General features: G+C 32.1%; 6 protein-coding genes across 15 annotated transcripts; 2 read left to right on the forward strand and 4 right to left on the reverse strand.

Moving 5' to 3' along the window:
• Window positions 1-1,960: 1,960 nt before the first annotated feature.
• LOC8285119 (cysteine protease ATG4) lies at window positions 1,961-12,475 on the reverse strand. The gene is made up of 10 exons (XM_002529179.4): window positions 12,177-12,475; window positions 11,883-12,042; window positions 10,480-11,008; window positions 10,290-10,375; window positions 10,096-10,146; window positions 9,535-9,914; window positions 3,874-4,012; window positions 2,728-2,783; window positions 2,563-2,633; window positions 1,961-2,464 (listed from the first exon to the last, which is right to left on the reverse strand). Exons 3-10 carry the CDS (start codon window positions 10,931-10,933, stop codon window positions 2,232-2,234), a joined length of 1,470 nt encoding a protein of 489 aa, XP_002529225.2. The 5' UTR covers window positions 10,934-11,008; window positions 11,883-12,042; window positions 12,177-12,475; the 3' UTR covers window positions 1,961-2,231.
• A 4,102-nt stretch (window positions 12,476-16,577) lies between these two features.
• Window positions 16,578-24,168, forward strand: LOC8285118 (histone-lysine N-methyltransferase ASHH3). 4 transcript variants are annotated; one of them, XM_048377488.1, is made up of 13 exons: window positions 16,598-16,990; window positions 17,578-17,713; window positions 17,953-18,064; window positions 19,735-19,834; window positions 20,287-20,365; window positions 20,480-20,651; window positions 20,747-20,827; window positions 21,004-21,178; window positions 21,300-21,327; window positions 21,429-21,519; window positions 22,237-22,285; window positions 22,371-22,453; window positions 23,691-23,828. In XM_048377488.1, the coding sequence occupies exons 1-12, from the start codon at window positions 16,958-16,960 to the stop codon at window positions 22,440-22,442; spliced, it is 1,128 nt and encodes a 375-aa protein (XP_048233445.1). In that variant the 5' UTR covers window positions 16,598-16,957; the 3' UTR covers window positions 22,443-22,453; window positions 23,691-23,828. The 4 variants fall into 4 exon arrangements, with proteins under 4 accessions (XP_048233437.1, XP_048233445.1, XP_048233436.1 ...); XM_048377487.1 differs by having other exon boundaries at window positions 16,599-16,990; window positions 23,694-23,831; XM_048377480.1 differs by lacking the exons at window positions 22,237-22,285; window positions 22,371-22,453 and having other exon boundaries at window positions 16,578-16,682; window positions 16,917-16,990; window positions 23,694-24,168.
• A 1,215-nt stretch (window positions 24,169-25,383) lies between these two features.
• LOC8285117 (methylenetetrahydrofolate reductase 2) lies at window positions 25,384-31,655 on the forward strand. Its single transcript, XM_002529177.4, has 11 exons — window positions 25,384-25,978; window positions 26,072-26,132; window positions 26,223-26,305; window positions 26,426-26,599; window positions 27,315-27,488; window positions 27,576-27,676; window positions 27,785-27,896; window positions 29,944-30,024; window positions 30,116-30,293; window positions 30,858-31,192; window positions 31,324-31,655. The coding sequence occupies exons 1-11, from the start codon at window positions 25,532-25,534 to the stop codon at window positions 31,405-31,407; spliced, it is 1,830 nt and encodes a 609-aa protein (XP_002529223.1). The 5' UTR covers window positions 25,384-25,531; the 3' UTR covers window positions 31,408-31,655.
• Window positions 31,656-32,793: 1,138 nt separating this feature from the next.
• LOC8281642 (putative disease resistance protein RGA3) lies at window positions 32,794-37,841 on the reverse strand. Of its 4 annotated transcripts, none has more exons than XM_048373280.1 (4): window positions 35,474-37,841; window positions 34,542-35,395; window positions 33,061-34,433; window positions 32,794-32,960 (listed from the first exon to the last, which is right to left on the reverse strand). In XM_048373280.1, exons 1-2 carry the CDS (start codon window positions 36,070-36,072, stop codon window positions 34,831-34,833), a joined length of 1,164 nt encoding a protein of 387 aa, XP_048229237.1. In that variant the 5' UTR covers window positions 36,073-37,841; the 3' UTR covers window positions 32,794-32,960; window positions 33,061-34,433; window positions 34,542-34,830. The 4 variants fall into 4 exon arrangements, with proteins under 4 accessions (XP_048229237.1, XP_025014903.2, XP_015580897.2 ...); XM_025159135.2 differs by having other exon boundaries at window positions 33,061-34,217; window positions 34,359-34,433; window positions 34,542-37,841; XM_015725411.3 differs by having other exon boundaries at window positions 33,061-34,229; window positions 34,359-34,433; window positions 34,542-37,841.
• Window positions 37,842-37,996: 155 nt separating this feature from the next.
• LOC8260469 (aminoacyl tRNA synthase complex-interacting multifunctional protein 1) lies at window positions 37,997-40,373 on the reverse strand. The gene is made up of 3 exons (XM_002529173.4): window positions 39,850-40,373; window positions 39,449-39,655; window positions 37,997-38,311 (listed from the first exon to the last, which is right to left on the reverse strand). The coding sequence occupies exons 1-3, from the start codon at window positions 40,273-40,275 to the stop codon at window positions 38,168-38,170; spliced, it is 777 nt and encodes a 258-aa protein (XP_002529219.1). The 5' UTR covers window positions 40,276-40,373; the 3' UTR covers window positions 37,997-38,167.
• Window positions 40,374-41,361: 988 nt separating this feature from the next.
• On the reverse strand, window positions 41,362-48,214 carry LOC8260468 (methionine aminopeptidase 2B). Of its 4 annotated transcripts, none has more exons than XM_048373169.1 (12): window positions 48,006-48,214; window positions 47,364-47,530; window positions 46,866-46,899; window positions 46,673-46,780; window positions 46,142-46,241; window positions 45,918-46,063; window positions 45,749-45,840; window positions 44,587-44,681; window positions 43,307-43,403; window positions 42,533-42,676; window positions 42,213-42,430; window positions 41,362-41,703 (listed from the first exon to the last, which is right to left on the reverse strand). In XM_048373169.1, exons 2-12 carry the CDS (start codon window positions 47,512-47,514, stop codon window positions 41,593-41,595), a joined length of 1,296 nt encoding a protein of 431 aa, XP_048229126.1. In that variant the 5' UTR covers window positions 47,515-47,530; window positions 48,006-48,214; the 3' UTR covers window positions 41,362-41,592. The 4 variants fall into 4 exon arrangements, with proteins under 4 accessions (XP_048229126.1, XP_002529218.2, XP_048229107.1 ...); XM_002529172.4 differs by having other exon boundaries at window positions 46,866-46,902; window positions 47,364-47,524; window positions 48,006-48,212; XM_048373150.1 differs by having other exon boundaries at window positions 46,866-46,902; window positions 47,364-47,527; window positions 48,006-48,212.
• Between the last annotated feature and the right edge of the window lie 12,734 nt (window positions 48,215-60,948).

Raw genomic sequence — 60,948 nt, forward strand, 5'->3', positions numbered from 1 at the left:
TCTATAACAGGAAAGCACTGTACGAACCAAACTTGTAAATCAAAAGGAACTTTCCATGAAACTTCCTCTCCATTTTGCTATTGACAATCAGCAGACAAGATAAAGTTAAAAAGATTAGATTGGAGGGGACATAGACACCCGGCCAAACTTAAATTCTAGCATTTTGCCCTTACAAAATTAAAATATTTTGAACAGAATTATAATATTGAGTGTACTTGTGTACTTTCTTTTACAAATCTTGAACGAAAGGAATACAGAACAGAAACACAAAACTGGTCTGCTACTAAGAAGCATTTGGCTTAGATATGATGCCAATAAGCATCAGCATCATCAAGTGTTCGTGATGATGGAAATGGCAGGAAAACATATTGTGAAGGGGCATTCATATTGGAATTGAATAGAGATTGCAGTAGTAGTAGTACCAAATGGATCATATTCATACAGCTGCAGGATTTTCTGGGTTTCCATTCTCAGCTAGGTACCTAACGATCTAAAATATTAGACTTTCACATTGATGGAACTGGCACCTGAGCAAGACAGCCTCATGTTAGTTGTGTATTTTACAAAGGTTGGCTAGCATATTTCTGGATCACATTCGTTGGGCTCATTGTAAGTTGACGAATGGCATAATTACATGCAAGAAGGTCTATGGGGATTCTTTTATAAGTACCCAATATTGGTTTTTCGTTTCGGCAGATCCCACTAGCTTTGGTTGCCAATTAAGTTGGAGAATTTACAACTTTGTTCCAAGATTCATTAAAGGGTAAAATCAATCACTATTTTGTTTTCCCTATAATAGTAACACATCAATGCACACAATCTTGTATATTCTGTTCGGATGTTCATTCAGTTTGTCTGCAGCTATAGTACTTTGCCACTCTATGCAACTGTCACTCGGGTAAAGTCGACTCTTACCAAAGCTTGTAATGATTTTCTGTGGGTTCTGTAAAAATGTTTGACAAGAAGCACAATTTTTCTTTATAGGAAAAGTTGATTCAAGAAATCAAATATTTGAGAACATATGCAAACGGGTCCTGCTGATTTGGTTAAGCAAGCCAATATGAAGACAGTTCTGAGAAAAGCTGCAAGATAGCTCTGAAATTTCTTGAAGAAATGCATGTTCAGTGCTATTGGGGATCAGGATTCAAGACTCTGACCGGTTGCCAATTGGTCCAACATCATCCATAGTATGACTCAACAATTTTGGAAGCTATAATCTTAGTATCCATACATGTTGTCAACAGAGAATCTGAACCAGAAACAGAATCCAACCACTTGATATCTTCCATCAAAATTTCACAGTATCTGATATATCTCTTCATAATGAAGATGGGATCTATCCACTGCATTGGAAGCATGAAGACAATGTTTATCTTTAGCTTAGCAAACATATGGAGATAATAAAGAGTTTTTTCAATTATTTATGAAGTATTAAACAAGTACTTCGCAGCTTGTGATGTTAGAAGCTGATAAAATGCAAGAGTCAGAAGCGAAACAGAAAAACCCAAAATCTTATCTAAAACAAAAACAATATGCCTACGGAAGGATATTTGTAACCCAAACTGTTAAATCAAGAGGAATCTTCGGATAAATTTTTTCCAGTATTCGTGTTCTGGACCATTAAAAAGAAAAGTTAAGGAATAAAGTCCAATATTTTTTTGGTAGTTTTTTTATTTAAGATATTAATATTTAATATTTAATTTATAATTTATAATTTAAATAATTTAATCTAATTTTATAAAATTAAAATTTTTTATTTTTTATTATCCACACTCCTTTTAGATAACACATAACTCATTTTTATCTAAAAAACATCTAAATATACAAAAATCTAAAATAAAATGTCCATAAATATTTTTATTAAGAATGAAATCAAATTGAGCCCAACAGGGCAAATTCAGTGGCTAAATTGACTTTATTCCGAAAGTTAACATATCATGAAGCAGGGAACACAAACGGCTAAACTGAAATTCCAGCATTTTTATCTTACAATATTAACAACTTTGTTAAATTTGCTAACACCTTTAAAAACAATTTGAAAAGAATTATAGTATTCGAGTGGACTCCTGTACTTTTTGCTAGTTCTTCTTTTTTCTGTTTTCTACAAATGTTAAATCCAAAACAAGAATAACGAACAGAAACACAAGTCAGAGCTGATGTATGAATTGGGTATGTTACCCTATTACAAGCAGAACCATGTAAAAAGTTTGAATCTCCAAAGTGGTAACTAATTAAAGGAGTTGCCATTCATCCTCTTGGGCACCCCCGCCTTCTGCGTCATCATTCACAGGCATCATCACATTAACAGAATCATCCTCTTGAACCTCATCATCTTCATTGTTTAACATGTCACCATGGCTTACTGGCTTTGGCAATTTATGACAGTGAGCCACAGTAAATAACGGCGCACCCTGTGAGTCATCTGCCAGCTTGGATGCCAGCAGACAGAATTCATCAAAATCATCTGCCCAGCAGCAAATGGGAAAAACAATGGAGGTAAGATACCCTGGTCGACGAGTTCGTATAGCTAAAATATTTAGAGGGCCAAGTTAAAGCAGCTACCTTTGTCTCGGCAATAAAATCCAATTGCCAATGATGGATCAATTGAGTGCAGAGGTATATGCCGTACGATGCTGGAAAAATTATTAGAATTTAATAAGCAGAGACAATAGAATTTAACTCTCACGATCAATACATGAATAAAATCAGTGCTAAAAAGAAGCTTACTCGCTGTGGTAAGATGAAGTATCAGCCTCTATGTCATCTCTGCCAATGTTGACCACCTGAATATCCAACCATTAACAGTTCACAATCAATTCAAACCCGTCTAACAGTGTTGTTTTCCAGCCAAAAAAATATACAGCATCAAACTTTTGTGTAATATGTATTGCATGCACACACACACAAAGTAAGAGGAATAAAGATGAAAAGTATCTTGGTTCATCTTGAAATGGCAAAAAGGCCTAGTATATGATATGATACTCTATGAGGACAAAATTATCAATTGGAATTGAAGTCAATGGAATCGTTTTGTTCACTTTTAACAATATAGGATGCACTACTTAGTTCTATCAAACCTCATGAGAAATAGTCATAGTAATGCACCCTCTGTAAATTTGCTACAAATCCAGCAGCACACATAATACATCCAGCAATAAATTATAGCAGTCTGCATCTCAAGCAGAAGGTCAAATATCAAAATGTTTATCAACATGAATATGTCAGCAACATCCTAGAAACTATCAATTTCTGCCGAGCTTGTAGCTCCTAATATAACTTTCCTGTACCAAATACTTCTATGTCTATTCAAGGTGAAGAACACTGCTGTATGAAAGGCTAATTTAGGTCTTAGCCATGTCACTATCTTTTATACTATTTGGAATAACATAGCTCTCCTGATCCGTTTAGGTTAGCTCTCCTTATATCTGTTTAGGTTCCAAGAACTACCTTCTAAATTAAATAGGTGAAGTTGTTTAATCTATAAAATGAAGTACATTATCAGTTCTACCCTGTAGTTCAGGGAAACTGTGGGTTATCTTCCTTTTATTATAAACATGAGAGACAGCTAAATTGAAGGGTACAATCAGGTTAAACATGAACTGTTTTGGCACAACGCATGCCCTCAACTGTCCATACACTACAGAAGGCTCAGTTAGCTGGTAGGTTTTTTACTTTGAAAAATAAAAGGTCCTTGATTCGATTAAATAGCAACCTCAACAACCCCCTCCCCATACACATATGAAGCAAAATAGATACTGTTAATATTTGGTAATTTGACAATATTAGTTAGTCAATTACAGGCGTTTCAAAAAAGGTGATGCTAGATACAATGAACTAAAAAGGAAAAGCAATTTAAATATAATCAAGCTTTACCGATTGAACTTCATGCGGATCAAGGTAAAAAGCATTGTCATCTTGCACACCCACAATATAGGTTGAGGCACCAGGTTTCCCACCCATAATGCCAAGGCTTTGGGAGAAGGTGAATGTCGCCTGCAGTGATGGTATGTACCTGGTAATAATTTGATAAAAGAAACGGTTAACATATGTGAAATATGCTCAAATACAATCCCAAATAATATTTACTTTATCCAGAAGAACAACAAGAGTTTCAGTGCCATACTCCTGTCTGTGACTTAATGTTTTATAAGGAGAATTGAAGTCATAAAAATAAAATGATTTTATTTGTTGGTAGCAGAAAAAGAAAAGAATGTAAAGTAATTTGATTGATAATAATATCGAATTGCTACATATGATGTGTGAACAATGACATATTCATATCATAAGCCTAATATAGCTAAAACAGTGATTGAAGAACCTACCATGATTGGGAGATAAATTAGCAGGCTATGACATAATATCATAAAGGCCTTTATGGCCCTGGCCCCACGAGTGGACCTTTATGAGCCTCTAAAACATTGTAATAACTCAGCACATTCTTCCATTTCTTTTAGGTGGCTAATAAAACTTCTTAAATTCTGTACATGGCTAGCCTACAGATACATACAAGAAGTCTTAACAAAAAGAACTAGACCCTCTCCAATAGTTTCCCATGCCCCCAAGCAATAGGATGCCAACTGGAAACATTTTCTTGAAAAAGTTTGAGCATTTAAAAGAAATTGCATTACTTCTTTTACTGGAAAAAATATGTAGTGGAGGAGCAAAAAATGTGGTATTGCAATTGGTATTATTGTGGTTCAACTTTGAAGGTCCAATTGGTAGAATAGCATATAACTTAATTAGGAAAAATGATTCAGTTCAATCAGGTAACCATCAGTCAAAATCTACATAAAAGTTTGGGAGTCACGCCTAAAGAGAATTGAAACACAATTCTAGAGCAGCAATTTGCAGGAAATCTTGTTTTTTGAATCTGAAAAAAACTGAGTAATAATTGTCACAAGCATAGATATCTATAGACTAAAACCAATCCTAATACTACTTAGATTAGAAATCCTGAACTAGAAAAATTATAAACTAATACCAACTAGGAAATACTAAACCAACTAAAACTCCTAAATCAGACTTAAATAAAACAAAGACTCCTAAAATAAATTTTAACTGCTGTTCCAGCAAATCAGGTCTTATGTTTGGTTTGGCTACGGTTTGTAGGCTTTGATCAACTTGCAGACATTGTTCTCCAACGATCTTTAGATGCAACTTGTAGACTTAGGCCTGGTTTTTATAGAGAGACTAATGATTTTAGAAGTTTGATTACTAGGGTTTGGAGGGACCTTCTAAACAATTCATCCATCATAACATTCAAACGATCTTCAATTCACGCTCTTGATGAAAAGAATTCAGCGCTTCAGATTGGTTCAAGTAATTAGCCATTGGCATGCAGCTATATGTTGATTTATGTACCTTTTCAGGCATTCTTTGGCAATAATACAGTGCCAAATCTTTTTTTCTAAGCTTTGTCTTCATCTATTGCCATGTATTAATTTGAAGTTGCCTCCCCATTCATATATCATACTCAACGTTAAACCACCATAATTTTGCAGATCCTATCAAATTACACTTTGCATATCCGATCGTATGCAGTTCCTCGTAGTTGTAGGAATAAAGTAAATTTGAGAGAATCCATCCAATTACAAAATTTTGTAGGATCACATCCTTCATAACATAAATCATATATTCCCATTGTTGATGAAGATCAAAACATCAAACTATAAGGATCTTCAGATCTGATACCAAAATTGATGTAAGACAAATTTAGATAACCTGTTCTATGTTGATTTTTGCGGGAAATAAAGGTTTTAAATTTCAATTTTAGGTCTGATTTGATAGAATTCAGATCTAAAATAGAAGAGAAGGAAAGGAAATATAAGAAAACTTCTAAGAGTCAATACTTAGAAGGTTTAGGAGTCACACCTAAAGAGAATTGAAACACAATTCTACAGCAGCAATTTGCAGGAAATCTTGTTTATTGAATCTAAAAACTGAATAATAATTGTTACAAGCCTAGATATTTATAGACTAAACTAACCCTAACTAGGATTATGAATCCTAAACTAGGAAAATAGAAACTAATATTAACTAGGAAATACTAAACCGACTAAAACTCCTAAATCAGACTTAAAACATAACAAAAACTCTTAAAATTAAATTTAACTACTGTTCCAGCAAAGTTAGAAATTACAGAAATACCCCAAGCAAAGCAAGAGATTACAGAAATACCCTTTGGATATTGAAATTATAAAATATTAGATCAAAATTCTAAATCTCTTGATTCCTCAAATTAATTTTTCTTGATATTGTCCTTGTCCGCATCAAAATCAGCTCAAGATTTCCATGTTAACTGATATACAAAAAAAACTTACTTCAAGACAGTTGGTCAGATTCTATAGTTAATTTTAGCAACCAAAAACTTTCATCTGATTCATGTTTGGGCATAGGTAATGATTCCACCAAAAACATCAACCTTCTCATAAAAATTTCTACTGAAAAGTAAAAGAGTCGGATCAATCGAGGTAATGCAACCATAATACTAAATTTGAAGGATTAAATTAATTGCCACATAACTCTCCATCACAAATTTCTACAGCGAATACTAGAATCAGGATTTTTTCATAGAACATCCAAATCTGAGGAACAAGCCTCTCTAATACATGAAATGGGCGCCCCTCAAGTCATGATGTATCTATATTGATCAAACTAGAGAAACTGAGGATTATAGCAAGGTGAAATATTTAACTTGAATATTATCACTCCCTACACTCCGGAGCTGTTTAGAAATTTCTACAATACTATGAAACTAATACTGGGTATATTCTTATAGAAACGTATTACATGTTTAAACTATTGGGACAACTTGCTAATCCTTACTATGAACATACACAAGGAGACCTAACATTAATAACCATTCCAGAAATCTAGCAAGTTTTATATATGCAAAGAATATTAATTCACAAACATAATGATCATATATAATTGGCCTAATTACCTAAAAATTTCCCAACTTTTAATATTTTAACAATTTTAACCAATTCTAACAACTTTTTCACAGAAACCACTAAATTTCTAATATTTTTTCTAAAATGCAATCCGACCACCAGTTGCAGTGATTTTCGCTGACTGGATATCTTATTAAAAAAAGGAATGAGTCAGCAATTGTTGCTGACTCATCCAATAAGCTAAAAGGCAAAATTAATAACTAAATTAAAAAAGCTTAAAGCTACAACAAGAGCAGCATTATTTTTAAAATCTCTTCTTCCCTTTCCTATTTAGATACGATCAGCTACTGGCTTTTTCATTTTTGTTCTTTTCATTCTCTAAATCACAATGGAATCTTTTGTTTTCTCATTGTAGCCCCAAAAAAGTCTTTCTACAAGAAGGTAGCCTTTTTATAGCTGGAGCTCTTTTGATTCAAATTAATGGGTTTGAGCAGACCTCAAAAACCCACTAATGGAGTCTCTACCAGATGGGCTTCTATCTTATGCATTGGCAGCTTCTTCTTGGGGTGTTCTTGATGTCAATAGGTTTGTCTCTAAGAACAATTAAAAGATCTGATAAAAATCAAATGAGAAACACCCATTTCTAAACCTGAATCTTACTTCTTGAATTTATCGACCTCAATAAACCCATTAACAGATTCTTTGTGTTGTTCTCAAAGTGTAGCAAGAAATTAAGTGGTGTATTTTCACATTACAAATCAGTGATTGTTGAGATGGGTTAAAATGCCAAGAGAGGCAGAGCAATGGTCATTACTCGAGTAGAGAGGGAGGTGGATTCCACAGTAACATAGTCTCAACTAACGACATCTTCTCCACTAACATCATCATCGCAACCTCCTCCTTTGATGATGTACATCGTTATCGGACATTGTGAAGTGAGTTTTTTTCTGCTAGATTATAGATTTTTTTGGGTGAGTTTTGGAGCCAGCAATGTGGTGTGGCGGCGGTAGGGTAGAGAAATGAAATAAAAGAGACTAGTAGAATATATACACACAATTGTTCATGAGTTTGATGAGTCAGCCATATTTTGCTGACTCGTTTTATTTTTTTGTTTTGCAAAAAATAACACGTCAGCACAAAAAACCACCATGAGGCCAAATTTTTGGTGGCCGGATTGTATTTTAGAAACAAAAATAAAAATACGGGACTTTCTACAAAAAAAACTGAAAGAATTAGTTAAAATTGTTAAAATGTTAAAAGTTGAGGAATTTTTAGGTAATTAGACCTATAATAATTTATGGTTTACTCAAGAGAAACAATGATAATAAAACATAATAACTAAGAAAAAAGATTATGACATCCACTTATTTGGTTTGAGCTCGAGGCCAATAAAACATTGACCAAACTTCCTACATTTCTTGTTAACTTCAAAAACAACATAGTTTCTGCTAAAAAAATTGTTTAATTTGCTTAATTAGATTTATCACTTATTCTGATTTCATGACTATAACTAACTACTTCAAATTTTCTATATTTTGGCAATCTCCCCTCCTAAAAACAGCACATTTACCCCTTTCTAGAAGACATATGATACAAATCCTAGTAATTCTATTAAGCTACACTGATTAATTGAATTAATAAACAATATCTAGTCCGAGCCTTTGAAACTCATTTTCTCTCCAGCTTTCAATTAGTAAACATACTATCATTTAGAGTGCAAAATCCAATTGAATAACTCCAAGCCTGATAATGCATCTAGAAAAAGACATGTAGCACTAGAATTTATCTTTTCCTACAAGATCACAATGCAACCCAATGCATTAACTCTTTGGATGGCATTAAACAAATGACAATAGCCTCAGTCTACCCACATACATGATAAATTTCTCTTTTTAATGAATTTGTTCCCTTTACATAACAAGTACCGCACACGCTGTGTCCCAAATTATCTACAAGGATACTTACTTCAAGTCGCAAGAATAAATAACAAAGCTATAGTTTATCACATAAATGCAAGGGACCAAAAGCAAAAACCTAAACATGATGCTAATCAATCAAAAGTCATTGAAATGAAATGGGCAAAGAAATTTCAGAAACTGATCCATGCATCAGTCCAGTGCTCAATATGAAACTCAACAAACATAACAGAAAAACCAAATGATCAAGCTAATCTAAGAACAAAGGCAAATATAGTCAACTAGCTCCTAATTACAGAGTTATACTAAAACCAAACTTCTAAATAACCTTTCAAAATAGAAAAGCAAGAGAGAGAGAGAGAGAGAGAGAGACCACAGAAGAACTGATTCATATTCTTATATCATCCAGTTTTATATGTCCCGTATCAGAACTCTAGAACTTCTCACAAGAATTACCTCTATGTTATTATTTGAATTTTATTACATGGGTGTTACATTTTTTTTAACACATACACACAAACATAGACGGTCAAAGGACCTCCTCATTTCTCTTATGATATTTGTATAAAGTTCTCTATTAATTCTTATATTTTCATTACCTATGTTTACAGATGGATGTTACAAATATAATATGGATAAAGAGAAATAAAGTGAATAAATTAAAAGGGAACCAGAAAAGAATGATTTCAGTATACAAGATAAAATCAGAGAAAATGATGACAAACCTTGGATTAACTTTGTCAAGTCCAAGAACCAAAGGCACCAACAGAAGAATTGGTGTCCAATCAGCTTGCCCTCTTGAAAACTCTAAACAATGTCTAGAGGCATCTTCAATGTAGACAACTGGAGCACCACCTCTCTCCCCATCTTCATCACCAGAAACCACGTAAACAGCCATTGGAAGTGACTGGTATTCAAGGCTGTTTTCCTCTCTCTTAGAACGGGCAAGAGATTCCCAGGAGCGGCACATGGCATATGGGCCTACCCATGACCCAGCTGCAAGGCTATAAGCTTTTCCTGCCTGAATTAGATTGTGGATAGAGAAAGGTGCTGCCTCAGAATCACCAAAAAGGTGTAAGATCTCAACATATGCTTGATCCATAGGCTGCATAATTAAATAAAAATAAACATAAAAATTGAGCGCTCTCACTAGGCACTAAATGCAATTCATGGTTCGGCTAAAGGATAGAATGTATTTAGTTTCCATAACAGACTGGAAGAAAGGAATAGCAGAACAAAGAAAGAAACTAATGAACTATCAGAAAAACTAATACCATTCACCTCACCTTCTGGAAAGGTTTTGTCCAAGCTCTCCCCAATTTATGAAAAAGCAATGCCTACAACATCACCAGATAAACTCATTAGTTAAGACGAATGCATAGAAGAAATAACACAAATGAGCAAGGGTTCAGCAAATTATATGAAAAAAATGCGATCATCTCAGAATAATGTTGACGAGAAAAATGATAAAGCAATATACCTGAGCAACAAGCATCTGACTGCTTCTTAACATGCAACCCCAACCCACATCACTGATATATTTTGAATCTCCAATTGCATCAAAGCCTGTATTTTTAAAATAAATAAATAAAATCTCTCCCCAATTATTTAGTTTAACAAAGCTATATTTACATATCTGCTGAAGTGAACAGCAGCTAGAAAACACAAACCTCTTCTATACGTCATCAAAATTCGTGATGAATAATCATGTGTAAATTCAGCTAATCCATTGCCAGTATCTGCATTCCCAGACTCATCTTCTGATATCTTATAGCACACACCTAGAAGCCATATGTCACTAGTTGTGCTAGATATCCCAGTCCTGCTTGGTCCTAATACACGCTCGTGAATCCTCCTCATTGAGCCACCTGACACAATTTTCTTCACAGCTGACGTCCAACCATTGTGTCTAGAGTGGCTTCCTTTCTTCTCTGAAGCTGGTGGTGACTCGCGATATGTTTCAAACACTGAGAAAGCAGATGCAAAGAAGCTTGACCATAAAGAGCCCTTGGTGGAGAAATTAGACCCTGATTCCAAACAATCAGATGTCAAAGATCTATTCGGGGTATCAACTGGACATTTAGAAGAACATCTTGAGGCAACCCTCTCACGAAAACCCTTCATAACCTAGGCATGAAGGTTTAGCATAGACTGATGGAATCTGCTCATAGACACGATCCTGGTTTGAAGGTTTAGCAGCTGAAGACCAAAAGACATAAACTCAGTTTCCAGCAGAAACCATGATACATGAGACTGACAAACATACAAGTAATGCACCCTGTTGTAAACAGAAAGAGGCATATTCATAAAGTCTAACTCCATGAAAAACATTACAGTTTCAAGCCCTTGTAAATATCTCTATATCTCAAACTGAATGCAACAACATGATACATCCTGACTTCAACTTCATGAACTTGTTACATTTACTGAGCAGATACAATAGCAATAGGTTTTGCATTGTGTCTAGTTAGATCCAAATCCTACCAAGAATCACCATATAGGATGCGCCCAAGTTATGAAGAATAAAAATACTAATATATTTCCTTCAAATTCTCTCATCCGGTGGTACAAATACAAATATTCACTTCAATAAGCAAGTGAAGGAAATAGAGGATTTGTCATGAATACACATCCAACAAACCCATCTCACTCAATCTCCCAATTAAATCAATTGCCACTTTTTTTCTTTTTGAAAAGATGACATTTCCATATAAAAGTCCAGCAAGACAGGAAAATGTTTTCAATGCATCATTGCCCAATCCCCTCTTTTAACTTATATACACACACGCACACTAACAAAATAGTTGGTCTATGCAAGGATTATTTAACAATTTAAAATTCTGTTCAACAAACAAAAAAAAAGGAAAATTTAGCATCAAGATTGACTTTCTAGACATGATTTCATTTTAGTTAGAATTTTTTTTTTTTTTTAAAAAAAAAGGAACCCAAGGAAAATAGAAAAAGAAAAGCAGAAATCTAATTTATCTTGGAATAAGCTAATTTAAATTGCATTTAGAGAAGGAAAGAAAAAAAATAAGAAGAACGAAAAACAAGAACTTTGACGATGACATACCAATTAGCTCGTTATAATCCAGTAGCACAAATTCTTGTAGGTTTTGGGTTATGTAATGCAACCCAAACCCAAACCCAATTGCGAAATCGCCAAGATATGATTCTTGATTGAATCTTTTGTAAGTCTCTCTGTTCTTGGAAATTATATGGACTCGGGTTTACTGCATATATTAAAAACAAAAAAGAAAAAGGAAAAAGTAGCAGAAGAGAGATAGTTAGATTTTCTTTTCTTTTCTTTATTTTGAAGAAACTAAAAAGAAAGAGAGAAGAAGAACCGAAGAAAACAAAATCAAACCTTGGTTAATCTTCTTCAATCAATTATAGGTAGCTGCTTCAATCAAATTCTTCTTCTTCTTTTTTCTTGTTTTTTTCGAATCGAATTCTCTCCTTTCTCTCTATCTCTCAATTGAATCGAATTTCTTGTAATTGTTCTAACTTTAAATTCTCCTGGGACAGTGTGACACTGAAATGAGGATTTTTTGGGCTAACGACATGTGGGTTTTGAGTTGTGTAGTCTGTTACAAGAAGATCATTGCTGTAACTCCAGGAAAGAAGAATTTCAATTCTAAAATTTTATTGTATTTTATTTTATTTATTCATTTTTGCAAAAGAAAAAAATCAGAATACTGTCTCTTATTTATAGTTAAAGATATTTTTAGGATTAAAGTGTTTTGAAAAAATAATATTTAAAAATTAGGTAAATTTTTATTAGATATGTAAATTATAATAATAAAGATCCCATACCACAATTTCGGATTAATTTAAATTTATATATTTTATTATTCTTAATTAATTTATTAATTAATAAATTATTTTTGTTAAATAATAATTTCAATTCTAGAAATAATATTTTATATAACATTTTAGTATGACATTTATCAAAAACTAATTTTTTAATTATTTAATAATATTACAAAATAGTAATTAATTATATTGATAATATTAATTTATAAAATATTATTAATTAATAAATAATTTTTAATTATTATACAAATAAAATTTTGAAAATATTTTTAGGATTCTAAAGTGTTCTGAAAAAAAAGGTTAATTTTTATTAGATGTATAAATTATAATAACAAAGATCTAATATAAATCTAGTATCTCTGCATTTATATATCTATATATTAAATTTTAAATTTTGAAATATGAAGTATAATTATATTTTTAATAATAAATTATATATATATAATATAATATTATATAAAATTTAAATTTATATAAAATTTTATTGTTTTTAATTTATTTATTTTTATTAGATAATAATTTCAATTTTAGAAATAATATTCTAAATCATATTTTAATATGATATTTATTAAAAACTAATTTATTTATTTATTTAATAATTTGTAATCTTGCAAAATGCTAATATCAATTATATTGATAATATCAATTATGTTGATAATATCAATTATCTAAAATTAATATTAATTAATGAATAATTTTTAATTATTATACAAATAAGATTTTTAAAATAAAAATATTTAAACAATATTTAAAAATATCTAATTTGATGTTATTTTTTAATATTTTATAATAAATATTACAAATTAAAAAAATTTAAAATTTATTTATAAACTTGATTTTATAATTAAAATAATAACAACAATTGTGCAATGTACCGGTAACAACTAGTATATATTAAATTCTTAAGTATAAATTATTTTTTGACAAAGGTTACTATATTTTGACACATAAAATTTTATTCAAGTGTCTTGAACAATAAATACTTTAGTAATAACTGTATAAATTTGTGATCCATGATAAATAATATATTATCTTATATGAAGATTGTTACGCTTTGATACTATATTTTTATAATTATGAATGGTTTAAGAGATAATTATTTGATATAACAAGAGTACGGTAAGTTATTAATAAAAATGCATTGCTCAAAGTAATTTATTATGGCCTTTATTTTAATGATTTTTAGTATTGTTAAAAGTAAATCATTGGCCAAGGTAGTATGAACGAAGATTATAAAAATGTTTCATAGACCTTAGTTTATACGTTATATGCATTTATCAATAATAAATATAAGAGTAATTATTATATAATTAATCTATTTTTCTATATTACACTACTTACTCCTTTAACATTGAAAAATTATATTTTTTTTATCTTTCTATTTTGTAATTTATATTAACAACCATTCCATCAGAATTTATGTTAAACAATCATTTCCTCCTAAATTTTAGTGTATTACTCCCTTATTTTATTTATTGACTAAAATCTCTTGCGTTTTGAAAGTCAATGCAATTACATAATTAAATTGGTTAGAAAAAAATATAATTTGATCCTCAAATTCTTATTAAAGTTATAATTCTAATGTAAAAATTATAATAAAAATAATATTTATTTTATTTTTGATAATTTAAATTTAAATTATATGAATTTTAATATTTTGATAAATATAAATATTTTTAAAATATTTAAATTTAACTAAGATCTAATTATGCTAGAAATTAGAGTAAGTAAAAGAAAACTAATTAATTGTATTTATACATACACTAAAATTGACTTTTGTTAAAAATAGAATTTTTTTTACTTTGATTTAAAGATAAGTGTACAAGTTTTTGATAATTAACAATAAAATTTAATAATTAAATTATTTTTTTGTCAATTTAGTCTTTTGATAGTCTTGACTTCGAGAGATTCTAGTATATACATAAACTATCGGAGGCAAATTATATATTACACCAAAAACCATATAGCAAAAAGTACAAACCAAACTTAGTTAACAATTGTTTAATAAAAATTATGACAAACGATGTTTTTAATACAAAATTCCAAAATAGAATGATGTAATAATATAATATTAAAATATTAAGAGGTAACTAGAATAATTTGTAAAAATATATAAGGTAAATAGTAATTATTCTTAAATATAATTGATTCAAATATAGAGTCGATGCTTGCATTTATATTCTATGAGTAAGTAGTGATAAAGGAATAATGAAATGATTGAATTATATAGAAAGATTGCTCACATCAATACTAATTAAAAGCATTTTAATTATTCATACACTTTTGGATTGTCACGATGTATTACTAGATGCCAAAATTGATTTATAAAAATGAAGTAAATTAATTAGAAAATTAATATTAAATTAGAGAAGTTTAATTTATAATTTATATTTATTTCTAATATGTTAGCTAATCTTTTATCAAACACTTTAAAGTTAAGAATAAAATGAAGCTTGAGATATGAGTTTAAACTTATATATATTGAACTTAATTCAATGTTAAATAACTATATAGTGATTGGACATGTGTAATCGGCCTATAATGGATTTAATATTTATATTATAGTTCGTGTTTTTAATTAAGTGGTGATAACTGAACATTCTGTGCCGAATTATAACTGAAAAATACGGGTTGACTAAATCCAAATTTAAGATACAACTTATAGTCTCGAAGACCCAATCATAGTCAAACTCTAATAAAGTAATCCGATTCGACTAAAGACTTTGTTATATGACCAAGAAAACAAATCCTAATAGAATTAAGGGACTATAGGGTTTACGTTCATGAAGTTGTAGGACTATGAGATCTTTAGTCCCTATATAGAGCACTACAACACAACGTGTCGGGTATTTTCATTCTTTTACAATCAATACAAATTTACATTATGACTTTTACTGACACTTAACTATCAGTGTACGTAACCGAAAAATCTCATATGGTATTTTCTAATCATTGTTGTAGGCACTTCAGATCTCAATCAAACTTCAAGACACTTGTTAATAGCTAAATTGCTTGATCAAGTTATCAATTCCATTCAGGAGAACAAATCCCAACTTAAAAGTTATGTCAATGCTTATAGTATTCCTAGTTCGAAGTTATTAAAAAACAATGTATATAAAGACGACAAAGGTGACAGGTATAAGAGAAATTGAAAGTCAAAACATCTTGGTCAATTAATTTATCCTTGCTTGAGAATTAGCATTCCAATTTTTCCCATTTCATTCCATCTCTTCTAAGTGATCATTATTTTAAATAGCCATGTGCATTATCAACCTTATCAATAATAAACAAAGAACAAGAATCTTCTAAGTTAGATTGAATATCTTATTCAATTTAATTGTTTTGTGACTTTAATCAATGATATTCTTAATAGTACTTGGAAATTTTTATTATTATTTTTATCGTATTTTGCATGTTTTCTTATAAATCCATAAAAAATAATTTTGATCTTATTATCTTAAACAACAAAAATTTGTAAATTTTTATTCTTAAAAGAACATGAAATTATAAATATTAAATTTTTTAATTACCGAAGAGTCATAGTTTATTAGATTTTAGATATCATTAGATTAAATTTAAAATTATATTTTATAAAAATTATATAAAATTTTATATTTTTCAATCTAAATTTAATCATTATTCTATTATTTATTATATAAAAATTAATGAGTCCAACTATTATTATTTATTTACAAAACACATAAATAGAATTTAATAATTATTAAAATTTTAATTTAACCGATTTTTAGTGTAACAAAAGCATGCCAAACAATACTTTCAAAGAGAAAAATGCCAAACAACCTTATATAAATATTTTTGTTATTTATTAAAATATATATCAGTATTACTAATTAATTATCAATTAAAAAAGGCTTTTTATGTTTATACGACCAAATATTCTTAGACAAAGACTTAAAAAGAAATTATACCTTAATATTTATTTTTATTCATAATTGGCTCAAAATTGGGGTTGTGGCCATTATCAAACCCTGTTTGGCTTCGTATAGAGAGAAACGTAACTTCCGTCGCTCTCTTTCCAAGATCTGCTTACTCAGAGGCACAGCTCTTTCCCTCTCTCTCTCTCTTTTTCCACTTTCTGCTCCCAAAATTTCTCTCTATCCTCTCACCTCCTGCTTCCTCTTACACACGAATTATTATTAGTTGTGTTTGTCAGCTCTAAGTATCCCAATACTTCTAGGTCTTTTACAGTTTAATTTGCTTCTTTAAATCCTTTTTTGAATCCATAGACTTGTAATTAGATGCTGACCTGGTAATGTAATCTTGGTTGTAGCTAATTCAATTTTATGATCCACATTCTGCTTCTTGTTGGTGATGCTGCTCGAGGCCATGCCTGTAGCTACTAAGGTTTTTTTTTTTTTTTTTTTCTCAAATTTCTATTGTATTTTTTTCTTTTTTGTTGAAACTCTAGTTTTCTTCTTTCACTTGTTATTTTCTTGATGTTTTCTTAGTTCTTTCTTTCAAATTCTTTTCCATTTATGTTTTTACTTGTTATTCTTGTACGAAGATTTTGTAGTACTACAATGGGTTGCCCTTTTTTTTTCCCGTTCTTACTAGTTTTTATTAGCTCAACATGCTACTGAAAACATTTTCTTCAACATAGCAGTCTCATTGTGCTGTTTTCCCTTGGCTATTTAAGGTTTTCAACAGTGAATTCACGGTGCTTCTTTTATTCTATTTGTGTAGTGATTTCTGATTATTAAAAACATTGCATGGGTATCGAGGGCTGCATTTTCTTGATATCTTATTTGAAATATGTAGCAAGTCTGGAAAACTTTCTGTTTTCCAAAATTGTGTGTTTTTACATTTTTCTTCATAATGTAATAGATTGGATATTCTGAAGTGGGATTATTATATAGTTTTCAATTATATCAAGCTTAGCATGTTACTGTTGTGATTGAGATGTTGTCCTATGTATTTCTTCTGTTTATCAGAATTTTGATTGTGATCACAATCGCATCAACATTGCATTCAACAAGTTGCTGAAGCAGATAGGCAACCCAGTTGAATTTGAACTTCCAGAGTGGTTTAATAAATGCAAGCCGACACCCTACACCTTCATAAAGCGCAGTATCCATTCAAATTTTATGAGTTTTACTTTATAATCTCATTGTGGTTGCCTTACTAATCTTCATTTTCTTTGCAGGAGAATGATTTTAGTGTATCTCTTTTGGGAAAAGAAAATTCATTGTTCTAAATTGTCTTTGATTTCTTGTTAATGAATTTGATTCTTTTGTTGCCCTGATCATATTCCTGTAGGCCTTCATTTCTCTCTTTATTATTTTATTTGTACAAACTGACAATTTTAGATATATATCTCACCAAGAGAATTAAAAGACGTCTTGAGGATGATGGCATATTTTGTTCCTGCGGTCCATCGCCAGGTTCTTCTGGTGTATGTGATAGAGATTGCCATTGCGGGTAAGAGTATTCTTGGTTTATTATGGTTTTTCTGAATTAAAGATTACAAATTTAAGGGCCACATAGACTCTTTATTAAGCTTTTGTCCAATGTATTCTCTTTTTTGGATTTAATGTCACCAGATGTGGTGTTCTTTTTCGGCAATTGCATTATTAGTTTCAATTTTCAACCCTTATATGATAATGTTATCTTCAGTTAGCCTAGAAAACTTGGGTTTTTGAGAACCAGTAATTGGTTGTATATTTATTACAGGATTAGAATGCTTGGACATTTAAAGGGTCAAGCCATTTTCTTGGATTGTTTGGCCTTCCATTTGAAAATTTGTAGTAGGGTGTAGTTTGGCAGGTTTCAATTAGTCTGCTATCTATTTATTTTTTATTTTATTTTTTATTCTTATTTTCAATATTCAGAGGAAATTTGTTATCCTTGTCCCTAATTTAGGGCGATTTAGATAAAATTATAGATTGTTGGCTTGAAGTTTGATAAATACTCTTGGGTTGACCTTTTAAGAGTTATTCATTAGGATATAAACGAGAAAGCAAGATATGTGGTTAAACATGGAGACAAAAGAAAGCCTGAAATATAGAATTAGACAAGGAGTTTTCTTTTGGGGAAAGGAGGAGGCAGGGGGGGTGGGTGGGGGTTTTGGGGGAGGGGGAGAAGTTATCCGTAGAGACTCATATATGTGCAATGATAATGTATTTATGAATAGATATATTGTGATATCTTTTGAAACTGTTAATTATCCAATTTGATGCAGATGGTCTAATAGGTTAGCTAGATATTTCTTAGTCTCAGATAATGTCAAGGATGTCACTTAACAGTGTCACTGGTTTAATTGCTGGTACTGCCTATGTATTGAAGATTTTCTTGCATGGGTAGCAGCCATTACATGTGTACAGAAACTTTTTTGTTTTGGCTGGCAGCTTTAGGTTTAGCATCCCCAGTGTGGCAGTATCCCCTCACTTCTTCAAGGCACTTTTTTTGTGCTTTTCTTATCTTTCTTCAACCTAAATCCTTTAAACATCTACTACATGAAATTTTTACTTGGTTTTAGTTTGGAAGTTGTAATTATAAAACAATCAAGTTAAAGGGAGAGTTTTTGTCTTTTCACTGTTTCTTTTATTGAGGTGAATAAATTTTAGTCATTGGTTAGTTCCATTTTTAGTTCTGGTTAAATACTTGAATATTGTTTCATATTTATTAAATTTACTCTTTCTTATAAAAGCAAAATTAACAGTAACAATTACTGTTAGTTAATGGCTGTTGCAGCCCTATTTCTGTTACATGTGATTGTAGCTGCGACTATGATTTATTTCTATGCTGGAACATGCTTGTTTTGATTTTTTCATTCAAATATGTCAGATTCAGTTCACATCTTAGGTTGATAGCAGTTTTGGGTGCTGGCCACGTGAGTCTGAAGTAGATCTTTATGATGTTGCCAACCTTTTATTGATAAGCCCAACAAAATGATGTTAAATTTAACAAGAGACATAACTTGTATCATGTTCATTATCCTCTTTGACTGCTCAGTAACTGGGGATGGTTAAGTAAGCTGTGTGACTTTGTATACACGCCTTATGTAAAGTTGTTATTTCAAATGGTCCTCATTTGTTTGAAACCTTCTTTTTACTAGAAGTTTTATGATTTAATTTCTTGTTCCCATCCAGGATGCTACTGTCTAGCTGCTCTTCAGGATGCAAATGTGGTGATTCATGTCTCAACAAACCATTCCAACACCGACCTGTGAAGAAGATGAAATTAGTACAGGTATATGACTTACATGTCCAGGAAAAGAAAGGATAATATCTATTCTTGGTGGTTCTTCAGTAACATATAGGATACTATATGAGAAAGACTTATGTAAAGGCTAAAAGTGATGCTCTGCGTCAGGATAAAGAAACTACAGCACTGATGTTAATTGCTCTACGAGTTAGGAAAGAGTAACTACTATGTAATAATATTATTGCTTTCTCCTACAAGGCTACAAGCGAAACACACTTGTATACATACAATAGTATAATCACACTGCATTTAGGATACAAACTGGAAATAATTGCTTCTCTTTTTGTTATAGTAAATTTATATACAAATTTTGCTTTCCATTCTTGCTTGTGTTCTCCAATGCTTTTGGATTTTTTTTTATATGTTTTGCTTTGCATGAATTTGTTGTTTCCTGTTTACACACTTATATTATGAAGTTAAATTGGTTTTGCCTGTAGACTGAGAAATGCGGAGCTGGGATTGTGGCTGATGAAGATATTAAACAAGGAGAGTTTGTAATAGAGTATGTTGGTGAAGGTGATACTTCCAATTGTTGCTTGTTATCCCCATTGCAGTTACAGTAACATTTTCCTGTTGCATCATTTTTTGCAGCCTATTACTTGCTGCTTAAGCATATATATGTTATTGCAGTTATTGATGATAAGACCTGTGAAGAAAGGCTTTGGAATATGAAACATCGTGGAGAAACAAACTTTTACTTGTGTGAAATAAATCGTGATATGGTTATTGATGCCAGTTACAAGGGAAACAAGTCAAGATACATAAACCACAGTTGTTCTCCTAATACTGAGATGCAGAAATGGTTGGACACTGACCTTATTTCTATTCTCAATCCTAATAGTTAGTGGCGTAGTTTTACATGTTTAATTACTTTGTATTTTTTTTATATTTCTCAAGGATTATTGATGGCGAGACAAGAATCGGAATATTTGCAACTCGTAATATTAAGAAGGGCGAGCATCTGACATACGATTATCAGTATGAGCACTTGCATCATCTCTATTGCATATTCATTTGCTGAAATTTTGTTGCCTATGTAGTGGACATGCATATTAACACTTGTTTCTGCTTGACGAAGTTTTTGTACTGTAATTATAATTGTTTTTCTTTTTTCTTTCAGACTTGTTCCTTGTCCAACCTAATAAGTTTAGCAGGTTTGTTCAATTTGGTGCAGATCAAGACTGCCATTGCGGTGCTGTTGACTGCAGGAGAAAGCTGGGGGTTAAACCCAGCAAGCCTAAGATGTCATCAGATGCTGCTTTAAAATTAGTAGCATGCCAGGTGGCAGTGTCCTCTCCTAAACTGAAAGCAATTTTATCTGGAAAAGATGTATGTATCAGAGATTCTTATGCGTGTCAAGTTATGGCATTGCAACTTCTAATTTTTTGTTTGCATATTTTGTCTACGTCCACATGAAGGTAGACTGATTCTAGAATTTATTTCTGTAAAGGTTTACCAGAATGGAGGTTTGCATGTAGGTAAGCCACGGCCTTTTCTTTATGTATTTAACGACTGCAACTATGCAAATATGGTTAAAAGCACTCTTTCTGCTTTTTCATGTAATTACCCTCTGTTTCAGGGAGTTCTCAACATGTTCATAGCGACCGACATACATACTCGCGTAATTGCATTGGCGAAATGATAAAATTTTTTCGTCCACTTAATGAGAGGTAGTTTTAGAATGTTGTTATTCCATTCTTTTGATAATCTGAAGGTCATTATTTCTGTTCTTTAATCAATCTGAATTTCTTTTAAGAGATAATTTCTGGAAAACAAAAAATTAGTGAGCTTTTGCAATATTTAAAATCAGGAGCAGGACTAGAATTTTAAGATTGCAGGGGTAGGAATTAGGCTGATACTATTCTTAAAACCTTTCAAGCGGTGACTGAAATTTTCAGAAACTTTTTGCCATAATAAAAGAGTGTTAATTTACCTTCCGTGGGAAATATTCATGTTATTTGCATGTCTAACATTTAGAATTTGCTCGTCACTTGCTGATGCAGACAACTTATTTATATAGCCAGGCATCTCATAATATGGTTAAAAACTGCAGAGTCCAATATCCATGAATCTTATATTTTTATCCTCCTGATTTTGAGTCCCACCTTGCTATCATATTACCTCAAAAGTTATTTCCGAATCACAATTTGTTTTCTCAAACACTTTTGAGTTATGATTTATCAGGGAGATAAACGAGAGACTGAAGTTGATTTGTTTTAGGAATGTACTTATTTGGTCAGATATGAATGGTTTTTATGTTCTTGGTTGTTCTTTTTAGTTGTTAAGGATTTCTCTTAAGAAGTCTGATTAGAATGTTCTGGGCTCTGATAATTTGCATCTGCAAACATTGCACTAACTATTTTCTTTTCCCTGCTTCATCATTCTAGATCTTTTGGGATGATAAAACGATTTGATAAGCATTTAAGAAAACATGCGGTAAGGACAGTTTGTTCTCTGTTTGTGATACGAATGACCATCATGATCACATCTAAAGATCTAAGTGCATTTTGTATCATTGCAGATATTGTTTGAAGATGGTGTTGTTGAGTTTCTAGACATGTCAAAAGAAGATTGGGAATTTGTATCTTTATAACTAACTTCAGGGTAATTTTTGTGATTGACAGTGCTCACTTTTGTTTTCCTGCGTTTCTTTTACCAATTTTATATATCTTGAGACAATCAGTCAGTTGTTACTATGGTCTGCTTGTTGTTGATTCTGAACTCAATGGCACAACTAATCTTAAATCATAGGTGATTGTATTTTGGATTGCACACCACCACTTCAAGTGGTTACAGGGCATTGTTTTATTTTGAAATAATTCTTCTTCTGCTTCTTGCTCCAAAAGACATGTAAAAGATATGTGGGCAGACCAACAGCCAAGTCCTCCCCACGCTTCTGTGATATACCCAAATCTGCAGACAACCTGGCCCCACTAATGCCAAAATAGGGCCATGTACTACTGATATTTTTGGGCAACTTAAGGAGGTGAAAGTTGAACTTCAAATGATTGCTTATGTTGGCAGAGTGTGTGGTACCTTAACTTTCAGGCACTTCCACATCCTACTTCTGGAAAGATGATCTAGGTGTCTAGAGTACTGGATAGAGTTTCTGGGCCTAGATGAATAAAATGATTTAGCTCTACAGCTATGCAGGCTGATTATTCTATCCAGGGAGTGGAAATAGGATGCGTCTGTTTAAGCTGCGAAAAAGTTGCAGTTATCTTGGAAGCCTCATCTTGAATGTAATGTTAGAAGAAGGAATATTCTTCAGCGAATTCTCAATTCCTCAAACTTACTAAATAATCTGTTCTACTGTAACACCTTTCACATGATAAACTATCCCAAGTTCGGAGATAACTTGATGACTCTAGACTAGAGCGCAAATTTTGACTTTTAAGAATAATTTGTATCTTTTCTGAATGGAGCATTTTTGGAATTTATGCTTTGCTGGACGATTAAAAATGAGGTTTCTCATTATTTTATTTTATGCCACTGGCCATTCGTGAACTTGATGCTGAATTGGAGGCAGTATGTTTTCTGTATTGCCTAGGATGGCAGAGGTATTTTTATTTTCGGCTTATTTGCTGATTCTGACTTGTGATTTCTATTATATGACTGAAATTGAGATCTTTTATTGATGAACGGCTGGAAGTCCTTAGCATTGTGTTCATGCTATGTGCAAGTTGTTGAAGTTCTTGTACATATGGCTGTTTGCTGTGAAATGCATGCATGTCTGATATGCCACGTTTCTTGCCTTGGTTTTAGTTTATAACTTCTTACCTGTAAACTGCAACATAATTCTTTATTATTGATTCCATTGCTTTTTTAATTTGTTATGTAGCAGGTGGCAAAGGACTTCTCATAGACAAATGTTTTCTGGGTGTTGTATTGATTGTATAATGTTTCGTGCTCACAGAAAACATGGTCGATCTTGCACAGAGGGCGCAAGAATGTTGTTGTGGCAGATTTATCAAATGCAATTCTTTTCTTCATAGAATAAGGAAATAGGATCTGTAGTTATTATCAGCAGAGCATTAGTTGTAGGGTAGAGTTGGGAGAGGCTGATGATTAAGAATACTGTAATCCAGCATCAGATCCCATTGTTCTGATATGTGATTTCTCCTTGCATTGTGATTTTAAAGAGTCTTGTGTTGATTATGGCATTTGCAAGAGAACTTGAAGCATCATTGGAGTTGTGTCACATGCTTAAGAATCAAGTCAACCAGGGAGAAACACTTTCCTATTCTTGTAATAGCATTATGGCTAATAACACTTTCTCCACTATGATATATACATAATATTTTTCTTTTTTTTTCTAATAGATTTTGGTCAGTTGGTTGGAATAATTTGATTGAGCTCCTGGTTTTTATTTATCTTTAGTTCCTCACTTTATATCCGTTGCATATATAATAATAAGACTCTTTGTCTTGGAGTCATTGGCTTTCAGATTTGATATTGATATTAGAAATGGCTGTGACTGAATTGCCATACTGACATTGTCGTTGTGCAGCGAGGAATTGGCGAGGAATTGGGTTAGGGTTGGTGTAGTAGGTCCTACCCACCAACCAAAACCAACCCCCCACAACTCCAAGTTGAAAGCCTTTCTCTGGTGCTGGTAAGATGGTGACTAGTGGATTTACAGTCATCAATCCTGCATGTTATTTTCAGTTATAGAATGGTCTTATAAAAAAAGTCTTGGATTTTTGCTAATTTCTTGGTTTCTATCATATGGTTTGGTATTGATTTACTAATATTTATTGTCTTGTATATGCAATACAACCCACAGAGGGGACAATTTGTTTTGAAAAATGAATTTTAGTGTGCAAAATCTTGGAGGGATGATAAAGAAGTGGCTATTGAATTTTCAGATTTAAAAAAAAAGAAAAAGGAAGAAACTAATGTCCAAATATGCACTCATTTTGGCTTTTGGCCTTACCTGAATTTGTTCATGGCGTTCCTGCTTCTTTTGAGCAAAATAATTAGACACGTGCTCATTTCTATTTGAAAAGGATTGGTATAATTCTTTTTATTATATTAACTTATATCTTAGTGTTTTAATTTACCCATTTCAATCTTTTGAACACATTTACCGTTGTATGTTGTGTTGGGTTGAGATATATGAAAATAAATGTGAGAATTAATCCTGTTAAAATATTAAATATAAAAATATAATATATTTATCAATTAGATTAGGCACATTGATTCATACGATTTATTTAATAAATTAAAATGATAAATTAATATAAATTAATGTTGAACCACGTTATACAAAATCCAATTATTTATTAATTAATGAAATTGACAAAATGTGAAATTTAATTTAAACTCTAAGTTTCCCTTTCTCTCAAATTACCATTTAATGATTACATTACATGATCAAAAGACTTGCCATTTACCAATCTTTTGGAGCGAGCTTGCCGACTAAATGAATAAATAAACATTACGTTAAAAGGCATTCATTTCCTCGGTTGTTGGTAAAAGAAGCCCACCAACCTCTTTGCCTCCAAATCTCTCATTATTATATAAATTCATACCTCAATCAAACACACTTGCATTCACTGTCTCTCTCTCTCCCTCTCTCTTTTCTCATCCTCAGATCTCTCTTCTCATTTGTTCATTCATTCCAGATTCTGTTCCATACCCATTTAATCTCATCTTCTTTCCTTAACTGGGTCTCCAAAAATGAAGGTAATTGATAAGATTAAAGCATCTGTTGGAGCTTCTTCACATCCTCATTCAAATGGAGGAGCAATTTCAGACTCAAACGATAAGGTCGTTTTCTCCTTCGAATTCTTTCCACCAAAGACAGAAGACGGAGTTGACAATCTCTTTGACAGAATGGACCGTATGGTGTCACATAATCCTACTTTTTGTGACATAACTTGGGGTGCTGGTGGTTCTACTGCAGATCTGACTCTTGATATTGCTAACAAAATGCAAAACATGATCTGTGTTGAAACTATGATGCATCTTACTTGTACTAATATGCCTGTTGAAAAGATTGATCATGCTCTTCAAACTATTAAATCTAACGGCATTCAAAATGTTCTTGCTCTTCGTGGTGATCCTCCTCATGGTCAAGATAAGTTTGTACAGGTTGAAGGTGGATTTGCTTGTGCTCTTGATCTGGTAAAATTTTGTATTCTTCTTGAGTTTGGTTTTTGTTTTCTTGATCTGGGTTTTTGTTATTGATGAAGTGGATTGTACTGTGTGATTGTTTAGGTGAAACATATCAGATCTAAGTACGGTGACTATTTTGGCATTACTGTTGCTGGTTATCCAGGTCATTTTCTAGATACCGTATGTATGTTCTCGTTAATATTATGTGAGACAGATTATGTTTTTACCATTTTGTGTTGATGTTTCTGCTCAGAGGCTCATCCGGATATGATTGAAAGTGATGGTTTGGCTACACCAGAGAATTATCAGAGAGATCTTGAGTATTTGAAGAGAAAGGTGTGCATGTTTCTTTTTTTCTTTTGAAAGAACTTCAATTTTGGAAAGTAAAAGGCTTCTTCTGGATTTTATATTAGTGAAATAGGCTAGCTTGTGCTGACTTTGTGCTTGTTTGTATAGGTTGATGCTGGAGCTGATCTAATTATCACACAGCTCTTCTATGATACTGACATTTTCCTCAAATTTGTGAATGACTGCCGTCAAATTGGAATAAATTGTCCTATTGTTCCTGGAATTATGCCCATTAATAACTACAAGGGCTTCTTAAGAATGACTGGCTTTTGCAAAACAAAGGTATGAATTCCTCTAAAATAGTTTTCTGCTAATTTCATGTGTTTTGATTGATTCTCTGTCTGTTTTCCTTGGGGTCTGAAGAGATATTTATTAGTTGCAGCTTTTAATTGTTATGGTATATTTTAATGTATTGGCAAATAGAATTTTGAAATAACATCAAGAGATGGAACTTTAACTGTAAGAATTTGTTGGCAGATGCATAAAGCACATGCACATGCTTGTATAATGAATTTCTTTCTATAATCCCATTTCTGCTTGTACATTATAGTGTTAAAACCAACAGTCATTGTGGTATTTTCCAACATTATGAGATGCATCTTGCTATGAATGTTAAAAACTATAGGTTGTGAAGATTGAGCAAAATTATGAGTGTTATATTCTGCATGAGCCTTTATATTTACAAGTTACAACCTCTTCTAAATTCTAATTTTCCAGTACTTAAACTACTTGTGCTAATAGGCTCATTACACCATTTATTTCTTTTTTTGGACTACTTCTGTTGTATAATTCACTTGGAATTATTTTGCATTGTTCTCTGGAAAAGCAGCATCTTTTACTTTCATTTGGGTGCTTCCATTTGCTTTTTTCTTTAGGCTCCAATTTTAATGGCTATATGTTTGGAGGCAATATTTTACATTTTTTGGAAGTGATTTTGTGGCTTCTGCCATATAAACATTGTTGCAATGTAACTTAGATTTGATTCATAATACTGTAGATACCAGCTGAGGTTACTGCAGCATTGGAGCCAATCAAAGACAATGAAGAAGCAGTTAGAGCATATGGAATCCACCTTGGAACAGAAATGTGCAAGAAGATTATGGCTCATGGCATTAAGACATTACATCTTTACACGCTAAACATGGAGAAATCGGCATTGGCTATTTTAATGGTTTCTTTCTCACAGCTGGTTTTAGATGTAAATTGTTTGAAGAATGAATATCGTTGATTATATTTAACTAAAGACTTTCATTGGCAGAATCTTGGTTTGATTGAGGAGTCCAAGATTAGCAGGCCATTACCATGGAGACCCCCAACAAATGTTTTCCGAGTAAAGGAAGGCGTCCGACCAATATTTTGGTATGAGATTCTCATGAAATATTTTGGGCCAGAATTTGAAATATAACAATGGCATTATACAAAAGCATTGTTTTGAAGAAATCTAATATTTCCAGCTAATGATCATAGGGCTAATCGTCCCAAGAGCTACATATCGAGAACCTTGGGCTGGGAGCAGTACCCACAAGGCCGATGGGGTGATTCCTGTAATCCATCCTATGGTGCATTATCTGACCATCAGGTTTGCAAGATCACTTGACTTGATTCTTTAGTTTTTGAAGAGCATTATTTGTATCTTATTAGTATTGCAACTCTTGCTTTCTAATTTGGTTTGATAATTAACGAATGTGTTGCTAGTGCATCATTTAAACAGAGAAGAATTGGACTACAAAATATGGTGATGCTTTTATGTCATCTTGACTTTTGTTCTTCGGTTTAATTGCAAATTAAATCCTAAATTTTACACTTTTTAATAATTTTATCCAATTATTCAAAATTTCAAAACAAATATTCATTCTTTTAATTTATTTTCAAAAATACTTTATGATGACAATTTTTCAAGTTTCAAAGTAAAAAGCATGATGTAGGAAGTTGATTGTGCTTAAAAAAATAATATTTATGAATAGTTTAGCCTAGACTTAATAATATGACCATTAAAAATCTCATATATGTGCATTCTTTTACATATATTACATCTAAATGCAATAAATTTTTTATTAACTCGGTAATTTTTATGTTAGTAAGCAGAATTGACTTGCCACATCATTTTTCTTATTTTAAAATTTCAAAATTGTTACCAACAAGTGTTTTTGAAAATAAATTGAAAGTATATGTATTTATTTTAAAATTTTGAAATAATTGGATAAAATTGTTAGAAAGTGTAAAATTCAAGATTTAATTAGTAATTAGGCTTTGTTCTTCTATCTTCTTCTTTAGTGAGAGAGTAAATAAATACAACTTCTAACACCCTCCCTCACGCTTAGCATGACATGCAAACGGGCCGGATCCAAACCCATCATCACAGTTAAAAGGCTGGCTCTCATACTATGATAAATGGGTTTGGGTAGAACTCATTCCCAAAAGCTAGCTCAAAGGAAGATGGTGTCCAATCCACTTATGTACACTATAACAGTCTAGTATCCAATCAATGTGGGATAAATACAACTTCTAACAAGTTTCAATCCTAGTATTCTTAAAAATAAAATGTAATTCCTCTGCCTCCAATGTCCTCATTTTACAACTATATCCCTCTAAATTAGCCAAGATAGTGACGGGGATTTTCTTATGTCTATAGTGGTATGTGTCTCTCATGGGGCCTATTCTCTAATAAATTGCCAATTTATTTATATGTGAGCTTCCAAAACATCCTAGTCTAAACATATACATAGTGCAAAAGCAAATCTTGAACAGGCTTTTGAAAATAAACTAAATATGATTAAAATATGTTATCTTTTCATTTGAGTTTATCAATATTTTCTCCCAACTCACCCCAAGCTGAAAACCAATCTTGGAAGGTAAGCCTTGATTCGACATAGTTTTCCAAGGAAACTTAGTTATAATAACCTAGCATTTCTATGACGCTATTAGGGTTTACTGTACAGGTATACTTGAGCCTCAAGCTGTTAGATTCAATGCACTACTTGAAAACAACTGAATTTGAAAATTCTATTTTTAGAATTTGACTTAAACTTGATTGGATATACAAGAATTTGAACTTGAGTCAACTCAGTTGATTACTTTTAAAAATTTAAGTTAAGTGTTTGACCGACTCCATATTCAACCTCGAGTAGAATTAAGCGAGCATGAGTTCAAACTCAAGAGGTCTTTTCTTTTAATATTATCAAGGTAAAATGATTAATTTATATGGTATTATTTTAGAGTCAATATAATATGAAAAACTTTAGATACTGAATTAGGCCGTCTAGTTGCCTCGACCTAGTACTGTAGCACTTGAATTGTTCTTAGAGTTACAGCTCGAGTTCATCAAAGTTGTGTTGAATTTGAATATTTGTAACTTGAGCATGGTTAGCTTGACACATTACTCCTATTACATGTCAAATATTTCTTTCAAACCCCCTCTATTGGAACTTGATCAACCCCATGAGTTTTACCTCCATGGAGTAACAGAAGTGGATAGTGCAAATATATTTTAACAGATTGAGCTCTCTAGCTATTGTTATTCATGTGCTATAGTTGCTTCTTTAGTTCTGCGTATTTTGAATCTTTGTCAATCATTAGCTATGCAATTTTTCTTTTCCTATTAACCCAAGTCATTATTCTCTTTACAGTTCATGCGACCACGTGCACGTGACAAGAAACTTCATGATGAATGGGTTGTTCCTTTGAGTAGTGCTGAAGACATTTTTGAGGTAGGGTGGAAACTCAGAATAAGTTATGGTCCTTTCTCCCTTTTAACGCAATCAAATTATACTTGCTCATGCCATTAGCAACTCTTATCAGAAATTCAAAAAACACTGCCTTGGGAAGTTGAAAACTAGTCCTTGGTCAGAATTGGATGGTCTTCAACCAGAGACGAAGATCATTAATGAACAGCTGGGCAAGATCAACTTGAAGGGATTCTTGACAATCAATAGTCAACCAGCAGTCAATGGGGAAAAATCTGATTCCCCATCTGTCGGTAAGTAAAATACACTGTTTAATTTAGCCTCTAATTCGTCATGAGATCATGAGTAGAAATTTGACCAGTATGTGCAAAGCTCCTGAATAATCAAAATTTGTCAGAATTAGTTTACTTGAATCTTGATGCTAAAATTTGTGAAGTGCTTTCATTGGACTTTATAGAACATGTTTTCCTCCCATCATGTATACATGCATATAAGAGTTCTGTAACTTAAAATTGTGATAAGTAATGGAGAAGTCTTTAGTAAGAAAATCTAAATTACATTAGGGGATGGTAATATATATAAATATTAAGTAAAATATTGCAATTTCTGGGTTTTATTTATTGATTGTTCTTTGGTTCTCATACAAGTTTTGATGCACTAATTTAAGAGAAGGCATCCATGTCCTTGTTGAGAACCTCTTTTTAAAATGAGATTCAGTTCTGTGGGGATATTGGAAGTTGTGTTATGTTGCTCTTCCTTTTATCTTTTTCCTTTTTTTGGACAATGATTTAGATTTTTTATTGGGCATGAAAACCATATGGTACATCTCTTTTCCACAATGCTTCATATATCTGCAGGTTGGGGAGGCCCTGGAGGATATGTTTATCAGAAAGCTTATATAGAGTTTTTCTGTTCCACGGACAAGCTGCAAGCTCTCCTTGAAAAGTGCAAGGCTTTACCTCAATTAACTTATATGGCTGTGAACAGAGGAGGAACCTTACTATCTAATGTTGGCCAAAATGATGTGAATGCTGTAACTTGGGGAGTCTTCCCAGGAAAGCAGATTATCCAACCAACTGTTGTTGACCCTGCCAGCTTTAGTGTGTGGAAGGATGAAGCATTTGAAATCTGGACTAGAGGATGGGCTTCCTTGTACCCAGAGAGTGATCCATCCAGAAAATTGCTTGAAGAGGTATCATCTCTCATAAATATTGATCTGGTGCACAAGCACACAGCTCTCTTAAAAAAATACGCGTACAGTGCACCTTTAATCACTTAGCAAGAATCCAATTTATCATAACAATTCAATGTTAACCTTTGCAGGTGCAGAGCAGCTACTTCTTGGTCAGCTTGGTAGATAACGATTACATCCAAGGTGATATTTTTGCAGTTTTTGCAGATCTATGAGAGGCTTGCTAAAAGTTCATTCAAGCCAGTTGAAATGATGCTTCTACCCGAAATTAAATTATAGCTATGTTCTTGTTCAATGTGCGTTTCTGAATTCTTAATTACATGTAATAACAGTTCATTGGGATTTTGATAACTCCCTTTGGGTTATGATCCAAGTGGGACTGGAGTGGCAGCTAAGTTACTGGATAAAACAGAATGTATTGTTGCTATTCTTTATTGAGTTGCCACATTATATTCTTTTTATAGTTGTCATGAAGTTCCAAGTTCTTGCTTTTGCCCTTTGATAACATTGGCTGTTATCTCCCCCAACTACTTAACTAGCCACAGGGGACAGGACACTACCTACATCCTTGTTCACCCATTTACCTTAAGTATCTGAAAAATGGCAGTAGGTAAAGCAGCTTGTGTGACAAAGGAATCCCAACACCAGAAAAAAATGCAAAAAAGAGATTGTGAACTTCCGATTGTGGTTTTGAATTGCTAAAAATTGTATCATGTTCCTAAGTCTACCAAAACATGCCATCATATTTACCTTACTGGCAGTAACAATCCCAGCTTCAATGAAATTTAGCATTAAGGTTAGAAAAGTGTTTTTTCAATCTTAATTTTTTTTTTAAATTTAAAAATTGAAAATTGCTTTTATAAAGTATGTGTTGATATTTTTTTAAAAAGTAAGTTTGAAAAAAATAATTTATAAAAAATCTTAAAAATTAATATTATTAAATTAAAAAAAAATTAAATTTACTTTTTGAACATCCAACAACAATTTCAAATACACCTTTAATGATAATGTGCTGAAAGATCTACTGAGTCATTTTTTCTTCTTTTTACCAAAGATGAACATAAAGAGAAATTATAACCCAACAAAAGCACAGTCTTGATTAATATTGCTCACTAGTAACATCCAGGTTCTTATTCTCTTTGTTAAAATATCTGTTGTAGTCCATTCATTCTTGATGCCACTGATAACCAACTATGACTGAATTTTCCAGCAATTCACCCAAATAAATAGCTTGTACATGCCACAAAATCTAGATCTATCAAGATTGGAGAGATGCCTTTAAGTACTTAGTGTCATGCCTCTGGCTCCGCTTCTAGAATAGATCATACTAGCAAAACCAGATTTAGATTAATCCAAGAAAATTATTTTAAGCTAGAAACACAAATTAGCTCAAAAGAATCTAAACTAGAGCTAGAAGCTCTCTTATTTTGGAGTTATTTAAAGAAAACCCTGAAACATTAAAAGGGAAGGGCCATCGTCGATCACAGAGGACTGAATGGCAGTCCTTTGATTGCAATAGTAAAAGAGAGAGTGGCAAGAGAGAATAAAAAAGTTATAAACATAATGACAAAAGTGATCTATGTAAAAATTGGAAGCTTGTCTTCGTTGTAATATACTTGCCCATATATTATATGAAAGTGTAAATCCGTATTTCAGGTACTTTGGAATGCTTCAATACCAAAAGAGAGATTTTATTGAACCACAACAAACAAATGGAAATGGAACATAGAATTACTGACTGTATTCAATCATAAACCAGAAGGCAAACCTACAAACAAACAAAAACATAAAATAGCAATCACCAAACACTGAACAGACAACAGAGCAAATACTCAATAAAAATGGTGAGGGTCACTACAATTACTGACCTTTGAAAGGAAAAATTTGAGCAGAATTCTTGAAAAAACAACCTTGTCAGCATTGGGAGCTTCATTCTGAAAAATAGCCTGTAAAGGATGTTTCTCCAGTAATGTTCAAGAACGTTAATCTTAAAAAGAAAAGAAATAGAACAAGTGTATAGAATCTTACTATACTGGGAGAGTATGCAATTTGTGAACGAACCTTAGGTATGCAGCTGAGTTAAAACTTTTGAAGGAATACTTTACCGCCCATAAAGGTCTTGCCAATAGATTAAATCTAGATATATATACTAAAAAAAAGGGTTTATCATATTAAACATGGAAATTGGCCACAGTAAAGTCACTGTTTAAATTTCTGTATACCAAAATATCCTAGGATGATGGGAGAGCAGCTTAGAGAACATAATCAATTTCAGCAGTTGATAAAAAAATAATCATTCTCCACAGTAAAAACAAGTCATCAGAGTAAGACAATTTGGCGTTACATACCAAAGTATTCCCATTTCAGTGTTGAGTGACAAATGTTACGAAGTCAGTTCTGTTGAATCCATTCAAAATCAATTTTTATGTTGGGAATGTGACACAAAATAATTGGAGGTTCAACGGCAACCTGCTTTCAGGCAGGGACATAAGTTGAGAAAAATTCCATGCTTCTAAAAGCTCAAGGGCTAGGAGGTAGTCCAATCGTTCTGGTAGAGCTGTCAGGTTTGAACAAGATATTAACCGGAAAGACTTCAGGTTGGACGGCAGTACCTCGCTTTTCAGTGTTGTCAATCGAGGACAACTGCAGATATCCAATTGTTCCAAGGATGTAAGCTTCCACAGACTTCCCTCCAGAGTCAACAAGGTGAGATCATCAGAATCAACAACTTGTAATGTTTTAAGTGACGATGCTAGGTACTGAATTAGACTATCAGGAAGGTATTTCAGGCGGGACAAGCCAGAAATATTCAAAGAGGATAGAGATGTAAAGCAAGGCAATGAATTCAGTATCATCTCATTGCATCGGACAAGCACTAGGTTCTGGATAGAAGAAATCATCGGAAGAGAATGAATTCCCTTACAAATGGCTACTTCTAAAACAGCAAGATTGCATGGGAGGGTTGGTATCTCATTTATCTTTGGACAATCCCAGACAGTAAGTTCATGAAGGCAAGGCATTTGACCTGCATCAGCTCCTGATCAGAACTCCAAGTTAGGGAATCCTTTATTTCAAGCGTTTCCAGAGAAGGGAATCTCACAAGACTACCATTCCCATAGAAATCATCGTCCATTTGTGTTAAACCACGAAATCCATGGATTATTACCTGTTTGAGTGATGGAAACTGCCACAAGCTTGGAAGAGTTTCACAGTTTTGACAATTGAACAAGCAAATGGAGACCTAAGTTAAAGAGTGAAACAGAACTCAACCAACTGGGTAACCGCTGACCAACATAGTTAACAAATTCTCAGACATTTGAGATTTTTATGAGGTTGAAGGTATTCTTACCTGCTCTGCTAGAGCCCTATGCCGCCAAATGTAGAGGCTTCCTTCTCTCCATTTAAGTGTCAACTTATGAAGACGCTGCTTGCTCTTCATGTCAGCCTCCTTAGCACTCTCTCTTCATTCCTCACATTCTCAAGTTTTGATATGCAAATTGATCCTCTTAGATCCACCGTACTATTCAACTCTTCCACGCCACATCCACTCCTTTTGGTTAGCACAAAGTTGGATAACGTTTAAAGATGTTTTAGTCTCCTCATAACTGGTGGTGAGGAAACCATTCGAGAGAGAGAATCTAGGCAAGACTTCCTTTCAGCAAACGGAAGAATTTTCTAAAACTCGTGCCAAGAGAAATATCAATATCACAAAGATTAATAAGATTCCTGATGCACTTTGGAAGGTCCAGAAACCTTCTATCAGAGAACGGAAGGATCCTTAGCAAAGCTGTGCTGTAGGAAACATTGAAATGCCGCAGATTAATTAAACTGCTCATGTTATCAGGCAAAGTCCGGAGCTCAAGGCACTTTTTTAAGTTCAGGGTCTGCAGATTGCATAGGCTGCAAATGGTATCAGGCAGTATCTGAATACAGGTCCATGAGAGGTCAAGAAACCTCAAATGCTTGGAGTTTCCTATTGAACTTGGTAACTCAGTAATGCTAGTATGGCTTAAATCCAATGTACGCAAAGATTTCAGCTTCTCAAATAAATCATGGGGGATTTTCTTGATATTGTATCTGTATCCACCAAAGAACAGCAAACTACGGACCCTTGTAAATTCACTTACAGTTCTGAAATCAACTAGTTCAGGAGTATCACAAGTAATAGATACGTGACGGTACCTTCTGGACATGGAGGACATCCTGCTAGCATTAATTGAAACATAGTCGCCATGAGTGACCAATTGTGATAAGTCATGAATAAGACCATGCATTATGTACCTTGGCTCATCATCGAATGGATCGGTGTGAGAGAAGTGAAAGAATGACCTGGTCAGTAGATCATCAAAATTATCCTCGCCTAGATCTTCCAGTTGTTTAATTCCTTTAAGCTGAACAAATCCTTCTGCCATCCACAACTGAATTAAGCTTTCTTTATTGTATTCATGATCTCCTGGAAAGATTGAGCAATATCCGAAACATTGTTTCAGATGACTTGGCAATTGCTGATAACTCCGTCTTAGCTGCTGTAAAATATCAATCTTGTCTTGTGGTAATTCCCATATTTCACTTTCTGAGATAAAAGCCCATCCATTTTCATCTCTTACGTGACTTAGACGATCACCCAGAGCCTTCAGAGCCAAAGGGAGCCCCTGGCATTTTATCACAATTCTTTTGCCAATTCGTTCCAAATTCTGAAGCACATGAGAACTCGAGTATGGAAATGCCCGACTCTTAAATAATGACCAACAATCAGTATCTGATAAACCTTTCAAAGAATGGGCAGGAATAGTACCCATCAGGAAACAAACCACTTCACTCCTAGTAGTGACAATTATTTTACTTCCATATGCCCGGGCATTAAATGGAACTCGGAGCATATCCTATTCATTATAGCTCTCGTTCTAAACATCATCCAACACAAGCAAGTATTTCTTTTCCTTTATCACTCGTTGAAGATGCTTCTGCTTCGGATCCATATCAAGGAGAACAAACTTAGCCCCAGTTGCAGATTCTATGATTGCTTTTATAATCAACTTCAGATCAAAGTCTTCCAGAATACAAACCCACATTCGCAAGTCGAAATGCATGGGAATATCCTTATCATTGTAAAAGAGCTGCAGAGTGTTGACTTTCCCAATCCTCCCATCCCGACTACAGGAACAACAGATAACCTTGTCTCCTGATTGCCCTCACATAAAAGTGAAGAAATTAGCTCCTCTCTACCATTCATCCTTCCAAAAATGTTCTGCTCCTCGACTAGAGCTAGTTTGAGGCCTCCTAAATCTAGCCTTATTAATAGTAATACCAAGAGCTCCTTCTCTTAAATGGAGATGCTCTTTCTCCTTTGCTATATTCTCCAACTTCTCAATAACCTCATCAATCTTTGATCCAATCTCATGTCGAAAAAGAAAGTGCCTGGATTCAAGAAAGAGAAGATGTTCTGGTCCTGTGGCTGCAGATGCAAACGCTGAACTTCAGTTGACATCTCGTCTAGTATGTCGTCAGCATCATACGCAATTTCTTTGAGCTCTTTAAGCCATATACTTATTGCTTCTTCAAGTATCTGCCTTTGTTCTGCATCATTCATGACAGCTCGGATGCTCACTAGCATACGAGAAAGTTTGCTGAGCTTTTTTTGGACACCATCCCATGTATCAGTCCAAATTCTTCAACTATTGGAGAGGCTAATTGCTCGAATACCATTTGCATAAAGGTAGACACCGTTGAATCAGCCATGGCTTCTTTCTTAACCATTTGCAACTTGCAACAGAACAGCAAAAATCCAATGCCCAGTACAAAGTTTTCCTTTTTGTGTGTGTTTTATTTTTGTAAGCATTATTGCTGAGAGAGAGAGAGAGGCTAGGAGTAATTCTCCAAGAATAGTAGTACATTTTAGGTGCATTGTGTTCCTTTTTTTAATTATTTTAAGATGCATTCTGATTTATTTATTTTTACTTTGTGTGGGTAAATATAGATAGTTTTGTGAAAATACTTCTAAAATAAACGGATAATTTTTTTATAACTATGCTATTAATTCTTTTTTTTTTTTATAGGTTTTAACAATCCTTCTTAATAGATAACAATTACCCTCTCTAAATTTCCAAATCAGTTTTTTGCCTTTTTTCTTTTGGATTTTTTTTTTTAATTGTTCAGTAAAATGACTAGAAAATCCATCTTTTTCCAAAAGTTATTTCCAGAATTAAAAAGAAAAATTCAAAATTTTGAAAAGTGATTTTTTTAAAAATTTTAGTATTCGGACACGTTAAAAATTGACAATCAAATTCACTAATGCCGTTATCAACTTAACTTTTATTCAAGATTAGTCATATCAATTTTTATTAAATTTATAAAAAAATTAATAAGAAAAAAATAATCTTGCAATTTATTTATTTTTTATTTTAAAATTCTAGTCAACTCTAATTAGTTTTGAATAATCTGACAATACTGAAAAACTCTATTTTTCGCTATCTATTTCATAAGACCAATTTTGCCGTCATCATCGAACTTCATTTGAAATTTAATGACCAAAACTATTAACAATATTAATGAATTTGAACACAAATTACTAACATTGAGATACTAAAGTGTCACGAAAGAAAAACACAAGACTAAACCAAAGTATCAACTTGTATGCTTTTTCCCATAAAGAAAATTAAATAAACTGATCTTATACTTTTGTAGAAAAACCTTCCTTTCTGCTTCTTCACAAATAAATAGTTACACAGCAGCTTGACGGTGTTCCTTTCAACAAAGTTTCAGGAAAGAGACTAACACAGCAATTCATCACAACGTATTAAACAATTGATAAAATCTTAATCTCAATTAGAAAATAAAAGCTAACATCAAATTAACTTTCTGAAGTTAGACAAAGGAGGAGGTCAAAAAGGAAAAAATGTCAAGCCATGCAAGAACAGGAAGCATTTAATTCCAAGGGTTTTTTTCTTTATAATGAGTTTTTAGTTCCAAGTTCACTCAAGAGATATTGGCATTCTTCAGAGATCTGCACACCACCACACCAGCAGAAGTCCGCATCAAATGCTCCCCAATCATAGCTTTACAAGAATCATCTGTCTTGAGATGGGGCTGCACTGATTCCCAAATCTTTTTCTTTTGAACCTGGAGATAATAAATGAGTGGAGATGAAACATGTACTTTACATTGAATACATTCATTTTGAACAAGTAATGTATCGTTGTAACCCAGGTCGAAGGTCAGAGTGAGGTTATTCGCATTTGGGAGTATAGCAAAAGAAAGGTTTTGATATAAAAAGTCTCTTATAAGAGCAACAGAATGGAATGTATATTAAAAAGAAAGACCTAAGTTTTTCAGTTTTAAGAGTTTGAGAATTCATCAGAGACAGAACCAAATTAGAAGCGAAATAGCCCAAAGGTTGGCATTTCACATGATATATGACGATGGTACCACTCTGTTAGATTCTTAAAGCTGCTTTCATACAACAGTTCTAACGAACAGATAGAAATTGTTTGTCAACGCATTTTTCTGCTACATATCTTCCAAGAACAAAATTTAAAATACTAAAAGATTTGAATTTCAAATCAAGGGGGAACAAAATGGATGGTAAATTCAGATTTATTTTTGGGAGAGTGGAAAGGAAAAGTAGAGAGATGAAAATAGGGAATATCTTGCTTAAAGCAAGTGCATTACACCATGTATCCTAAGTGTTTTAGACAAGTACCCTTAAAATTATAACTATGAGATATGTGCCACACATCCAATAGTTGGGTACAATATATCTGAGTAGCCAAGAATTTTCCTAATAGATATAGAGGATGTATTTCTCACCACAGGTCAGCATGTTTCAATCTTCTAAAGTCCAAGTCAGAGAAGGAAGAAAGAATCAAGAAATTGTTGGAGAGGCAGTATTTGTTTGGATCTACATATTTACACTTGTTAATTGTAACACTAGGATTTTCACAAATAATTATAGACTAATAAACATGTGTTTTTTCCATTAGCTTTTCTATCTGTCCTATCAAGCCGACCGATGGATAACTTATTTTCTTTTGTGCTACCACTTCTCTGTCCCTACATTATTTCTCATCCTTCCTCATTCCTTATCTGTCCTACGTCTCATCCAGAGAAAACATTCGAATCAAACTAGGAGATCATTCAATTTAAACCATTTTATGAAACGCTTTAAATTGAGCATGATCTTTTGTATTAAGAAATTAAACCTTTTAAGAGTATACAAGAGATAAGAGCTAAGAAAAAAAAATACACAGTAGAAAGGACCTGGTTAGGGGAAGCAGGATCAGGTTGATTTTCTTTATCATCCTCAGAACCAAACCAAATCCTTTCACCAGGAATTGAATCCATAGGGGGTTCAAGAAGCTCGACATTCTCATGGGAAGCATCCGAAGCAGCCATAAGCATCCCACTTGACTTAACCCCACGCATGTTCCTGGGCTTAAGGTTAGCAAGCACCACTACTTTCTTATCCTGCAGAAACCTTCTAAGATTATCAGAAATCCAAATCCAAACCCAACCCAAGTTTTGAAATGAGATGGCTTAACATGTTATATTGAGCATTTATGATTGGGACTAATAGTTGGCTTAACAAACATATACAGAAAAAAAAGTCTTGATTTGATTAGCAAATGAGCAAAAAAGGGCGTGCACAAAAGAATACAAACCTGAAGATAGTCAAGAGGAATATACTTAACCAGACCACTACATATAATACGAGGCTCAGCCTCCCCAACATCAACCTCTTCCACGTAGAGAGAATCAGCTTCCTCGTGTCTCCAAGCTTTTATAATTTTACCAACCCTTATGTCGAGCATCTTGGCTGCATCTATTGCACTCGGCCCATCATCTGAATTTGACTCGGATGAAACTTTTGCCGCCTCTTCCGCCTTTACATTAACATTTGCGGCGGTGCAAAAGCAAGGGAACCGATTCGTTGCTGTTGCTAATGGTTTGATAATAAACTGACGAATGCGAATTGTATTAATGCTACCAATGCGAGCGTGGACGCCTAAACTCAATCTGCTGCCTTTTATAATTTTATTAACCGCAGCTGCAACTGCCACCGTCGTCGCAGCAGCCGCCGTAGCCATAAGTTATGCCCAAACTAGAAGATAACTTTTATCCTCTGTTCCTTGTACTTGCGACTCAAGACTATCCATGAATAAATACAACTTTGTAACAGAAATGAAAACTACCTTGTACCTTAATAATCTTATTTTATAAAATCTATTATTTATTTAAGCTTAGTTACCTATTTAATATTCAATTTTCAATTTTTTTTTTTTAAATTTCTGTCTGATTCTTTTCAAGATGTTTTATTTTAATTTTATATTATTTTCTTAATTTTAACATTGGGATGAGATTAATTAAACATCAAAATATTTAAGTTTCACTGAGATGGCACCGTACTAATTTAAGCGAAGAATTGATGATTCAGCATATATACTAATCAACAATAATCGGTTCGGTTTTATTTGAGCAAAAATTAAATAATTAAAATTTTTAATTTTATTTATCGGACTGAATTGAACTATTATAAATAATCAAATTAAATTAAATTAAATTAAAAAAATTTAGTTTGATTTATTAGTTTGACCCTTCTAGCTTTTTTGTTCTTTATAATTTGAACTATAATAAATTATAGAATTAAATTAGAAATCACACAGGTTTCTTAAAGTACCTAAAAAGTTGTCCAAACAAAAAAAAAATGTATTATTCTAATCCTCATAAAATTATTATAGACAAAATTGATTCACTGGCTTGAAACATTGACCAAGATAAACCCTAATTTAAAAAAAAAAAAGATAAAATTAGAATAAAAAGAAATCATATTGCAAAATATTTTAATAATGTTGAATAAATAAAGTTTAATGATAAATCTTTGAAAAAAAAAATCCAAAGATGCCAATTTTACTAAATTTTTTAATGTTAATTAAATATGAAAAGTACTATTCAAATAAGACACATTGTCTTGTGCATCAGAGGAGAAAATGAAACTCTGTTCTAAGAATTGCACTCTCTATTAACTCCAATGGATAGATGAGTGACCTCCTTAATTTCTTCAATCCAGACTGCTTCTGAAAGTTTCTTAGATTATTAAGCTACTTATCACCTTGAGAAATCTCATTTTTCACATCAGAAGGGCAAATAGAGGCACCTGTAGGACAAACTATGGCTGGAAAATCTCTTCTTCAGATTTATAGCTAAGGCCTAAAGGCCACTAAAATAGTGATACATATTCAAATATTCTTTCAACCGTTTTTCTTCTCTTTTTCAAGACTTCAGCAACTTTAGGGAAACCAACAATTATAAGACAGAATGTAAAATTTTAGGTTCAGCTGAAACTTTTACATTCATGGCGGTGCCGCAACAAGAAGGCATTCACCAAAATTGAAACTTCATCCACTCTAATAGTCATCTCCTCTGGATATAACTTCTTTGCAGGTCGGCCGTAACAAGATAGTGTGCTCAAACTGGGATACATAGCTGCCCTTGATATCACAGAGAGGAGGATAAGGCTGCAAAAGACAGGACAAGAAGAAGAAAAAAATGTGAATATTCACAACACAGCAACAAATTAAAAAAAGATAAGGTTCCTAGTAAACGGATAACTGTTGCAAGTCTGCCACAAACTTTAGACAAAACAACTTTAAAAACCATGTTAACATGTTTATGTCTTACTCCCCTTTTACCTCTAGATTGTTTCGAAGAACATGAGATGATTTAAATTATTGAAAGATTCAATGCACCCTGACAGATAAAATTATCATAAACAGATTAATTGATACTAATATCCTACTGTATAAAATAAAAAAAGGACAAAAGAAAAAAGAGAAGATTCTCTTAACAAATTAACGGAAAATGTTGTCAAGGAAAAGTATCAGCACAGCACAGTAAAGGTAAACTGACTAGTTTGCATAGTGGGAATTCTATGTTAACATAAAACATCACACAAGTATTTCACTTATCATAGAGAAATTACAAATTCTAAAAACAATATTACTAGAGCTAATTATGAGAGTAGTACCTGAATTATGCCAGTATCACATAAGTTCTTTAATGCCATCAAATATTTAGTCTCCCCTAGGCGGTCTAAATACCGTCTGCAGAAGGCTAATGTTGAGAAGTTCTTGTTGATTGTTGCTAGCAGTTGCTTTGCCCTTGGCACTCTCAGTGGGATATGGCCAACATCAAAATTTTTCATGTAATGGCTGCACTCTAAATCTTCTCTGACATATCCCTTTCCTACACACAGAACTAAGAGATTAATTATCCTAGAACTATGCTGCTAACTCCCTTATTTTTCAAAAGATAGAATAAATTCCTGACGAATGCAACTATTATTACCTGTTGATGCAAATGTTTCAATTGCAAAGAATTCGCCCTCTTCCATTTTTGTCTGCTCCCCTCCTTTCACAATCGGAACAGATTTTCCAGCATGGATCTGATAGCGGCCAATGCTGTGTCCATTCAAATTTCGAATGCTTTTAACTGCCAATGACATTTTCAACTCCAGGTCAAAGATGTCATGTGAACTGGTGGTATAATAATAAATTCCCAGTTTATGTAGTATAAGAGCAAATTCATTGTCAAACCATCTTTTTTTTTAAAAAGCCAAAAGAGTGCTATTGATTTCAAAGTGACAGCAGAATCCCTCAACAGCATATTAAGGGATAGAACTTAATTACTTAACCTATATCTATTTTTGAAAGCTTGAAGCATAAAGCAAAATCAAATGTGCCAAAAAAAAAAAGTTAATGTAGAAATCTTCAATAATATGAAAAGTATTAATACTGGTATTACAATGTTTGCATTCAAAAAAGATAGTTGCAAACTAAAAATAGTTAAATCTAATATGGTAGAATTGGAATAGCGAAACCTAGATTGGAACTTCAACAAACCAGATAACCTAAAACTTTGGAGAACTAGTCAAGTGGTGGAATATATATAATCCAGCAGCCAAACACTCTGAATTCTAATTGAGAAATTAAAGCAGAAATCACATGTACAAATGTAGGAGAAAGCAGTTTTTGCATAACAATGTAGACTCAAACCCAGACGAAAAATATTCTAACCATGAAGAGTGCATACAACCATTTACAACTCAAAGAAACATCATACCTTGAAACACCTTTCCATTAATTTCAACCTCATATGATTCCATGACCTCTTGTATGGCAGCACCAACATCACAAAGACGAACATCAATCCCAGCTTCCTAAACAATCAAATTGTGATGAGCGTATGGCCTTCAGTGCAATTAATTGAGTACAAGTACCATGGTCTTCAGAGTTGTGTAAAATTCAAATTCAGAAATTTACATGTCCAATGATGCTTTAATTTTTCAAGACTTGCTAAATTTCAATCGGTGATACCAGATTTAGAAAGTTATCAATAGATAATGAGGTAGGATGTATCAAACATGCTACATTCCTTTCTAAATATTAAGAGGTGTTAGTGAGATGGGTTCTCTTAGACCATAGCTAAAAAGTAATGTGAGTTTTTGGGAAAGGGAGAAAACAGGAGGATATGAGAAAAAGAAAAAAGAAATAAGGAGAAGGCAAGGTAAAAGAGGAAAAAGAAAATTTCTTCCCCTTCATTTTGGTGAGTGAAAGGAAATATAAAGAACTGAAAGTAATGGACCAATAATGAACAGATGCGCTGGTTAGTCCAGAGAAAAAGGACTATAAGAAGGAGAAACCCAGTAGTCTCTCCAAAAAATTAAGAAGAAGCTACTATTCTAACTTCCTCTCTTTGCTTTCATCCAACTTTATTCAAATCAACCATACAGTTGGCAGATGAAGATACAAAATAGAACATAAAATCCATGCAAAAGAAAGTTACGAGCTTGTTGCCAAAAAGAAATCAGCACAGATGAACATATTGCATCTATGAAGACAAAACAACAACAAAACTCAGTAGCTGTCTAGGGATGGGGAACCGGACCTGCTGGAAAATATAAGTAATTTCACATTTTTTTAGAAAAAAAAATAATAAAAAAGAAGAATCAGTGTGCAAGTACAAGCAAAAAAAAAATAAAGAGAAATTGCACAATTGTCAACACACCTTCAAAGCAATTCAAACATTCAATATCCTATGTCCAAATTGAAGGAAGGAAAAAGAAAAAACACTAGATTACTTAGGTAATTGTAAACACCCAAGCTTCCCTTATAATGAGTACATGAAGAAAACAAATTCAAGACTCTTAAACTCTTAGAAAAGCTATCAAGACGGTTGATTAATTGACTTAAAGGCTATGGCTTTCCTCTACAGAATATAAGCTTGTGAAAGAAAATCCCCAATTCTTCAAAAGTGAGAATCGGATGAAAGTAGATCCTTTTCTTTTTACTTCACAGAACCAAATAGATAGATTTTAAATGTAGGGACAATTGTTATATCACCTTGATACCAGTGTTGGTTGCTTCACGTGAAGCTTCTAATAGTGGGTCAAACATAGGGTTGAATGCCACTGTAAATGCACAGTCCACGATATAACCTGCAAATCAACAAACACAACTTTCCAATAAGGGCCTCAAGTTAAAAAAAAAAGAAAAAAAAAAAAAGAATATTGCGTCAAATTTAATGCCAACATCAGTATAGGTAAAATAAAATAATAAAAGGGTGTTTGGTTCAGCTGTTGAGAGCAGCTGATAGCTGATTTGTTCTCAACAGCTGACTTACACCCGTTTGGTAAAGATTAAAAATTTCAGCTACTGGTAGCTGATAAAAGTCCAAACAGCAGCTGATATAATCGGCTACTCTTTATAGCTTTTTCAAAACAGTTGATAAAACTCTCATATATAAGACATAAATACCCTCATATTTTATGAGATGAAAACCAATAAATTACATGTTATTATCTTTTAAGTTTGTCTTAGGCCCGTTCAACTTAAAAATAAAACCGTTTTTACTTTTCTCAAAAAGCTCCTCTATTTGGTTATGTTAATGACACTTGGCCATTTCTAACTTTTTGTTTTACTAATAAGAACTATTTGTTTATATTAACTCCATTATATTTTCTCGAATTAAACTTGGATTTTCTTTTGTCTTATTGTTTTTCATTTGTTAAGTTTTACGGTATGCAGATTAGTTTATTAAATGAATCAATGAATAATACGATAGTATTAAATGAATCAATAAATAATACGATAGGTTCAAATATTTTTAATAAAGAATTTTGCATCTTTATTAGTTATTCAATATAAGAATAAACTAAAAATACTTAAGATATGTAATGTATGTGATTGATCAAATAGCTTTATAAAAATTGAAAAATAACTAGATATCTTTTTTATAACATTTTATATTGGTAAATGTTTTATTAGTATTATTCTTTTATTTATTTTTTTATTTATACTTTTTATCTGTATGATACATAATAAATTAAGTTATACATGTAAATCTCACCCGTGTTGGTTATTTTACATACTAACAACAACAATTCAAATATATTTTACTAAACACTTATATGAATCAGGTACCTGCTATTAACTACCGGCTATCAGCTACCAGCTTTACTGATCATCTAAACCAAACAGACCCTAAGAGTTAAGTAATATTTACCATCAATATGAGTTCCAAAATCCAACTTCATGACATCATCATACTGAAGCACGGTTTTATCCCCTGAATTTGGGGTCCAATGAGCAGCAACCCTATAAATAAAAAACTTCAATAAAGATACAGCATAAGGAAACTATTGAATTTAATCATGTTCTTAGGAGATGCTCACCAATTCAGAGAACATCCAGTAGGGAATGCAATGCCTGCTTGCAGACCATTCTCTGATATTAATTTACGGACTGTATTCTCCAAGGTCTCGCATAAGTCAGTCATTAACATCCCAGGCTTCAAGATGCTTTTGATGTACTTCCGAACCTAATACCAAGTAAACAAAAAGCCAAGCAGATGTCACAATATGTTAAGTAGCATAGTTACATACAACTTAGAACTAACCTGACGATGAACTTCAGCTGCTTGACGAACTGAATTGTAAATGGGCTTCTCAAGACGCTCCAGCTCTCTCTTCTCTTCAGAGGTAGTCCTCCATAAATTACTGAAACATAATGTTACAATGAATAGTCCAACACAGACAGAGGATAAAAGATGCAGACCTTACACTTAAACACAAATGATGATACTTATTCAATGTTAGGGGGAGGCAAGGAATTTCATTGACAATGGTGACTTCGCTGTCATAATCTAAAAGAAGGCCCTTTTCCTCAATCATTGAAGTTAAACCAGCTTGCTCAGTTGCTTTTGCACTCAAATAAGGAATAACCAGTTAGAGTATCAATTATCAACATTATTGAGATAATTTTCGATCAATGTAAGAATGGCAAAGGACTTTGCTACTTCCCATGCACATTTGGGCCTATACTTATAAAATTCCTCCAGCATAAATAAGTGGAGCAATATCAAGGCAAATACTACTTCGAGTATGAATTTCACAAGACCTTAAATAAAGGAAAAACAGCATATACTTACTCATCTTTGTATTGTTGAATTTCACCCTCAGGAAACTCTCCGGATGGGAAAAGCTCAATAACAGGAACAGAGGGTGGATCTGTCTGCTGTGGCAATTCCTTCTTTTTCCTATGGAATATAAATGCAACATTGTTGAGCATACACTGAAAAGATTAACATGGAACATGTATCAAAGATATAAAAATTTCCTCACTTGCTTTTATTTTTCTTCTTTTTCTTCTTTGAAACTTCTGCAAGAAAACAATTTTCAGATGCATAGAGATGCATTATCAACATAGCATGAAATTCTTGTGAGGATGAAATCATTCAGTCACCTTCTTTTTTATAATGTGCCATGTTCAATAAATAATATGACAACAAATTTTGAATCTCAATCAGAAATGCAACTAATACAAATGGAAACCACAAGGCAAGCACTGAAAACATTGAGAATAAGAGCCAGATTAACAATTAACAGACATCGAGAGTGACCATGTTTCTTTCTTATATTATATCTCCCAAAGACACGTACTTATCAGCACACAATAAGGTTGTTCTTTGTCAAAGACACAGCTATACCCAAAGAAGAAAAATATCTCGGCCAACTCTTTTCCATGTAAGATATATAGTTCATGGAAAATAATTAAAAATGACAAAAAAAAAAAAAAAGGCAACTTAATGAGGATTAATAACACCTTATAAGAGAAATCACCTTTCCCCTCATCTTCATCTTTTGGCATAGCAGTAGAAAGGTCAGAGGATTCATCGTTTTCATTGCTTACTGAAGGCGCTGGAGCCCCATTTTCTGCTTCAGCCCCATTTTCTTCAATAGGGACTTGTTTGTCCACTTTTTCATCTGCCATTGATGGAGACCTGCTTCTATCCAAAAAAAAAATTTACGTTGCAAAGAATTAAATGTTATGCTAACAAATTAAACAAAAATTAAAATATATGTCATAAAAAAAAAGTCATAAGTGGAAAGCTATTCTCAACTATTCAATAGAAATATAAAACTTGAACTAAAACCTAAAACCTAAAACCCTAATAAATTATGAGTTTTCCAGCTTTCTTTGATTCATAAATAAACCTTTTTATTTTTATTTTTTATTTTTGCTTCCTGAAATGCCTTTAAAGTTACACCCTATCTTATCAACAACTCGCCCAAACTCTACTCTGAGTATATTCAAAGGTAAAGCATCCAAAATAAAACCCAACCCAGAAAATGATAAGATTAAAAGAAAAAAAAAAAGACCCAATAAATGTGAAAAAAAGAACTGGGATTCCTGAGCTAAAATCTACAAGAGAGGGAGACATAAATATATCAAATTTCAAAAGAAAGCAAGGAAATTGATACCTGCAATCCTGAAAAGATCAAAACTTCAAAAATCGGAAAAGCTAACGCAGCAAGAAACCAAGAAGGGGAAGTCTCCCTTTCCTAATAAAAAGGTTCAATGCAAAGTGAAAACATAAAACCTGTCCTGGCAGACAGAGACGCTGCTATAGCCTATATGGGCCAACAAATGTATGCCCCTTTTTGCATAGAAGAACCCACTGTTTGTTGCGGGCTTTGATCTACTTAAGTGAAGCCCCTCCCGATGCCTAGACCGTCTTATTAGCTAAGCTATTTGGAGCTAAACTTGGTTTTTTAAGGGGTAAAATACCCTAACCCTTGAGGTTTATTGAAATACACGATTCGATCTCCTAGATTTAATAATACACTATGACACCCCTTAAGTTTGATTCTAGCAATGATCTAGCCCATTCGTTAAAAAATAAAAGCAGTCAATAACGTTAGTAAGAGTCAATGTTTTGTTTATTTTTAAAATTTCTAAACTAACCTTGCAAGAACTTGAATAAAAGTAAAAGATCAACTTCAAATCTCTACTTAATATAGGAAGTTCCTTTTTTCTTTTCTCTTTAACATATATTAGAATTTTCTTGCTCTAGTTGATAAATTCTTTTTTTTTTTGTAATTAAACATCCTCATTGTTCTTTATTTCCATTTAATTTATTTGCATGGCAAAAGGAATTCTTCTTATTTTGATTTAGGGGCGAAGATTTAAAGATGTCTACAGTAAGTGCAAGTAATAACATAATGAAAGGAATGTATAAGAATATCAGTTGTGGTGGTGGAAAAAGGGTTGGGGTTCAAATTTCTAAGACTCATTTAAACAAGAATCGACTCTACTATTATTGCAAGGAAAATAAATGTGCTTTTGGCCTGGTTAGTGTATACCTGCAATACTTACAGATAAAGGTCAATAAGCAATAGTGGCCAAAGCTTTCAAAGCAGTGATACAATATGGAGGCAAATGATTTTGTATGGTTTGATTGAGGAGTTGAAGGAGAAGGTAATAGAGTATAAATAAGCCTTGATTGAGATTAAGGTAGAAAATAGGAAACTATTAGGAAATATTGATTTGTTTAAAATGAATCTATTTTACTTAAAATCAATATTATGTGTTTGATTTTGTTAGTCTTTGTGATCTTTATGATTATAATGGTGGTAATTATTTGGAGTCTGTAATGCTGGTAATTATTTAGAAATTGTAATGCTAAAATATCTTTGAGTTTGTTTATGTATTGAATTATAGTAGTTATTGCACTTTGAAGGGAATGAAAGTAATTTTCTCAGTGAAGTATATGCACTAAGATTGTTGCTTATTGAGTTGCAATAGTAATATTAGGAAGTGCTTAAATCTTTAATATATGCTAAGTAACAATATAAAGTGATGATTTGACATATAATGGAAATAAATTATAACTAAATATTGCTACTAGTTTCATTAACTCATTATAAGGAGTAAATGTGAGTAAAGCGATCATTAAGGCTCAAAGTATATATAAATAAGAAAATCTATCTATGTGAATATCAAAAGATCTGAACCATATATTAGCATCCAACAAAAATAGAAACAAAATATGACTAGATCCATAAAATAAGTTCCAAAAAACATCCTCGTTTATGCAATTTTGCATATTTACTAATGTCTATTTTTGCTTTATTGAGTGTTGGTTTCCTCTCTAGTTAGATTAACCTTTTTCATGCCTTCTTGCAGTGTTGGTTTTTCCTTTTAGCCTCTACCGCGACCCTTACCACTTCAATTGCATATTAACTTGTACTTGCATTTGCTGGTATATTGTTTAATGCCTGTAAAGTTTAATTGAAAGTAAATAAACATTCAATGTAAAATTAAGAGGTGCATAAAAAATAAGTTAAACGGCTATTCACATACCCTACTGTTATGTGCACTTCTTTGACAGCTCTTCTTATTGTGTCCCAGTTGGTTATAGTTAACACGCCTAACTGTGCGAGATCTTTTCCTAATTGTTGAAAGAGTTGCTTCTCGATGATCCCTTCTCCTTGTTTTCTTAGATCTGCCAGGAAGTTCTTTTAAGGGAGGTGGCAATATCATATATGCAGGATCATTCCGCTCTAAATCACAGTTAGGCATGGGATGAATAATGCCTTCATATGCCTTGATGTACTTGCTAACAGTGTAATAGTCACTACAATAGTCTCTAGTTTTGACTCTTTTATACACTATACATATAGCAACATGCTTAGCATACCACTAATATTCCACCATTTGCAAGTACAACTCTTAGTTCTCGTGTTCATTGCAAACTTTGGTTTGCCCTAATTCACTTTACATTCATCATTTCTCCTTAAAAGTAGCCTACAAATTCTATTGTCCAAAATAAGCTTATTAATTTATCTAAATGCAGCTAGAACTAATTTACCCTCCAAAACAACCCATAGCATATTTATAATGGAATTTGACCATATATTTATGCCTAAGTGCATCAATTAACTCCACAATTTGTAGGCCCTTCTCTTCAACACCCAAGAGTTAAAGGACTTAGTTATGTTGTTTGTAGGTGGTCATTCTTAGCTTTAGAAAAAAGGCATGTCTACTCCACTGATGAAGTAGTATACTTAACAGCCATTCATATGCTTCACCACCATCTTTCTGCTTTAATTTATTCATTACTTGCCAAAACTGAAACCCAATTGTTGTTCTTGCAGCCTACCAAAAATCTTTCCTAACTGTCAAGCTTGGAAAACGTTTCTTATAGTTCATGAAAAGATGATATTAACAAAATCTGTGAAATGTTGATAGGAAGACTTGATTAGTTACGTCTATCAGCCCTTGCAATTAAAGAGAATGCAACAAGCTCAACAAATAGTAAAAAAAAAGAAGAATTAAAGTGTATTATAGAATTCCTATTACCTTTTACCTATCTGATAAAAAATGTAAGAGATGCCAGAATTTGAACCACCAAATTTTATTGTAAAATATTCAAAAACCATGACTAACTTATTTTCCATGTTAATTCCACAATTGCAAATGCAACTGGAATCAACCTCTATTACCATCCAAAGTAACTACCACTAATAGACAGCCTCTAAAAGGGCCCTTCAATTGAGTTCCATCAAGTCCTAAAAAAGGCCTACAACCTTCTAAAAAATACTTTTTCAATGCACCAAACATAATGAAGACTCTTTTGAAAACTGGTGGCTCATTAAGGCTGTTGCTCTTGAAAATCTAATTTCATAACCATCCTAGGATTATGAATTTTTAAGTATTGAATGTACTTTTTTAGCTTGCTATAAGAATCAATATGTGTCCCTTCATTCTCTTCTTTGGCCTTACATCTTGTTCTATGCAATTGCTATTAATATCCTAGCCATTTATTAGTTCTTTTTGCATCAACTCATGGCTCATACTTGGGTCTGCACTCAATTTATCCTTTAATTGCAATCCACTTTATTATAGCATTAGGATTCTTATTCTCATTGGTCTGGTATAAGTACGTATATCATTCAATATTTTCACCATGAAAGTTTTTTTGTCTTACAGCAATGAAGCAGAATTCTCCAAGGACATTATCTTCTGCACATAATGCAGTCACCCTACCAAGCTCATTTTTTTGCTTCAACAATATATATCCACCTTTAATTGAATAATTTGTAAATACATCTCTAAATGCATCAATGTCATTAAAAACTTGGCCCATTTCAAATATAATATCATCGACTGCAGTAGTCTGAAAAGGCTTAGAGAATATACCTTTAAAAAGATCAACATGAGACTTCTTTCTTCTTCTCTTCCTATTCCCATCAAATACATCTTCTTTTAAACTGTTGTTGAAGTCTTTAGACTTGTCTGATTCAACATCATTAAAGCTATCATTTTTATCAGCAATCTCATTATTAACTTGGCAATTGTAATCCCGGCTTTCATCATTTGTTATCATTTGTCAAATTTTATTCATCATTAGAAAACTTAGGATCATTAGCTATATTGTTGCCCTCATTAACTATTGGTTCAATTTGGACTCTTAACCTTGTTCTTATTTTACTTCTACTCTTAAAACCCCACCTTGACCTTTTATAATTTCAATTTTAGAAAAACTACCACCTCTAATTCTTGTCAATATATTCTTCTTTACTTATTTAGTTTTTTATATAGTTGTTTATCCTTTAATTACTTCTCTAAGATTTCTTGTTATTATTATATATATTCTTATTATAATTGTTGTTGTATTTCTTCCTATAATAGGCTTAGAATTAAGGGATTTGATTGTACTTACTATTTTATACCCTAGGATTAAGGGATTTGATTATTCTCTTTGTTTATAGATTATAAACTCTTTTTAGTGAACTAACATAGAAAATATTTCGAAAATTCTCTTTTATTTTATTATGGTATCAGAGTTAAAATTTTGAGATTATTTCATCTTGTGTCTTGTTCATTGTCTAACTTCAAGATCTTAGTGTTTTGTTCTTGTTTTCTCTTTTCTCTTGTTTTCTTCTATTATGTTTTCTTGGACCCGATATCTTAGTTATTTTTTCTAGTTGAATCATGTCTTGGAACGATCTGAATATTTTCTTGTTTGATTTTATGGCAAGAACTATTCTCCTTAGGCATTTCAATTTTAGATCTTTATTAAGGGAAAGGAATTATGGAGTCATATTAATGGGATAGATCCTACACCTCACAGCAAAAAGGAGGAAAAATATATGAAATGGGAGGTGAAGGATGCTCATATTATGTCTTGGATCCTTGGAAGTATGGAACCCTCCATACTTCTCAACCTCAAGCCTTATAAGACCTCTAGAGAAATGTGGGGTTACTTGAAAAAATTTACAACCAAAGCAACGCAACACGATGGTTTCAATTGGAAATCGAGTTGGGTCAACTCAGTTAAGGGAGTATGAAAATCCAAGAGCTTTACTCTTCCTTTGGGAATCTCCAGGCTGAGTACAATGATATTGTATGCGCAAGTATACCTCCCGAAGGACTCATTGCTATCCAAAGTGTGCATGAGACTAGCAAGCATGACTAGTTAATGAAGTTAAGGGGGGAGTTTGAAGTAAGCATATCCAACCTGATAAACATAAATCCAGTTCCTTTATTGGATATTTTTATTAGAGAGCTTTTTAGGGAAGAACAGTGGCTCATTACATGGGTTGTCATGGAGCAAAAAGCTCAAAATTCTACTCCAATTCTTGTTGCCTACGCTGCTCAAGAGAAGTTTAAAGGAGGTAGAGATATGACTAATGTCCAATATTATAGTTGTAAAGAATTTGGGTACATTGCCACTAATTATACTAAGAAAATCTGTAATTATTATAAGAAAACAGGGCATATCATCAAAGATTGTTCAACTCGGCCTCCAAAAAAAATTGAAACTACCTACAAAGTCTCGGTTGGTTTCTCTAGTTCTCATAGTCCTTGTCAATTTTTTATTACTCCTTAAACGGTCCAACAAATAATAGTTACTGCCTTTACTACTTTAGGCATTTTGTATAGTAAAAATTATGCTCCTAGGTCTAGTGTTTTGATTTTGGTGCTTCCAATCACATGACCAACATTGCCTTACCTCTAAATAATGTTAAAAGATATAAAGCAAATTTTTATATTCATACTACTGATGGTAATTCCTAACCTATAATAGTTATTGGTGATATTTTAGCCTTTTTAGATATTGTTTTTATGCCTCTTAAGTTGTCCATTAATCTTATATATGTTAGCCAAGTAGTTGACAATGAATGTATTATTCAATTTTCAAAGTATGGTTGTCTTATGCAAGATCAAGTATTCGGGAAGATGTTCGTGTAGGGACTAAAATGGGACGTCTCTTTCATTTGCTTCTATCTCCTTCTTCAATGTCAAATTATGTTGCTTTTAATGTTATTCAATGTAATAATCAGGTGTGGCATAGGCATTTAAGACACCCAATTCTCATGTTCTTAGTGTCTTGATTAAATCTGGTTTACTTGAAAATAAAAAGTCGATTTCTTCTTATAATAATATTGTTGATTATGCATCTTGCAAATTTAGTAAAAGCAAAACGCTTCCTTTTTCATTGCATAACCTACACCACCAAACCTTTTGAATGTGTATATATTGATGTATGGGGATTGTATTTGTAATTTGTCATGAAAATTACAAAAATTTTATCATATTTATCAATGATTTCACTCGCTTTCCTTAGATATAATTTTTTTGGTCTAAAAGTGAGGTTTTTTTTTGTGTTTAAAGTATTTCTTACTTTAGTTGAAACATAATTTTCTACCAAAATAAAAATTTTGTAATCTGATTCAGGTGGTGAATATATGTCAACTGAATTTCAGTTTTTTCTTTAAAGTCATGGGATCATATCTCAATGTTCTTATCATTTTACTCCACAACAAAACAGTATGGTTGAAAGAAAGAATCATCATCTTCTTGATGTTGTTGAGCTCTTCTAATTGAGCCTTGCGTTCCTTCTCATTTTTTATGTGAAGCTTTGTCTAATATTTTTTATTTGATTAACAGATTGTCATCACCCAACTTATAGAATGATTCTCCATACTTTCGCTTATTTGAGCATACACAAAAATATTCTAATCTTTATATTTTTGGATGTGTTTGTTTTGTGCACCTTCCTACACATGAGAGAAATAAACTTACCGCATAATCGCTAAATGTGCTTTCTTAGGATATGCTGGTGCCCAAAAAGGCTTTCTTTGCTACGATCCTCATGCCTGTCAAAGTCATGTCACTAGGAATGTAACTTTTTTTTTAAAAAAAAATCAGCCCTTCTTTAGCACAAAAAGGGCTTCATCTATCTATTTTACCATATTTTCCTAAGTTGTCAACATCGATACAAAGATTTAAACCTAATTATGTTTATTGTAGACACTCTTCTTGCATCTGATCCTTCTATAGGTCTCAATGAGGTTCTTGTGTATCTTCCTGTGGTATTTGATCTTGTTCTACCCATTTCCAATGATCCACCTCCTCTTTAAAGAAGTTCTAGAATTCACAAACCTCCAGATATGTATGGTTTTTCAACCCTTGTGGCTATGTTTACTACTTTATTTTATATCTATATTCCCACTTCTTATAAACAGACTATGGAATATGAGTGTTAACAATAAGTAATGGAAGCAGAACTCCAAGCACTTGAGGAAAATCATATTTTGGGACATTATTTCTTATCCTCCAAATGTTAAGCCACATATTTTAGTAATAAGTGGGTTTATACTATGAAACTTAAGTCTAATGGCTCTTTAGATAGACACAAAGCTCGATTGATTGCTTTTGGTAATAAACAAGAATATGGCCTCGACTATGAAGAAACATTTGCACCAATTGCTAAGATGACCACAGTGAGAACCATTCTCGCTATTGCATCCTCTAAATCTTAGCCTTTACATCATATTAATGTAAGAAATGCCTTCTTGAATAGGAACCTTAAAGAAGAGATTTACATGAAACTTCCACTTGGTATGTCAAGACGGCTCCTCATGAAGTTTGCAAGCTAAGGCACCCTTTGTATGGGTTAAAGCATATGCACCTACAGCCTAGTTTAAGAAGTTTGTACCTCAACTTCTCTTTCACACAAAGTCAATATGATTCATCTCTCTTCTTTTATAAGAAAACTATTGCTATGGCCTTTCTTTTAGTTTATGTTGATGATATTATCATCATTAGTACTGATAAGGGGTTGATCACTCAGCTTCAAAATATAACGTATGGTACATTTTAAATGAAAGATCTTGGGCATCTCACCTATTTTTTAGGGCTAGAAGTTCACTCTCGAGATCATTGTTTGTTCTTAAATCAATATAAATATATCTAAGATCTCATTGATTTAATTGATTTAAAGAATGCTACTACCATTGATATACTAATGCAGGTGAATGTGAAATACTAGAAAGATGAAGGCGAGCTTTGCATAATCCATTCTTATATAGACAACTTGTTGGTAGTCTTATCTGCCTAACTATTACAAGGCTTGTATTTCATATATTGTCCATATAGTTAGTAAATTTATGCAATCACATCAACATCTTCATCTTGTTGCAGTTAGTCACATTATTCAATACTTAATTGGGTTACCTATGCGTGGGTTCTTTTTTCCTACAAGATCTGCTTTTCATTTGACTGCGTATAATGACACAAATTAGGTTGGATGCCCATATACTATGGAGTCTACAACATGCTGGTGCATTTTTCTTAGAGATGCATTGATTTCTTGGATATGTAAAAGTAGGACTGTGTCTCTAAATCTTCCACAAAGCTAAGTATAAAGCCATGTTTGCAGCCTGTTTTAAAATTATGTGGTTACGTGGTCTTCTTTTCAAGCTTAGATTTTCTCAAATTGATCCTACTTCACTTTATGGTGATAATACTAGTATCATTCAAATAGTTGCCAATCTAATATATCATGAATGTACAAAGCACATAGAGGTGGACTGTCACAACATTAAGGAGGTACTTTACTTGAAGTGTTATTATTCTTCCTTATCTTACTATTGATCTTTAAATTGTTGATGTCATTACAAAAGCTTAGATACGCCAACAAAAAAAGTTTCATAGTAGCAAATTAATATTAATAAACTTGCCTGCATCAATTTGAGGAGGGGATGTCAATATATTCTTATTTACTTATTTATTATTTTATATAGTTGTATATCCCATGATTATCTCTCTAGATTTTTCATTATTGTTGTATATATTCTTATTGTAATTGTTGTTATATTTCTTCCTATAACATGCCTAGTATTAAGGGATTTGATTATGTTTATTATATTAGACCCTAGGATTAAAGAATCTTATTATTCTTTATCTATATATTGTAAACTCTTTTTAGTGAAATTATATAGAAAATGTTTCAGAAATTCTCTTTTATTTTTGTTAGTTCTAACTTTTCCTCCATCTTTAGTTATAAGCTTATCAATTGCCCCACCGCTTCGACCTGTCTCTATATTAAATATTGAGGTATTGCTAAAATTATCATTACCAGTTATCTCCTTATGTTTATTTGTCCTAATTGCACCATGACCAACTACTTCTCCATCTGAATAATTTTTTTCTAATTTAAAAACAAGCTTTATACCATCTATATCAAAACCAGCACATGTCTCTTTATTAATCTTCCCCTTCCCTTTATCCTGCCTAATCTCAGTTTCCTTTTCTATCCCCCACACAGCCAATAGAATAAATACTCTCATAAACACATATAGGAATGAATGGTTTTTTCTAGCACACCTTATACGTTACATTCATGTCTACTTCAGTACTCAACACAATCCCATTATCAGCTATCATATTTTTAAACTTACTATTGATCTTAAGCAACTTATAACATTCATTGATCAAAGCATACAAGGTAAACTTATATGGCACACCATTAGAGATTCTTCTTTTCTTCCCATCAAACTCCACTTCTAGTGTATATGAATTTATATATGCATGCTCAAAGAAAGATCAAACCGCATATGTTGTTTTCTTGAAAAAATAATCTATTAATTGCATAACATGACTGTTTACTTACTAAAATTTACACAAACCTTAACTTACAAATATACTTAATCCAACAGAAATTACTCGTAATTGGAAGAATTACCAAATATCTGAGGCTTAATTCTTCAGAACCCTACTCACCTAAACCCCTAAATATGCTAAACCCTAATTACATGAAATCAAAATTAAATGAAAATGACAAAATTCCTTTTATAGTAGTCTAAATAAACTAATAGATTACTATTAACTAAGCAACTAATTACCATTAATTAATTTGAAAAATTATGGATTTCCGTTAAAAATCGTTAATAACAAAGTAAGGGACCATATAAGCTTACTTGTTTTACTTTATCATCAGTCATTCTGATGAAATCAAGGCTGATCCTTTACCACCAAGCAAGTTACGAATGGATCCATTGAAGTATGAGGGTCCAATCACACGAGCTAGAAGCAAGAGATTCAAGGCTGCCATATGTTCTTTCATGGTCCACGTGATAGATAAGATGCATTCAAGAAGCAAGGATAGCGAGTTGGACTTAGAAGATCAAGATTTAACTTTGATTAATTGTATTTCATTCATGGATTAAAGCCCAACGTAAAGACATGAAGATCAACTCTGATTTATGTTGAATTCAAGCCCAAATGTAAAGCCCAAGTCCAAGGTTGAATATTCAAAATCAAAATCCAAGTCAAACTAGGAGTTTTCTTTTAACAAGTCCAAGTTAAAATAGGAGTTTTTTTTTTCTTTTAATTCAAAGTTTTATTTATTTAGGAATCTTGGCCACATATCCTAGTCATTCTAGGATTATGATTAATATATTTTAAACTCTATAAATAGAGTTATGTAATTCGGCAAACACATATATTCCTTTGATTGAATAGAAAACCTTGTTTTTTGCTTAAAGAGTTTCTTTAAGTGTTCTTGAGATTAAAGCTTATTGTTTAGGTTTTGATTTCACTTCTACCTTAATTTAATTCTATTAACTTGTTAGTTTCTAGGATTAATTAAGTTCATCCCATTATAGTTATTGATCTTATTTGTTTATAAATAAGGGTGATAGTTCCGCAAATATCTTTTGGCAAACCTTATAAGTATTGATCTTGGCGTGTATCCTTCTCTTCCTTAGAAGGTTTACATCACAATTTCTAAAAATGAGGGGCCACAATTAATGTCTAATCTATAATTTATATCTATAATGTAATAATTTTTTATTAAAATAAAATATTTCAAACTAAAAATTTATATAATAGACTTATCAATAATTGTGCAAGAGAATCTACTGCATAAAAATAAAGAATTCTTGAAAGAGAAAGAGTTGCAAAAAGAAAATATCAATTTAGAGTTAGGGCTAAGTGTTATTACAATTATTTATATTAGAGTATAATGGTCTTTGTATTAGTAATTAACGACAACTTTTAATTGAAGGGTCGATCAAATATATTTTAATAAATCTAAAGGATGTCATAATATATTATTTAATTTAAAGAGCTTAAATCATGTACTTCAATAAACTTCAAGGACAAGAGTATTTTTCTATTTTAAAATACTCATTTTAAATTTTCTTTTGCAAATTTAATTTTATGATCCACGTTTGTACATAATTTTCGACTCATAAATTTGCGTATAAATGCACTTTGAAATTGTTCCAAAAAGTATAATTAATTTAGGTGCACAATAACCCAATCACTAGGGCTCTAAATCACTCCTATGCTTAATAAACACTCATTAGACTTTTTAATAATAATATTAATATCTTAATCTCGATATGTAATTTATGTAAATATTTTATAATATATATAAATAATATAATATTGAAAATTTTAATATATAAGAGTAGAACTAGGGCTCTAAATCACTCCTATGCTTAATAAACACTCATTAAACTTTTTAATATATAATATTAATATCTTAATCTGAAAATTTTAATACGTAATATATGCTGATTTAAATATTAAAAAATTGACATTTTTAAAAATTCTCTAATTCCTATTAGGCCAATATTTTTAATTGAAAAAGTTATTCTTGATCTTTATAATAAAATTAGTATTTCATATATTTATTTAGAGTCTTTAAGTGGTGGCAGTTCCATATTGTTTTGATGTTTTTTAGAATTGTATTATATTATGCAATGTTAATATTTTTTATTTTCAGTTTAAAATATTGTTCTCCATGGGTAAATTAACAATAATTGAAGTATTTTATGAAAGAAAAAAAAAGGTTCAAAAACCGAAGATCAAGAACTTAGAGAATGTGGTCAATTATTTGTTCCAAATTCTAAGAATCTAGTTCATGAAACTTCCAAAAAGGTTCAAAGAATTAAACTTGAAAAGATTAATATTGTTCATTATAGAGCATGATCTCAGAAAATGTTCACCTATTTAGGAGTATCCTAGAGAAAATTCATCCAATTTATACCATCTTAAAATTTAATTGGAATGAATTAATTTAGAAAATAATAATATATAATTAATACTTAGCTATTAGATTTAATTGATTAAAAAAATAATAATTTTCACTTGTTAAGGTACTTAAATAGAGATATATTGATTAATTAAATTTTACTTAACTCTCTAAAAAAAACATTAGATTGTCTAGTTTTTTTCAAAAATGAATTTTTCCTATATATTTCAAACAAAAACTAAAATTTATATTTTCTAGAAAGTGGTATATCCTACCAAATTACTCCTAGAAAAAGAATATTTAACTATGAGATTATTAGCAATTTGTCAAATAATTTCTAGTGGGAATGAGAAAGAAAAAAAGAAAACAAGAATAAGAAAGAAAAAAGGAAAGAAAAGAGAAAGAGAAAAAAAAAAAACATTGAGAGAGAAAGAGAAATATCATTTAAAGTATTTAACCATTTAATTATAATACATTGATAAAAAGTATCGCTCTTTATATGTTGAAATATAAAAAAATTAAAAAAAAATGAGAATGTTAAATTTAAAAAAAGAATACAAACACCAAACCAATGTTAAAATTATCATCTTACCCTTCATTTATTTAGAATTTCATAAATTTAATAACTAAAGAAAAAGAAAATCTCACGTCTTTTTCATCATTAAATCTATAGGATTTTTCTTTATTTATCTTTTCAAAACTCATAAAAAATTTAAATAATTAGTTAGATCTACAAACCCTGCACCTCGATCTACCTTATAGTTTGGGTCGGAGGTAGGACCATATATGCGGGTGTGTCCCGCGCCTTTAGGTTTTTGCTTCTATTTTTTTTTTTTTAATTTTTAATTCAAATTTTCAATTATTATAGAACAAATTATGAAAATTAATATTATATATTAATTAAATATTTTTATTTTTATAAAAATTAACTTCTTATTTAGGTGTTGTACGGTTGTCATAATTATTTTGATTTTAAATAATAATGTAAATTAAATTCATAGATAAAATTAAATAAAATTTTAATATTTTATAATTATTTATAATATCTTACAAATAATAATAAATTAAATATTTTTAATGTCTTCTTAATT

Source organism: Ricinus communis, chromosome 1 (genome assembly GCF_019578655.1).
Source record: "Ricinus communis isolate WT05 ecotype wild-type chromosome 1, ASM1957865v1, whole genome shotgun sequence".
Taxonomy (NCBI): Eukaryota; Viridiplantae; Streptophyta; class Magnoliopsida; order Malpighiales; family Euphorbiaceae; genus Ricinus; species Ricinus communis.

Excerpts from the sequence above, each read along its gene's own strand:
- LOC8285117 (XM_002529177.4), top strand. The coding sequence starts at position 25,532 with ATGAAGGTAATTGATAAGATTAAAGCATCTGTTGGAGCTTCTTCACAT. Across the intron at positions 26,133-26,222 it reads TACTGTTGCTGGTTATCCAG|AGGCTCATCCGGATATGATT; the intron begins GTCATTTTCTAG and ends GTTTCTGCTCAG. Across the intron at positions 31,193-31,323 it reads CCAGAAAATTGCTTGAAGAG|GTGCAGAGCAGCTACTTCTT; the intron begins GTATCATCTCTC and ends TAACCTTTGCAG.
- LOC8285119 (XM_002529179.4), bottom strand. The coding sequence starts at position 10,933 with ATGAAGGGTTTTCGTGAGAGGGTTGCCTCAAGATGTTCTTCTAAATGT. Across the intron at positions 2,634-2,727 it reads ACTTCATCTTACCACAGCGA|CATCGTACGGCATATACCTC; the intron begins GTAAGCTTCTTT and ends TAATTTTTCCAG. Across the intron at positions 2,465-2,562 it reads ATTTTATTGCCGAGACAAAG|ATGATTTTGATGAATTCTGT; the intron begins GTAGCTGCTTTA and ends GCTGCTGGGCAG.
- LOC8281642 (XM_025159135.2), bottom strand. The coding sequence starts at position 36,072 with ATGCTCCGAGTTCCATTTAATGCCCGGGCATATGGAAGTAAAATAATT.
- LOC8260468 (XM_002529172.4), bottom strand. The coding sequence starts at position 47,514 with ATGGCAGATGAAAAAGTGGACAAACAAGTCCCTATTGAAGAAAATGGG. Across the intron at positions 45,841-45,917 it reads ACTGGATGTTCTCTGAATTG|GGTTGCTGCTCATTGGACCC; the intron begins GTGAGCATCTCC and ends TTTTATTTATAG. Across the intron at positions 42,677-43,306 it reads TAATGGAAAGGTGTTTCAAG|TTAAAAGCATTCGAAATTTG; the intron begins GTATGATGTTTC and ends TGTCATTGGCAG.
- LOC8285118 (XM_048377480.1), top strand. The coding sequence starts at position 16,958 with ATGCTGCTCGAGGCCATGCCTGTAGCTACTAAG. Across the intron at positions 20,828-21,003 it reads CATCTGACATACGATTATCA|GTTTGTTCAATTTGGTGCAG; the intron begins GTATGAGCACTT and ends TAAGTTTAGCAG. Across the intron at positions 21,520-23,693 it reads TTTCGTCCACTTAATGAGAG|GTGGCAAAGGACTTCTCATA; the intron begins GTAGTTTTAGAA and ends GTTATGTAGCAG.
- LOC8260469 (XM_002529173.4), bottom strand. The coding sequence starts at position 40,275 with ATGGCTACGGCGGCTGCTGCGACGACGGTGGCAGTTGCAGCTGCGGTT. Across the intron at positions 39,656-39,849 it reads TTCCTCTTGACTATCTTCAG|GATAAGAAAGTAGTGGTGCT; the intron begins GTTTGTATTCTT and ends AGGTTTCTGCAG. Across the intron at positions 38,312-39,448 it reads ATCCTGCTTCCCCTAACCAG|GTTCAAAAGAAAAAGATTTG; the intron begins GTCCTTTCTACT and ends TATTATCTCCAG.